Here is a 72089-nt window from a genome sequence, read left to right as displayed (position 1 = left end):
TGCAGCCTTAAAAGTTCTCAAAGGATTTTCCCTGCAGACGATTCTCCTCTGAGGCAGAGGCGAGAGTGTCGGCTTGCTTATGGGAACAGGGCTGTGGCAGATAACACGCACACACACACACACACACACACACACAGTCATAGAGTAGGTGAGATGAGGCAATACAGCAAAAAAAAAAAAAAAAAGGCCACAAAAGTGCAAGAGAAGTGAGAACACAGAAGATCAAATTTGGGAGCAGAATGAAGCCAGGAATAGACCAAAAAAAATTCAGGATCAGGATTCTGAGAAAAGTCCAGAATTCAGGAAGATTATGGCGAGTGTGTGTGAGACTGCAACGCACATGACGGAGGATGTATACTCAGCGAACAACAAACTAATGGTCCTTGTACTTTTTTGGATTGGGTTTGGCTGGCATCAATATTTTTGGCAATTTGCACTCGCGCTCTTCTCTCTTGCGCTTAAGAAATAATTATTCTTTGTTGTCTGTTGCATGATGGATATTTTCATTGCTCTTGCAATTATGTTCTCACCGAACGCACCAAGCCCCACATTATATCATCATTACTCATGTGAGTGTGCACTTACTGTCACTCATACTCTAGACATTCACACAACGAGAAGATGCATGAACAGTACCTCAGCCCTTAAGGTGTTTACGATCATTCTGGCAAGTCGTAGGGGCTGCTGGGTAATCCCGTGTGGGCAGAGACTCAGGCTTACAGATCGATGGAGAATGCAGAACCTGAACGCAGTCCAGCAGAGTTCAACTTATGAAATAACGCTTGCAGAAACTCATTCTGAAATCTCTCACAACTGTTAACTTAAAAGTTATGCTTTGAGAAAGAGCGAGAGAGGAAAAAAAAGAAAAATTCACTCACAAAGCCACAGAGAGCCATATTGAACCTGAATAAACCAGGCAGTCTTTTCATCTAGGAAGTATTTTATTTATTTATCTTTTTTATCTATCTGTTCATTTATTTCTCTTTTTGCATCAGTTGGGAGGAATTGATTTTTTTTTTCACCTCAATGGCTCCAGTAGCTGCAAGCACACATTGTTTCTTTAGTAGCTTTATTGTTTTATTTGATAAAATTGTTCCATCTGTATTAAAATCTATCTATAAAATGTTATTTGCAGCACATTTCACATCACAGGCTTTTAAAACGTGTTTAGGTGCAGCATTATGATTATGAGACAAAGATTATATGATTTTTTATTTTATTTATTTATTTATTTTTTGGACTGAAATATAAAATCTAACACTCTGCCCTCAGAAACACTGGAAAGTTCATTAATGGACTCAACTAGATATGTGTGGGATTGTGTTGTTGCTCCATGTTGTACAGTAGCTCATGGGTTATAGGAAATAAATGGACTTCACACATGTTTGTCTTTTGTTAGCAACAAGTTCGCAAGCGTTCTGTGATGATTGATGTATATATTTTTCCGCCACAAAAAGTGAACTGCGTAGTCAGTGTTATAGATTTAACAAGCGTTTTACTTCTGCAGATTTATTTCGGCTTGTTGATTGATCCAAAGCAAATACTGGTATATATACAGCATAACTTTCTGTAAAGCTACAAAGTGATTCAGATGCGGCGTACAAGCTGTGTTGATTTGACTTCAATCCATGGACCTGGACGAATTTCAGGTTAAAAAGTCTACCCTGAGTTCCTGAGTAGACATTTTGAGTTGAGAGAAGGTTTTCTTTCACATTCTTTCACCTACTTAGGTCTGTTTCTTATCTTTGTTTGTGCCTGGTTGGGGTATTTTTATTTTTATTTTTTATTTTTTTAAAAAGTTTATTTGGTTCTATATGTCCAAATTCGAACAAGCTATCAAGTGTAATTTACACCATCTCAGGGACTGAGGATGACTAAATGAACCCAGTGTTGAATTTCCTTCCTTCCTCTTACACATTTAATCTCTAGTATAGACATTTCTAATTAATAAATAAATAAATAAATAGAGTTGGAAACATCGTTCTCTCCACATAATGTATTTGTACCTTTAGTATCTATAATCATTCCTTTCACATATATATATATATATATATATTTAACTATTTAGCTCAAGCCTTGTATTTGTATCCTTAGTATGTATAATCATTCCTTTCATATATATATATATATATATATATATATATATATATATATATATATATATATTTAACTATTTAGCTCAAGCCTTTAAAAATGTGAAATATTGTCTTGATTTTTACAAACATACATCCACCTGCTTCTGTGTCATCTGAGTTAGATAGGCATGCAGAGACACACTCCTTATGGTAAAGCGAACATCCTGTCATCATCATCTCACACACTGTTCGATAAAAACGAAGCAGGACAGATTTAACACAAACCATATGTCACGTTGTGACTTTGATATCACCACAACTGTCCTGCGTCTCTCTGATAAGCACTGCAGAGTGAGTGGTCCAGATCCAGTCCGCTTTCATAAACACGGGAAGACTAAAAGGGGGGAGTTCTTTCTTTTTTTTTCTCTTTTCTATCTGAAAGACGATTCAATTAGTGGACTGCTCTCCACCTTTCTCTTTGAACGCACGCTGCTCTCCTTTTAAACTGCTCTTTGAGTATGAGCCAGAAATCCTATTTGCAGTGATTAGGGGAGAAAACGGAGCTAAAAACGTCTTGTGGCTTTGGGTAAGTACCTTCCTTTGGCACTGACGCAGCATGACAAATCTCTAAAGAGGAGATACTTGATGTTCATTTATGTGGAGCACATTTGCCAAAGCCAAAAAAAAAAGCAGTAATATTATTGGATGAAAATAATAATTGCATTTTTTAATAAAATTAATATCTTCTCTCTTTTTTCGAATTAAACATATGAATACTCTTAATGTCAGCAAATATTGTTTACCTGATTTTACTGCTTAATAAGACTAGAAGATTTACTATTAGATTTGTGTTCACTGCCCAGAAGCTGAGGTGTTTGGCCTCAAATAACTGGCAAGTGCCGCGACCCGCAGTTCATAGTAACCAAGAAAAAGCAATGAATAAAGAAAGCAAGTGTGGAAGCAGAGAAAAAAAAAAAAAGAAAATACATGACACAAAACAGCCGTGACATGAAGAAAGCCTCAGTGGAACAGAGAAGGAAACAGAATGAGAAACAGAATGAGTCGAAGGCAAAGGGGACTACATGGAGGAAAAAAAAAAAAGATGGAGAAATGCCATGAAATCTCACGGAAAGCAAACAGCAACAGGAGAGAGGAAGAGAGAGGGAGAATGTTAGAAGAAGCTCAGAATCCATGCAGACTAAAGTTCAGAATGTATATATACCTATCATTTTCTTCAAAGGCCAATCTGAGTTTGGAAGATCTTGACAGGGAAGCACTGTTTCATTAATCTTTAATAAAAACATTATTGTCTCTGTACTCGAGTCAGTGTGTACTGAAGTGCTCTCTGTCTAATTGTGTAGCATTTGACTACATTCACATTTAAAGTCTCCTTTTTTGACACTTGGCACTTCCCGCCCTCATACCTGAGCGCATAGATGCCTGGCTGATAGGATGAACCTTTTTCTATTGCGTCACTCGGCAGCCTTATTCCTTCATTATTTATATATTTTTTTCTCAACTCCAATCTTCATTTTGATGCTTCAGCTGGAGGATTGTGGCTCATTACATTATATTGGGACCTAGAAGCATCTACATTTGTCAGAAAATATTGTGGGGAGGTGCAAAGACAAAATAATCTATTAATTATGAATTTGAGTGTAGCTGAGGTTGAGGAACTGTCAGACCATGCTGTCAGCGCTGCCATTTGCACCACTTCTGTTTTAGGCCATAACGATTCCAGGTATAAATCTATATACAGATATGGTATAGATACAGCTGTCCGAGGCATTAAAGTTAGAGCTACAGGCATTGCATTACTTAATGCACAAATGGTATTTCCACATGTTTCTGATATAACACTATGGCTGGATTAGGAATATAAGCAAACAGTTAGTAAATCAAGCAGTCTACATGGTTGTATCATGGTAAATATTTGATGTTTATATAATTTACTTCTCTCCAACAATTTACAGAGTTCCACTGTTAAAGGTTACAAAGCTAAGATAATCACTCTCTTTAATTGGCTCCAAGGTAGCAGTTAAACTTTAAAGTAGTGTTCCCTGACCTACGATCAGGCTCCATTGACCTTATTAGCTTGAGCTTTATGGTAACGATCAGGCACAGAAGGGCCAAAGTCATCAAGGAATAATGCTGAGAGGTTGTTTTTTCCTCGTTCTCATGTGTGTGTGTGTGTGTGTGTGTGTGTGTGTGTAGTTCTGCTGCTGGGGATCTTTCTGTACACACGCTGGCGAAGCTACAAGGGCCTAAAGGAGGGCGTGTACCACGTTTCCGCTCATCACGATGGCTGGGAGGACATCCGCGAGAACGTGCTCAACTACGATGAGGAAGGCGGAGGCGAGGAAGATCAGGTGAATGCTCCCTGCCTGATTAAAACATTAACGTTGCACTGTCATGTCAATGATGGGGAAATTGTACTATTTCATTCGGCATAACATACCGCAGCCAGAATGTTAGAGTTAGACATAAGTGGCCCATGTCGCTATGACAACCTACGGTAGGACGTCCAAAAAGTCTGACCGAAACACAGTTGCCATGACGGCTCATGTGGAACTGTCTCCACGGCAACCTTTAACATCAGCAGCCCACCCGATCCGGTTTTCATGCCGAGTCGAAACTGTTGAAAGCTGAACGTTTCAAGATACCGTGACAGCTTGACATTTTACCCATGACATTTTTAGTGAAAGTGAATGCACTGGGGAGAAAAGCTCTAAAAGTTTATTCTACCCAATTTGGGGGGTGGGGGAAGGAGTGACGACTATAAAGCATTGCCATCGAGTGAGAAGAAATGCACCAACTGATGTCAGCAGGTGGTAGATACGTTGGTTTGTCTAGGCTGTTAAAGTGCAATGTCTCATTGGCACATTCAGACATATGCTCTTGGGTTTCACCTTGATTACCACATGCACAGCCTGATTACCTGATGTTTGAAGACTTAAGTTAAAACGGGAATCAATTACCACATACCTCAGGCACTTACAATGTTTTCACAAATGGAATATGATTGAAAAACATTATTAAAAATGAAGAGATTAAAACCACAATCAAGACCAAAAAGGACACAAGACCAAGAAGTTTTTAGTTAAAATATGCAGAAGTGACTGGTCAGACATAGAAGCTGGCAAAGAAGCAAAGAATGTCATCCTTAGTACCTTCATGGTCAGGCTTTTCATTTGTTTAGATATTGTAATATTTATGTCTTTTAGCAGGTGTTCTTGTATCCTTGTATATATCCTTATACTGGTTCATTATGTCAGGGACTAAGAGTACCATCAGCCCAAAAATCCAGTTGGGAAAATCTGTATAGTATTATTTAAAAAAAAAACCCATGAAAGGTGCGTCCCGAATCACATACATATACCTTATTCTGTGACATTTTGTAGTGTAAATAGTGCACTGTAAGTAGTACACTTAAAATTCTAACAAGAAGAAGTGCACTTCAAGTACCCGGGTGATGCTCTTATTCCTAGACGCTAGTGGCGTCATATTGCATGCATCTGATGTCATTTGTCATTGACAGGGAAATGGCTTATACTTCTGGTCAGTAAAAAAAAAAACGTTAGGGTTCCATTTGAGATAATCCTACCCTTCTGAAAGACATACACATAGTACATAGTGCATATAGTGTGTAGTCATTTTGGTCAGTCAGCTCTAGTTTGAGTACCATTCTGCAAAAACTAAATTTATTAGAATGTATTACTTGCATCTAGTAGCTGTGCAATCTGAGCCACAGAAAACAACAAATAAACAAAAACACATTTTCGTCTAGGCCACGCCCACTCAAGGTTTAAATCCAAATACATATAGATAAGCAATTAGTTCTCTGTATCCGATCTTCCTCATTATTAGCTCGAGAAAAGCGCCAATTTTATGGGTCTTGGAAGTGCCATCATTTTTCACTATGGTGAGTGCACTCAGTCTCTGTCACAGCTCTCTTTCTCCCTCTCTTTCTTTCTTTCTTTCTTTCTTTCTTTCTGTCAGGTGGAAAGAGAGGTGCACTCATAGAAGCTAATCAGGCTTTAGCATTAGTGGCATGAGTAAGGATTTATGCCATTAATGGTTAACAGAAGAATGCATTCTGTAATGAAGACGCAGAGCCTCTTATGCTGTCAAGTGTCTCTTCTTCTACTCTTATTAGCCAATGGATCAAGAGTTGTTTATGTTACATATTTCATATGCTGACACTAAAAAGAAGTGCTGTAGAAAGCGTGTCGTATTAACTTTAATTAATGAATATGCCTGTCAAATAAACCTTATTTATTTCTTTCATTTTCTTTTCTTCCTGCTTTCCTCTATTTCTCGCAGAATGCATACGACATGGCAGAGCTGCAGAAGTCCCTGCAGCCAAGTCCGGCCCAGTCCGTACAGTACAGTCGTTCCCGAGCCCTCCATCATTTTCACGCCCCCATCCAGCAGCAACAACTCCACCTCCATCAGGCGGATCTGCCATCCCGAGCTCCGACAGCAACCAGCACTTCGTCCAGCAGTACTACCCTGCGCAGAGATGTGCCCCTGAACCACGCGCCTGCCCAGGGCCAGTGTGCCGCCTCTGCAGCCACCCGCACCGCCCAGCTCGCCCGCAAGAGCTTGTCCTTCTCCAGCCAGGACCTAGCACGCTACTTGTGCGAGATCATCCGAGATGCCGAGCAACACGCAGACTCTGCGCCGGCTGACTCGCTTCAGGTGTTCTCTACCGAAGGTGGAGGTTCTCCGGCTGGCTCGCTCAGCTCCTTCAGCTCTGCTGGTCTGGATGAGAGCAGCGCTGCCGGACATGAGTGTCTCAAAGATTGGGGGCCACGCTTCGATAAACTCCGCGCACTTTATGAAAGGGCGGAGGCTAGCGACCTCTAAGCGCTCTCTTTACATGCAGCAGAATGGCTACAATCTGGAAGACTTTTCTGGAAATGTGAGCGTCAGGGATGGACCCAGAATCACAGGGAATATTTTTTTTTTTTTGTAAAACCGAACAAGGTCTGCTTTGCTTTCTGTCCTTGTTTGGGATTGTGATTCTTTACAAAACATTTCTCCTGAGTTGGGTGAGACAGAGACAGCCTGGTGTCCCTGGACTATCAATGAGCCACAAATGGGAAATGCCAGTCAAAGAAATAAGCGTCCATATATGACACTTAATCTTGCCCTGCAAAAAAAAAAAAAAAAACCCTACACTTCAGCCGCAACTCGTGGGTGACAATGGCAGAAAGTGATAGCATCCGTTAACTTTGAGTCCTATTGGAGAAAAGCCTTACAGGCTGATCTTTTCTCATGCGCTGTCCTACATGTCTACGTTCCATAAATGTTTTGAATGAAAAGGAAAAGTGCTTGGACATTTAAGATGGGATCTTTTTTTTTTTTTTTTTTTTACTTTTCTCCATGGCCTTCCTTAGTTTGCTTTTCTAAAATCATTTGCTACTCGCGCTGTCAAAGTACCTACAACGTTCATCAGTTACACCTTGGTCAAAGCTTATTTATTTATTTTTTTAATTCACACCATTCTCCTTATAAATTTTTACTCCCCTTGGATGGCAGGAAGGAAGGAGTGACTGTGGAAAAAAATGAGGAAGCACTAAAGAAAATGAGGCTGAGACCAGGCTTATTGTTCAAGCCCTTTTCTCCAGCGTTAGACGGGAATACAAATTGTGCCCTCGCTCTTGAGCAGAATCGGAATACTAATGTGTTTGGGACACGGGACGTGGAGGTCCATGTCGGAGCAAAACTAAAGGATTTAGATGAGGTTTTCACAGAGGCCTGTACTACAGAGTTTGCATAAAAGAGCTAAATATTTGAGTATATGCACATATGAGACTGGTTCACATTATTGGGTGGAGATAGGAGCTGTATTCTGCACAGGAGCTGCTCTCGGTGGTACGAAACTAGTGAGGTTCCACTCCATTTTGCTCCCTTTAGGAAGCATTATGTCTTTAACAAAAACCCGCACAGCATGTGGCATTTTTACTCCTGGCAAAAAGAACTATAAGTGGAAAGTGAGTTTTTTTTTTTTCCCCCTTGTCACACAACGCAACCCTGCTGAGAAACCTGATGAACCTCGATATAAAGGTGAATTCAACCCAGAACATTTGGAATAGAAAGTTGGAGGTAAGTGAACCTCTAGCTCCTGACACTGAGAGCATTTTAACACAACCCATCCTAATGGCTTCATGAAGCAGCACAAGGCGTGAAAGTTTGTTGTGCCGCTTTTTGCCCACCTTAAATGGAATACAGCCTCCACCTGTGAGGTCACAAATGCCAACAGTGTACCCTATGGTTATGTTTCTCCGCCCTCCACACACATCCCCCTGGCCCTCTCCATCCTTTTTCTTTTTTCACTTTCATTCCTGGCATGTTTTTTTTTTTTTTTTGTGCAGCTCTTAATGTGGAGCATGACAGTGCAGCTGTGGTGTGTAGGAGTGTGCTAAAAGACATCAGAGCACTAATCCTAATACGAACTGATCGCTCACTGTCATGCTGCAAACCAAAGCATCATGGGAGACGGAGAAGTCGGTGGAAAAGTCGTCACTCTTATTAAGGATCTCAAAAGTGCCAATTTTTTCCAGAGGCAGCAACATAAAGCTTGGAAATGGTACTTGCGTTTTCAGAGACAAGATAAAGGATCAAACAGGACTGCAGTTCAGATTCATCCTCATAACACGATTGAAAAAGGGGGAAAAACTGTGAGGTGTGAGGTGAAAATAATATTCCAGAGACACAAACGGTCTCCATGGTTTTCTATCATCTCCGACAGATCAGTGTCATCTTAATTTCGAAGACATATTTTTTGTGGTGAATATGTAGTACTGCATATTGTGAGATGTTTTTACCTCATTTGTACATATCAAAGAAAGTTACTGCTTTTCAAAGAAATATCAAGATCCCGTTTGGGGAATATCAAGATATCAAGCTTCTGCTGTTGAACGTGAGCTTGTATTTTATCATTTTCCTTTTTTAAGGCATATTTCTTTCAGTGGGTGAAAATATATTGACGTTTTGCATTTTTCTTTCACAATGAATAAAGTTATTTACTACTATTTTTGTTTCAGTGCTTTCTTTCTCCCTCTCTCACCTCTCTCTCTCTCTCTCTCTCTCTCTCTCTCTCTATATATATATATATATATATATATATATATATATATATATATAAATATTTTTAAAAAATAATACATATATTTTAAGGCCACTGTATTTTTTTCTTTTATTAATGATTACATTTTTTTTTTTGGTAAAATTATTGCAATTGGACAACAAACTTTGGAGATGGGGGGTGGGGGGGGCTGTTTTTTTGACAGCCAGCCAGCCAGCCAGACAGACAGATAGATAGATAGATAGATAGATCACAATAATAGAAAAATAATACATATAAAAATATCTAAAAAAAAACCATTATATTTATTTCACACACACATACATACATATATACATTATATATATATATATATATATATATATATATATATATATATATATATATATATATATATATATATATACATACATACATATATACATATATATACAGGGGTTGGACAATGAAACTGAAACGCCTGGTTTTAGACCACAATAATTCATTAGTATGGTGTAGGGCCTCCTTTTGCGGCCAATACAGCATCAGTTCGTCTTGGGAATGACAGATACAAGTCCTGCACAGTGGCCAGAGGGATTTTGAGCCATTCTTCTCACAGAATAGTGGCCAGGTCACTACGTGATGCTGGTGGAGGAAAACGTTTCCTGACTCGCTCCTCCAAAACACCCCAAAGTGGCTCAATAATATTTAGATCTGGTGACTGTGCAGGCCATGGGAGATGTTCAACTTCACTTTCATGTTCATCAAACCACTCTGTCACCAGTCTTGCTGTGTCTATTGGTGCATTATCATCCTGATACACGGCACCGCCTTCAGGATACAATGTTGGAACCATTGGGTGCACATGGTCCTCCAGAATGGTTCGGTAGTCCTTGGCAGTGACGTGCCCATCTAGCACAAGTATTGGGCTTAGGGAATGCCATGATATTGCATCCCAAACCATCACTGATCCACCCCCATGCTTCACTCTGGGCATGCAACAGTCTGGGTGGTACGCTTCTTTGGGGCTTCTCCACACCGTAACTCTCCCGGATGTGGGAAAAACAGTGAAGGTGGACTCATCAGAGAACAATACATGTTTCACATTGTCCACAGCCCAAGATTTTCGCTGCTGGCACCATTGAAACCGACGTTTGGCATTGGCACGAGTGACCAAATGTTTGGCTATAGCAGCCCGGCCATGTACACTGACCCTGTGGAGCTCCCGACGGACAGTTTTGGTGGAAACAGGAGAGTTGAGGTGCACATTTAATTCTGCAGTGAGTTGGGCAGCTGTGGTTTTATGTTTTTTGGATACAATCCGGGTTAGCACCCGGACATCCCTTTCAGACAGCTTCCTCTTGCGTCCACAGTTACTCCTGTTGGATGTGGTTCGTCCTTCTTGGTGATATGCTGACATTACCCTGGATACCGTGGCTCTTGATACATCACAAAGACTTGCTGTCTTAGTCACAGATGCGCCAGCGAGATGTGCGCCAACAATTTGTCCTCTTTTGAACTTTGATATGTCACCCATAATGTTGTGTGCATTGCAATATTTTAAGCAAAACTGTGCTATTACTCTGCTAATTAAACCTTTACACTCTGCTCTTACTGGTGGAATGTGCAATCAATGAAGATTGGCCACCAGGCTGGTCAAATTTAGCCATGAAACCTCCAACACTAAATTGGCCAGTGTTTCAACCCCTGTATATACACTATATTGCCAAAAGTATTCGCTCACCCATCCAAATAATCAGAATCAGGTGTTCCAATCACTTCCATGGCCACAGGTGTATAAAATCAAGCACCTAGGCATGCAGACTGTTTTTACAAACATTTGTGAAAGAATGGGTCGCTCTCAGGAGCTCAGTGAATTCCAGCATGGAACTGTGATAGGATGCCACCTGTGCAACAAATCCAGTCATGAAATTTCCTCGCTCCTAAATATTCCACAGTCAACTGTCAGCTGTATTATAAGAACGTGGAAGTGTTTGGGAACGACAGCAACTCAGCTACGAAGTGGTAGGCCACGTAAACTGACGGAGCGGGGTCAGCGGATGCTGAGGCGCATAGTGCGAAGAGGTCGCCAACTTTCTGCAGAGTCAATCGCTACAGACCTCCAAACTTCATGTGGCCTTCAGATTAGCTCAAGAACAGTGCGCAGAGAGCTTCATGGAATGGGTTTCCATGGCCGAGCAGCTGCATCCAAGCCATACATCACCAAGTGCAATGCAAAGCGTCGGATGCAGTGGTGTAAAGCACGCCGCCACTGGACTCTAGAGCAGTGGAGACGCGTTCTCTGGAGTGATGAATCGCGCTTCTCCATCTGGCAATCTGATGGATGAGTCTGGGTTTGGCGGTTGCCAGGAGAACGGTACTTGTCTGACTGCATTGTGCCAAGTGTAAAGTTTGGTGGAGGGGGGATTATGGTGTGGGGTTGTTTTTCAGGAGCTGGGCTTGGCCCCTTAGTTCCAGTGAAAGGAACTCTGAATGCTTCAGCATACCAAGACATTCTGGACAATTCCATGCTCCCAACTTTGTGGGAACAGTTTGGAGCTGGCCCCTTCCTCTTCCAACATGACTGTGCACCAGTGCACAAAGCAAGGTCCATAAAGACATGGATGACAGAGTCTGGTGTGGAGGAACTTGACTGGCCTGCACAGAGTCCTTACCTCAACCCGATAGAACACCTTTGGGATGAATTAGAGCGGAGACTGAGAGCCAGGCCTTCTCGTCCAACATCAGTGTGTGACCTCACAAATGCGCTTCTGGAAGAATGGTCAAAAATTCCCATAAACACACTCCTAAACCTTGTGGACAGCCTTCCCAGAAGAGTTGAAGCTGTTATAGCTGCAAAGGGTGGACCGACGTCATATTGAACCCTATGGATTAGGAATGGGATGTCACTTAAGTTCATATGCGAGTCAAGGCAGGTGAGCGAATACTTTTGGCAATATAGTGTGTATATATATTTAAAAAATACATATTTTAAGGCCATTGTTTGTTTTTTTCTCTTTTATTAATGATTTTTTTTTTTTGGTAAAATTTTTGCAATGGGACAAAATGCAAAAACAAACAAACAAACAAAAAGAAAACACAAAGCAGAAGCTGAAAAAGTCGCTAGAAAATCTAACCTGTGACGAGGAAGTGGTACCGCATCATAAAAACACAAGAGCCTATTAGGTTCCAATAGGCAAATATCTTCAGCGTGCTGATTTTTCAGAGGTCAAGGGTCATTTCCCATCTACATATACATATACTCTGAATTGCTTGATTAGGGAAGTTTATGTGCATCTATGCCTTATTATTTCACTTAGCATTCAATACTGAGGGGGAAAAAAGGAAGAGGAAAAAAAACTTGTACTTTTTGAGTGACAAACGATAATGAGCAGTGTTCAGTCTGTAATCGTTTGGGAAGAATAACAATGAGATGTTCTCTTTATTAGTGCCTGCTTGTGCTGCATACATTTAAGATGTCATGGTGTTTTGAATTCGAACAATGAGGGAATCAAGACGCAAACGTTCAACGAACAAATCTTTTTTTTTTTATTATTAGAAAACACAAAAGGTAAACAGAACCGTTTAAATGACGACCTTGTACAATTACCCATACACTCAAAACAAACATCACAGGATCAGGCTAGTGCAATTTAGCACCATCAAAAACAATGCCCGTCAATCTGAAACAAATATAATGTCCCTTAACCATCATCGGAAAGTGGAATGCCCAGACTTGTTATTTTTTTTTAAGCCTAATCAAATAAGCTAAAAAAGGTGGATGACTCAGTGCATTAATACAGAAGGGAAATGAACAATTATACAATCAATTACATTTGCCAAAAAATGAATAATAACAAAAATGAGCTGAGCTTTCCTCTCGTCACACGTATAAGATATTATTTAAGTCTGAACGGCATTTTTATTTTCCCAACTGATATTAGCGCAGTACAGTGTGTAAAGAAAATCTAGAGAGAGATTTGAGAATTGCCACAAACTTCATATTTTTAGGGCAAACCTAAAATCAACATGTTATTTTGCTAATCTGAAGAACACAATCGCCCGAACAGGGTGTTATAAAATCAGCAAGCACATTTTGACACATGCGCACCTTTAGTAAATCAGCACCTCAGAGCGTTAAATTGGAATGTTCCATCGTAATCAATGCCACGAGTACTGTAATAAAACACCCGGATCTCATAGCTTAACTCTATCAGAAAACAGAGCTTTATTTTCAGCCTGCTGATTTCGCTCAGCATGAATTGAGGATCTTTATGAAATGGCCAAGCAGGCCGATGTATGAATGTATTCCACTGAAAGCCTTTTGAGGATTCCTGTTGAACATCAAAGAATAGATTTAGGGCATGAGGCTGCAATCCATAACAGATATACTTTAGCAGAAGCCTGGGCCTGAAACCGGCCAAGAGATAAATTAAAACCAAATTATGCTTAATTATGCTTGGGTTTGGTTGCTGTACTGGGCTGACTGGGAAAAAAATGTTTGCAAATATCTAATTCAAGGCTTAATGAAACAAAAAGATCAAGTAACATCACTAGCCTGGATTCATTTTATCTCCTTGCAGTGGCAAGAATGACAGCATGCGAACGGTCAGTTCTCGTACTTGATGTGTTGGAAACTGGAAAAATGAGAAATTGAACTGTGACAAGGGCCAAATTGTGATAGATGACTGATTCAGTGCCTCTCCATAACAGCAGGTTTTGTGGGGTGTTCCCGGTATATATTTTCGTCTACCAAAAGTTGTCCAAGTGGTGAACCAGTGACAGGGTCCTGGGAGCCCCAGGCTCTTCGATCGTGTGATCCAATCTCACAAAAGATCTAACGTAGCATAGGGTTAATACTGTCTATAATGTAAATACTGGCTGTGGTGCTGAAACAACAGTGCATGGTAGCTTGCTGCTTATTGGTCATTCTGGTTTGCCCACAATGGTTTACAACAGCCGTGTGAGCATCAATACTAGATCATGGAGCAATGGAAGAAGGTGACCTGATCTGATGAATCAGTTTTTTTTACATCATGTGGACGGCCAGGTGCTTTACGTTGCTTACCTCTGAAGAGCTCTCTCCAGGATTCATTATAAGAAGAAGGCAGGGCTGGAAATCCTTGGTTCCTGGCATTAATGTGGACATTGCCGTAAAGCAGCTTTATGGGAATATATAAATTCCAAATACACCCCTTCATGGCAGAGTATCCCATGATGCCAGTGGCCTCTTTCAGCAGGATAAGGCTCCCTGCCACACTACACAAATTGTTTAGGAATGGTTCAAGAAACATGAAAAAAAAAGATCTCAACCCGATCGAGGAACTGTGGGACAATTAACTGCGATCTTATGTGTTGGTGCCAGATATGACAGGACACCTTCAGAGGTCTTGTGGACAATATTAGACAGACGGTTTTAATGTTATGGCTGATCGAATATATATATACATTATATATTTTTTTGCCTTATCACACAAGTGAATGTCGTATATTCATACTAAACCTACCAGCATCCAGTTAAAATCTTACACAATAGACTGTACATTTAAAAAAAAAAAAATTCATATTCATTGTTCTTTTGTCGTCGCTCATGGCAACGTGCCAAGCACTAAATTACACTCCTGCTAATTAAACGGAACAAAAAAGCAATGATATTCACAGTGCTAGAGCCGTTAGGCATTACAGTGAGAATTTATGGCACTTGTGCTGCACTCGTGACCAAGTCTCCCTCTTATTAGTCACTGTTAGAAGATCGGGAGAGCAGCAGACGTACGCTCGTGGACATGTGCATGGAAACGTGCTCTGACAGTGAGCTATGACTCTGGCTACAGTGTTAAGACAACAATTATCTCAATAGTTTTGAATGATTCTCTGAGTATCACATGGAGTTGTTTTTTTTTTCCCCCACACCTCTCCTTCAGCACGTGAGAGATGGAAGAAATGCGAAGGGGAAACAAAAGTGTAACATGCTTCTTTTCAATAACTATGTTCTAGTAACATATGTGTAAACATGTTTAATGCATAAGATCATGGCGAGAGAGTGAGAGGAAGAAGGAAAGGCAGAAAACAGACGGCAAGGGAAAGGAAAAAAATGTTTTTTCATCTCATGTTCACTCGCTGTCTCTCGTGCTGTTCTTTAAACATGAGCTCCTGTTGCTTTAGAGAGTCTCGTACACACCCCACATCATCTGCCTGCTCTGGATTAATCAGGTATCTGTCCCACACACATACACACACACACACACACACCCCTACTGTGATCACTCGCTAACTAAGCATTCCTCACAGGCAGCAGCGGGGTGGGTGGCTGATTTGGAGGAGGCGTTGTCCTTCGTCTACTCACCCCCATTCCTTTTGCCTTTCTTCTTTGATTTCTTTAGCTTGTAGACGTTAAAAGTCTTGTTGTGAAAAACACGGGTGAAGAAGGTGGAATAGGGTGGCTCACCGGTCTTTACTGCTTGGCAAAACCGGGGATGAGAGGCTGGAACCAGGTCAGGGTCATTCTCTCCAGGTCCATCCATGATCTGGAGGACAGAAAAGAAAAAGATTTTACCCAACATCTTAAAGAATCCATTCAAAGCATGGAGCTGGGCAGGTGAAGGCTAGGCAAATGAAATGCAACAGGGTGTGTGATACCAACTTGGCTATGTTTCCATTAACAACACATCCTTGTGCTGTTCCTCTTATACCAATTGACCAAATATTACAATTTGTTTACAATACCCTTTATCCGTTTATACATTAGTTAGTTCCAGGTTACAGTTCAAAACTAACAAGTCATCTTTTAGGCAGCTTACTTTTCTCACTGATGAAGTTAATGAAACAAACCCTGCAGTTTTGTCATGTTACAGAGAAACCAGAAGTTCTCGAACACTCTCAACTCCTTACATGGAACCATAACAGTGATTTATTTTTCTTGGCTAAATAAAAATACCTTTATTATTAAGTTATGGTGATGTGGATTGGTTATTCGGTGATGTCTTCCATACAAGTTCCTTGTGAATTAGCTGTTACTATAGAAACGATAACACAGAACCAGTACATTATTATAAACCTGTGGTTTAATTAAAAATAATTGATTAGTTATATGAATTAACAATTCTGACCAGTCGGATTCAAGAATCCAACAGCGCTGTGGTATAAGCACATATTATTATTGAAATATGAGCTCAAACTTGTCATATATAGAAACGTATTCAACCTAAATACTTTGTGCATATTTATAGAATGGTTTATTTGAGACACAGCAGGTTCACCTAGCTATTTTATTTCCTCTCATGTAGAAAATCTTACTTACAGTTTACATACCCCTCTATAGACAGAATTTTCCTGATTTTTATTAAATACACTACAATGATTAAATGGGACATCAAGTAAAAAACCAAGACGATGTAGCATGAAAATTAAATCTAACACATGCTGGTGTTGACAACTAGAAAAACAACATCTGGAAATAGTGGCAGTGTTAGCTAGCTATACAGTATGTGTATATATATATATATATATATATATATATATATATATATATATATATATATTTTTGTATCTACCAGTGACAAGCAGCATTAAAAAACAGTGAGAAAAAAGTGCAAAAAAAACCTTGAATTAATAACTAGCAGTACCTTCCAGAAGAAAAGTTCCTACTCCACCATCTTGTTTTCTACTGCTTCATGCTCAAAGTGCTACAGTAATTCTGTTACTGATTTTTATTCCGCTTTGCTCGCCACTTCTTTTGTCATTTAGGTTGAATGGGGCATTACGCTAGGTGCTTTTTATTTACACCAGATGCGACTGCTGCTTAGTCCTTATGCCCACTTTAATTTTCAGATGTAGCTTTAGGCAGCAATGAAAAAGGAAGAGGTTAAGTATGGATGCAAGCCAGGGTTGGTAGAGCAACTCGGACTCTTTAGGGAAGAGACCTGGCACAATTCCTAGGTAATTAGCCGGAGGCTCGTGCAAGAACAAAAGTGGATACGTTATCCGGAAAGATGTTGACCCCTACTACAGCAACTGAATTAAAAAGGAATGAGGAATGTGTGGAAATCAGAACGATTCAGAAAATGAAGGAGCTGTTGACTGTTCGTGTCAAGGACGAAGGTTTTCAGCATACGAGTGGTACAGTACAGGATGAATTATTTATGAACGAATTGGGAACACGGCATATGTAGAAAGAAGATGTACATGATAAATAAATTAAAGGATTTGAAAAGTAAATTCCAACAAATTCATTTATTCATAGGTTTGTAACACTTTTACATCAAGTGTGTGTGTGTGTGTGTGTGTGTGTGTTATTTGCAGTCTGCCAGTGTAAATAATGCCAATAACACTGTTAGAAGTAAAGGTATGCTGATGATGTCCCTGGTTTGAAAAGTGAAAAAGGCTTAAGCAAGTGAGCTTTCAATTTACTGAAGAACTGCTAATAACTCTACACAGTTACATGGAATATGCCTCGGAATAAGCCGTACTGATTTTCAGTAAAGGATCCGAATCGCCATAAAAGCCTCCAAATTTGAAACAATCAAATCATTTTCAAAGCATTAATAAGACAATTCACACAGCAAACACGAGTATCGGAAAGACCAGAGGTATCGCTTCGAATTCTAAAATCAAGTGATTAAAAACACGATGCTGGAGCTCCATCAAGCCTGTCCACAGCATTTCATTAAACTTTACTTCACGTGACTGTATAAGAAATTGCATTGCATTTAATATGACAACACAATAAAGAATGCATGCCATGTGGGGCACCAAATCAGATGAGGACAAAACCCAAATTGTCACTGATTCATCTGGTTGCATCAAACGAGGGAGGGATTTTTTTTCCCTTGACTGAGTCATGAACATCAGAGGAGGTGAGATGCTCAGCTTCCATCAAATCTGTAATAAAAAAATCCCTTTCAGAGTAGTCTCTTAGCAGTAGGAGCGACATGTGCGAGGCCTGATGAGTTTAATGACAACTAATGCAATTTTATTCTTTAGTCTAGTGACTTTTCACCATGCTTAGCGCTATTATCACTACGAAAGTGCAATTTTACCTGCAGGCAATTTTATTGCCTTATTCCTCTGCGTCTATGAAACATATAATAAGTGATATTTACCCTGAAAATCATGCGCATTTATAATAAAATGCTGTAGCCTATTTTTTTTTTGTCATAAATGTGACCGAGTAATCATGAATATTCATAAGCAGACCCTGCGTGTTCATGAATATTAATTAGCTGACGCACAGAGCTTCTGACGTAGAACATGAAGAGGAAATAGGGCAACATATTCAACCGTAAGAGCTTGGAGAAGTTTCAGAGCAGTGATTTTATTCTACAGTTTATCAGTGGTAGTTGACATGAGTTTGGAGGTAACGTTAGCTTGCTCTTGTAAATCAGATAGCTAATATTATGCTCAGTGAAGACACCTTTCATGTCAAAACAAGCAGAAACGCTTTATTTTGAAATCAGCGGTCTAACCAACTTGTGCGTCTGTAATTAAACCCTGGTCATTTAACTGCTTGCAGTCGTACCGGATGTTTATTCAGTGATGTCCTGATAGAAAGGGATTTGGGACTTCGTGGATGACAGAAAACAAACTTAACTTATTCGTAATGTATGTCTTTAATGAACAAAAGTAAGGATTATTGAAATTGTGCATTTTGGGAATGGCAGAGGGTCATACCTACCATAACGTAATGTCATTTTACGTTAAGTAGTGTCCACTACTAGTCAGTATTAAGACACTAGTCAGTATTAAGACACTAGAAACCCCAAATGCACAGTGCCTTATATAAAATAAGGCATATCAGAATAATATGTCACCATTTGTTACTTGTATTGTTAAGAGTATTGACCAAAAATCACCTAATGTTACAAAATGAGGCAAACTGACATTTTCTCCACAACCCACTGGCAGATATGTCGATGTTTACCCAACACCGAACTGCTTCATTCAAAACCTATTTACTTTTAAAAACATAATTCTCTCAACATTATTTGATCCAGTGACTATACGTTACTCCGAAAAGCTCACTGTATCACTCCTTGTTCAAAACTTTGCTTCCCTGCTGGAAACTGACACATGGAAGTGGAGAAAGCAAACAGTTTCTAACCTTCAAGATCTTGAAGTCTGTGACTGGAAAAATGTACAGAAGATATCAGACGCTTTGTATCCTGTGGGTGGCATGTCTGAGGCTGAGACTACAGTGTATATGCAAATTTATGCACCTTTCAGGGCTTCTTATTACAGCTGAACTGAGCAAAACTACACTAGGTAGATCTCATATTCTATCATTGCTGCTCTGGATCCTTATTACAGCCCAATAAATAAATAAATAAATAAATGAAAGTTCACTTTTTTAATGTGTAGGTGAGAACGTCCTAAAGATAGCCAATTGATATTTTTAGTTACACCGCAACGTGGGGAAATATTGGCAGTGAAACGTATTTTTATATTCAACATGTTATAAATCTTATAAGACTAACAAGACAAACTTTTTCTGCGCTTTGTTCCCCATTTTTAGCTTTTTTTTTATTCCTGGCTTGCCTCCTATAGATGGTCCTAGAGATAAGAAGAAGGGGACAAAAAAACTATCACTCAGCATTTTTTATTATTATTTTTTTTTTAAAGTTGAACTTTTCTGAACAACTTTGGAAAATCTCGACTGTGACCCAAAAAAAGCCTTACCCCCACCCCCACCCCATCCTATGGGTGGCTGCTTCCTGGAGGATTAACAAAAAAAAAAATACAGTAACACCTTGTGTGAAAGTAGATTTACACTTTGTCTTATAAATGTGTAGAGTTGCAACTTTTGATTTTTGCACATTAAAAAAAATATATATATATTTATATATATATATATATATATATATATATATATATATATATATATATATATATATATATATATATAAAAAAGGTAATGATGAAGGGGGATAAAAACAGCAGCATCATAATAACTGGAGAACGATCGTTAATTATAAGAACAACATGACATTTAAGCTTGGAAGTGTGAATCACACAAGAAATAACACAATAGCTAATAATAATCAAAGCGGGCCTGGGCACCTGCTGGCTTGGGAAGACATTGTTTGTTTATACGAAATAAATCATTGAAATAAAATTTTAAAAAAGAAAGAAAAGAATGAGAATGAAGCGTAGCAAGAAAAAAGTGCTGTTAGGGTGAGTGACCTACATGTCCATTAGCCAGGTCGAGCAGGTCCCTCAGCCTGCAGCCACGGCTGTGACGACGCTCGTAGCAGATGCTGTCTTCTAACACCACGTAGTCTGCTCCTGCAGCCCGCAGGAGCTTGTGTACCTCTTCAGCAGACTGACGTGCGTAGATCTGATACACCTGCAGGAGACAGATACAGAAAACGAAGAGGAAAGAAGTAATGATTTACAGAAAACAAATATCCCTAGTCAACAAAAATGTCATCATGCTCCAACATGTGCAGCCTTTAAAGATATTACAATAGTTTTCTCACAAATGAAGAGTATTATATCAAGGGCACTTCTCATGATGGATGATTGAGGAAGGTTGTATTTTTTTTTCCTCCAAAGACAGGGTTTGAAAAACAAGAGAAAGTGTGTTTATTTTATAGAAAACCCAGAATATTTTGAGGGGTACCAATTATTCTGGAGCAGAGTTTAGCTACAAATTATGGTGTACCTAATAAAAAGCCAATTACTGATGGAACAATATGTATATATTTATATATAGGTTCTTATACATCGCCTATTTTACCTAAAATATATATATTTGGCTCTGCAATTTTACTAGCACTTCCGTTATCAGGTGTTATCAGTGATGTTATTCCCGCCAGATGAAGGTCACAGCAGTCATGAAGGTGGGCGTCTGGTCTTCCTCTAACACACTGCTCATTAGTCATGCTTCCACACACAGCTCTATAAGTGTGAAAGCACCACTGCCCACTGAGGCCACAGCCTTGCTGGAAACTTCTGCCCCAACCTGCCTCCTCATCAACATCCATGTCGAGCTTAATAGGCTCAGAAGCAGATCGATTAATCTGTGCTACTGAGTGTGTCCAAATACATTGCACGACCTCTTCACAAAAGAAGTAAGAGTGGGGAAAATAAAAAAGAGAGAATGCGAGACGATGGGTGCTGACAAGGCTGATCCACTCTGATCCATCGTCAGTCATAACATCATAAAAAAAATCGTAAGAAATGTCAGACTGTTAGTCTATCCTGCCTAGCATTGCTCATGGCTAATGTTATATATAGCAGTGCAACAGTACACTAGTGTTCCAGTCGGCCTGTGGAGTAGAAATCGACTTATTAGACAGTTTCAATCTGTATAAACAAATTAATGACTTGATTGCTACAAGTCTGGCATAAAATAAGTCAGGACAGTGTTGGCTTTCAGTGTGTTTATTCTTCTGTTGGGATAAGCTTGCACAGAATTTTAGTGCTTGAAGCTAACACCTTGAAATTTTAGATGCTTATAAACAAGCACTCGGGGTGTCTCACAGAGCAGAAATGGGTTTGATATCATTTACTTTGAAGATATAAACATTTATGTGTAAAAAGCTAACTACTTTTGTTTTTCAAACTTTTTTCATGAATGTATTGCCCCTAGAAGGTTAGGTAAGGATAGAAATGCTTACTGTATGTAATGTTTAAAACCTGGAGTGTGTACTTTCATATAAAAAGCAACACTAAGGAGTGCGACAAATTTAATGCTGAACATGGGCACAAGCAAAACTTTTCATTTCCAGTTAAATCGCCAGGCTCACATGTTAAAAATATAAAGACATAAAGAAATTAATTAATAAGTAGAAAATAAACAACCTGCTGGGTCCTTTCCCGCAGTGCTTGGTCCTCGTAGTGTGGGTGGTTGGTCAGCACTCGGCCGGTGCACAACTTTATTCCAGCCAGAAGCTGCATACTTCCTGCAAACACTGCACGCTTGGGGGTCTTGGAGCTGGACAGAGAACAGAGCGCTCAAATTTACTTATTTTTCATGTTTCATTAACACCCAAGCATGTGTATGCGTGTGTATATGAGTGTGTGTGTGTTGGAAAGCCGTAGTCAGCTGCTGACATTCATTTGGAACAGAAGGAAAAACGTTAACTGGCTCGGCAGGAGGGCGCACACTCAAGCGTGCGCTCACATTACTCATGTGCAAAATGCTCCTATTGGAGACATTTGGGACGTGATCATCACTTTTAAGGCTCATTCAGCTGCTTTAGAGGGTTACACACGGCATCATTACTGTAAGTGCTGTCTAACTGGTGTATCAGTTTTGAAAGGAATGATACAGTGGGTTGTTTTTTTTTTTTTTTTTGTACTTAATCTTTATCTACCACATGGGAAACATATGGATATGACAATACTTTCATCACACACCTCTGAACAGAATGTCCATAAGTCAAAACAAATTCAAAACTGTAAAGAGACACATTTATATACAGTTTTATCCAACTTTTAAAGCTTTTGTGTTATCCATGTTAAATCTGGCAAAAACGAAGCCACTTTCTTACACCACAAAATCTTCCGTCTGAATAAGTATCATAAACACAAAAGCACTTGTACCTGTGACCAAAGAATTCAGGATTGCGTTCGACAAAAATGCAACAAATACCTGTAGGTTGTTATTACGAGTGACTCTCGAAACAGAGTGTTGTTGTGTGATGGTTTATTGTCCATAGTAATGGCTCCTTCGCTACAGATGTGGGAGATTTTTTAGCCACACAGGCTGACAGATAAATAAGCATCTTTTATTTAAAGATTTAACTTCAATGTTTTATTCAAGACATCACAAAATGTAGAGAAGCCAGTGTTACTAACAAGAAAAATACCCTAGCATATATAATTGGAAGAGATATTTTTAGCTATTTTTTTCCAGATGTGTCAAAAGGTTCCTCTAGATAAAATCACTCAAGCTTAATTACCATTTGATTCTGTATCTTTCAGGTGCCTCCCATATCACCTTAGGGTTATCACCTAGGCTCAAAAATCTTGAACGATTTGGCTAAACCGTAGATGTTGACACTTCTGCTAAATGTATCTGAATCATGCCAAACTATAGCCATTCTCACAATCTTTCACCAGGAACAGCTACTGGCCACAAAGCACAAAAGAAGCGCTGGAGTTAGTCTCAAAAATGAGTTTGATAGCATCTGTGTGGAGTTTACACTGAGCGTAGAGGACAGTGTCATCATGACAGATGTTTTGTTGGCAGGAATATTTTACTATGACAGGTACGCATTGGGTGGAATGTTCCATTACAAAGAAGGAACGTTGCGTACTGTGTAATTTGTCCTCAGAGAACCTCCGAAGTCTTTCGGCCAGTTCAATAACGAAGAATTGAGGATGTGACAGTTACATACTGTACAAATACACTCAAGCTTCTACACTTAATGCACACACAATGACACTACACGAGCTTTCAATTAGAGCGGAGTGATACACTGGCAGAGTGGAACAAGGTTGAAAAATGGCTACAATTACAACAGGCTGTCTCTCAGTGTTCAGGCTGCCCCGTTCTTCGCTGACATCCTCACCTCTAATCAAGTGAAGACAGAGCGAAAAAAGGAAAGAACGATACGGCAAGAAAGAGAGAAAGAGAGAGATGAAGAAGGCTGAAGAAGAAATAAGCTAGTGAGGGAGAGCAAGTGAGTAAAGAAGAATGAAAGTAAAGATTCTAGCAGTAATAGACTACACAGGGGTTGCCATTTGTCAGTGGGTGGGAGAGCGACTTGTCCTCTGGCGCTGGCTAATGTGAGAAGAAAACGAGGTGCTATTGGACTCCTGAGGGAAGACTTTGAAGAAGCAAACTACCAAGTACAGTATGGAATGGTATTGCTGCTGTTACAGCTACATACTCACACACACGGCTCTATAGCTGAGCACTACATGTGGGAGGCAGGATTTAGTGGTTAAATAGCAGATGTTTGTTCTTATACACCAGCAGCTCCACACTGAGTCCAGAGGGAGAATTAAGCTTTAACAAAGTGTGTGAGAATGTCTTCATGTCTTTCACATGTATGAAGGCACACTTGGTTTTCCATGATACTCGGAAGCTCTTCACATACCCACTCGACAGATTAAATCCCATAATTCCCTGCTCAGGGCTGAGTACTCCCTTCTGCCCCAGTCATTGCATTACTGATATTAAAAAGGAAAACAACCTGATTATCTGCCAGTATCACATGAGAGTGGTGGCATCCTCTTTCAGAACAGCTATTCAATCCTGTGTCTCATGTGATCTGTTCAAAGTGAATGATGAATTTTACACCCGTCATATTCCATTTCAGCACCATACCTAAAGACACTCTATTTAGCCTAAAATTGCCATACAGCATTAACCTCTGACCCTTTCGTCTGGAGTACTTCCTGCCATGGGAAAGGAAGGAGGGTCACTTCTGTTTAATTAACTCCATATTGACTAAAGATTGTTCTGGCCCTGGGCTGATTTGCATTTTATATTTTATTCCTGTATTATATTCCCTTGCATAAATGTCAGCTCATGTTGGTTTGCACCTCACTGACATTCTAAAAATTGATTAATGGCATTAATATTAAAGAGACCAGGTTAAGAACATTGACCTTGCCAGTCACTGTTGGGCAAGAAGAGGCCTGCGTCTTTTTGTATACTTCACCGGTAATACTCATTATACTAATGACCAAATACTGGGCACAACCAAATAACTGGATAGGATAGTGGTTTGCAAATGTAAATCCCAACTTCAGGGATTAAACACAACTTCTGGAGTAAAGAAGGGGTTAAAGGATAAAGGAAGTCTGAGGTGTCCCAAGATGCATAGAAATATGATTCATACATTTGATTTTGGGGTTCTTGGATCAACATATAACTAATAGCTTGATAAGTTGCCTACTGAGGTGCTAGGTTTCACCATCAAACATAAAAACCAACAAGTCTTCGGGCTAATCCTGCAACCTCCTGCAACAGTTACCATGTTCTGATGCTGGTGCTGTGGAAGCAGCCAGATAGTGACAACCTGAGTCAACCTGAGTTATCAGGCATAGGAGCTGATGGGTTCGAGATTTGACAGCCTACATAGTTTAATACAAATGGTGTATGGAGACAGAGCATAACAAAAAGCAGTGGATGTTTGCTGTTTTAGGGAGAACTACTGTAGAGTGGGTGAGAGTGATGAGGTTGATCTTGAGGCTACATGAAGCATGACTTGTAAAGAAGTTGGCAAGGATTTCTAATGTGTTGGAATCCTAAGAGATGGTTATGGCACAGTGACAAAGCCAAAGAAAGGACATGCCATGGGCAGGAGGAGAAGAGAGATGGTATCTAGCAGAGGACTTCAGCCAGAGTGAGGAGATAAGGTGGTCCTGCAGACTGGAGTGGCAACAACAAATCATCAAAGAATGTCTTAAATCACAGAGATTGGTAGTGGCAAGTTAACATTTTAGAACGGTCTTTCTGCTGACCTTCGAACACTAAACTTCTACACATAGAGACAATTTCCATGTCAATGATGCATCAACCCTATTCCCTCCAAAATCAGTGCTGCACCCATTGTTGCCAAGATGCAGGGTCTGGGAAAGAAGAAATAAAGAAAAAGAAAAAAATATGGTTGATGAATAAATTAATGAATGAATTGTTGTAATGAGGCTTAACATTACAGCAATGGGGGGGACTTAAGTAGGAATGCAAATCTTCTAGTTATAATGTAATAGTTATAATATAACAGCATCTAATCAAAATGAAACATCAGCTCTGAATTTACAGGAGAAATTTTGAAAATGACTGACCATCGATTCAAGCTGAAAGGATAAACGAGCGTGATAGTGGGTGGACATAATACAACTACATGCTTAACATCAGTCAACTGCTCTCTAGTTAGTCAGCGGAAAAAGCCAGCAGAAAATCCATTCTAATGTCAGTTAGGTGGACAAAGCAGGCAGTACAGCCCACGTTGAAAGGAAAGAGAAAGACAGAAGAAAATAATTAATAGACAGAGATTACTCTCCTTCACCCTAGATGTCTATTAATACCTCTAGAAATCGACTCCTCTGGATTAGTTTTTTAAACCCTAACATATTTAATGAAAACTTCATCAGATCTAGTAGCAGAAAAGGGGTTATAATTTACATGAAGAAATATTACATGGCAAAGATTCAACAAGTTGATAGAAACTTTGCTTTAGGAAATTGCTCCTGCTGTCTGATCAGCATTTAATACATGCTGTGAACTTGCTGTTGCATCCCAATCTAAATAATACTCAGTTTCTTGTGTTCTTGTACATCAAACCAGTTTGAGATGAGGCATGAGATAGGACTTATTATTCTGTTGTATGAATTATAATTGTATAATTCATTTAAAAAAAAAAAAAAGGACATCCGTGACAAGAAGAAAATTCTGAAAAATATAATCATGGCATAATAAAGTATGCACCATTAGTCTGTGTAGCATGTGCAATTAGACCATGAGTCTATGACTTTCAACTCAAATTGGTGAAGATCCAGCTACATGAAATTCCTTGCTTACAAAGGTCCAGATAAGTAACTTCCATTGAAAAATGTTAACAGTATTTTCCTTTCAATGCTTAACCATTAGGTATTAGTTTGTGGGTGTTTTGTTTCACAATGGCACTTGACATTTCCACTTTTATGTAGTGCCACCAACTCTGAACAGATGAGACATCCATTTGGAAACTCAAGTGGAGAATAAACACATACTTCTCTTTTTAATCATCCTTTAACATTATTTTTCCATCAGCAATTTTTTTTAATGAAGAAACCATGTCATTAATCATTTCACTAACCTGAGAGTTAATGAAAAAAAAAAAAAAAATTAATAAAAACTCTTAACAATGAGCAGCCATCAGGTAAATAATTCAGAGAAATGTATGACCTTACTGAAAAAGAAGGGGGGAAAAAAACTCAGTGTTCTTGTTTGCACCAATTGTACTAAAGGAAAACTTTACAGAGTGCATCTTAGCTGGACTGCAGTTTCAGAAAAGCGTGGACCAAAGTGACTAAGGCCACATGTTCTACCCACACACATGCTTGGTAGAGCAACAAATAATCCTCTTGAGTTATATTGAGTTGCGCATGGCTTGCTGTTTTAAAACGTAGGGCATTTGTATTAATAAGCAGGCGCTCCTAAGTGGCCACAAACAGTGCTTGTCTGTGCAAAAAAAGGTACCATTAGCCACCTCTATTTTTGATGCAGAGCACCAGTCTCTTTTGACCATGCTCATAGCTTTGCCTTGTGAACCTTTTAGCAAGTTGAGAACTGCACAGAGCTGCTGGAGATTTGGCAGCAGGGGCCATCAAATTTGAGTGGAGGGACCGGCAGTGGCAGACAGCAAGATACATAGGCAAAGAGCAACAAAGAGAAAGAAAATAGACACAAAGAGTGAAAAGAATATTTAAAAATCCCTCAAATTCTGTTTAATTATCATCTAATCGAACGAAACTGCCATGTGAGTGATCTGCCGATGATGGAAAGTGGGTGGGTTGGGTGGGGGGGTTTAGAAAAAAGTTTTTTGAGTGGCAGCCACCTTCTAAAAAGAGCAATCTGAAATTTGCTTGGAGTGCTTGGAGAAAAAAAGGTTCAATTATACCACAATTAACTCAATTGCACAATCCAAAGTTGATTTAGTAGCATTTAAGGAAATAGCTAAGAATTATGGTGTGAAAGAGGGAACGGCCAGAAGACTGTGAGAGTTGATCAAAATCAGGAAAGTGAGTCAAGCCACAGTTGAAGAAAGCACTTTGTGTTAGTAAAGTTTCTTACGAGGCAGCTACTCTAATACTTTAAAATTCAGAAAGAAAACTGTTCGACATACAACCAGAGTGGTAGACAAAAAGGAAGGCTGCCATGAAGGAGGAAATGCAAAAAAGATGGAAAAGGGAGAAAAAAAAAACAAGACACTGCAGCAAGCATAAGTGAAAAATGTCTTTTGTTCATTCAGAGAACATAAATTACCCATGCTCTGAAGGGTTACAAAAGTTTTTTTTTGCCTTCAGAGGAAATAAAAGGCTAATTTGTCTTCATTATTACAAAACAAGGCAACATTTGGAAAGAATGCAGTTTTTCCTCACACTGACAAAAGGACGTGTGGTATAAAAATCACAAAACCATAGAGAGGAAATTAATTACATGGCAGACAGACATTCGGAGTGATAATACTGACTCTGATGACAGAGCTTTAGAATGCTGACAAAGACCACGTGCTGATCTGTGGGACAGGGGGAGTCTGAGTGAAAGGCCATGGATCGCTCACAATAAGGAGAAACATTTTCTCTCACACACACACACACACTCCAAAAGCTTAATCTGTCACCATATTTGGTAAACTTGGAGAGAAAAACCGTACTCTCGTACACTGCTCATGCAAAGCTCCTACACACATGACTTAATTTCAGCTGCAGATAACAGTTAACCTAGCATGTGTGATCCTCACAGGTCATGACTGTACTGCTTTGAGCAGCTCCTCTCCTCTGCAATTCAAAAAGTGCTTCAAACTTTTATTGAACGTGAAGAGGACGGAATTGAGAGTGAAATCCAACAGTGACAGAATCTGAATCAGCTCTTGACAAAGTCCTTACTCCAGATGTGCTTCCATTATCTGCTTAATGTGCCAAAAGAGGAGCGATGCAAGGCTTTTTCAGCTCTATTGAGAGTAGCTACTGATAGTATATCTGCAGTTAATGAAGCCTGCTAGCAAGCTGGTGCCCCAAAAACGTCAGCATTTCATGAGCGGTATGGACCTCATTAAATAACTTTTTCTCCCTTGCTTTATGGCTTGACAGGAACTTAATTCAGTTTCAATTTAGCCCAATTCAGGTTAGGCATTACAGACATCCATAACTTGGTACTACAAAGGAAAAGCTAGGCGTGGCTGATTGATTGAGTGATGACTATGTGCCACAAAATGCACGAGTTAATGATGCTGTAAAAAATGCAAATCACAATCCATCCCTGATATCATTAACTTATCTTCATGAGGGAAGAAACATCATAAAATTAACCAGCTTTCTCGGTCCAGAATGAATGTAAATTAAGAAATAAATGTGCATGAATCAGGTTTACCTTCCTGTTTCCTGCCTTCTATTCATGGGTCTCTACAATTTGTGGGTTCTTGACATATCCTTAGTCGTGTGTATTTCATGTTGTGTAGGATTGTTGCAGCACTATCTATTATGTCCTATTACAATATTACAACAAACCAAAACCAAACCAAAGATTATAATAAAACATTTCAGACAAAGTTCAAGCTTAAAATAGTCTTACTCTATTGGAAGATCATTTGAATCTTAATTTTTAGCATTTATTTCTAGAAAGAAGCAAAAATTGCCAGTAGAAGAAAAGAGTAAAAGAAGCAGATAAATAGATTTAATAAGCTTAGATTTGGTTAACTGAATTCTTATAACAGGGAATGCTAGATAAATCTGACTATATTCAAGATATTTTCACTTAAAAAATATCACTTTTCTCCATTGAGTAGCATGGTTAGTCACAGCGTATAATCAGAAGGTTCCTCACATGCATCTGTTTATTGCTGTGAGCCTGTTAATTTTTCCTCACAATCAAATTCCTTACTCCAGTGCTTCTCATCTCTTCTGTGAATGGCTGTGACTACCCAAACATTTTGCAATCCTTCTCCCACTGGAAGCTTTGCGCTTCCACTAAATCATAATACAGCAACCTCTGTTTCTCTATACAAGGGATGCAGACTACACTGAAAGCCTTTTGCTTGTTTTTTTGGCTCAACTAGCCAAATATCCTTGCAGCCAAACTGCCTATTACTTTATACTGACAGCAGGATGAACACGGTATATGGTTTTGAAAAATAAAGAAAAACAATTAGGAGGTTTGAGCTTCCCATTTTTGTTTTTATTGTATACAATGGGGACCAAGTCTAAGACTACCAGTGGAAATGCTTGTTTTGCTAATTTAATAAAGATCTTTTTTAATTTTTTTATTTAAGCAAGAATGAGTGCTGTTGTACTGAATATCAGCACAGCTGTGATTCAGCCGTAGGCATGGAGCCGGAGGCTGAGCGCCGCAGGTAATCGTAGCTGTGCTGATATTCAGTACAACAGCATGTTCGCGAGTGTGATATTGGTTTTATATGACAGTTCTATATACAAAGAAATTAATATTGAGTAACTGACATTTCACACACATACAGGCCGAATATTTTTGTATATTCATGTTCCGTCAGCAATAAAAAACCCTGACAGTCTATAATGTAATGGTTTCAATGTAATGAACTAACTGGAAATATAGCAAACACAGACAATAAGTTGACCAGCCGTATTGTATATTATATAACTATTATACTACTGTATTGATATTATGAGCAATAAATTGAGTGTAACAAAGAATTTTGGAAGATTTGTGTGACTTTCTTAGTATTTGGTAGGCACCCCTTCTGCATTAATAACACAAGCAGGCATGGACTAAATCTGATTTTGTAAATCCACTGTAATGCCAACTAAGCACACGCAATGGAAGGGACTGAAAAAAAGTCTTTAGGTTAACATGGTAATATAACAAATATGATTACAATTAGAGATCTAGAAATAGAACAGAATACTTAATATTGAGGACCTCTTTGTTTTCTTGCTTTGGTTCTTTGTTTTATTATTTTAAAAGTTCATTTGTGGTCTCAGACTTTCAGATCCACATACACCCCGTATACGTATGAGTGTATGTATGGGGATGTACAAATATATAATCAATTTTTCCGTTTCTTTTTCTCCCTTCTTTTACTCCACTGGGTTGTATGTTTTAAATGGTACCGTGAATCTGTTATATCGTTAGGCTAGGTAAGTACAACCCCAATATTGGGACCTGGATGTTGACTAAAAGCTACCATCTTTAGCAAGATATTGAGTCTTTATTCATCTCTGAGGTGGATGCAGTCCTACAGTTAAAAAAATAGATCTTTTTAAATCAATGGGTACATATAAATAAAAAATTGGATTACATTTGGGTAAAACGTATTTGATTATCCGTGAAACATGTCTGTATGTCAGTAGGTGATAGATAAGAATGTTTTGATTGATGTTTATTGTGTTCGTAATCACACCTCGTCACTTATATGCAGATCTATTATGCTGAGTGACAGGAGATAGACAACAAGCCATCAATAAATGGCAGCACTTTAAAAATGAAAATGACACCTCAGTGAAGAAGGATGTCTGAAGTGACAAATACAGTATGTCATCATTTTCTCGGTCCACAGGTCTCATCCTTACACGTCTTCACGTCTCCTCGAAGGGAAGAACTTAAAATACTATGTAAAGAATGCATGTCCCCTTCTTTGTATTAATTCAGCTTTAGCTGCAATGCACTGGAACCCCGCCTGAACCTGCTGTTGATTTAACAGTCTTATCTCATTAGTCTGTTTATATATAGTGTTAAGTTTGTGAAGCGTTTTTTTGCCATGTCTCCTGTGAACATGTTATGTCTGCAAAATCGAGCTGTGTTTACATGTTTTTAGTTCAAGTCTGGAAAAAAGGTAAATACAGAGACTGTGAGTTTATGTCTAATGACTCATTCCCTGCTCTGTTTGCAAAAATAACAATAACTGTTCACACATCAAAATGAACAGGTGCTCGCTGAGATACACTAAACAAATGCTTGTGCACGGTTTTGATCCTTAAAAAGATGCTCAAATACATCATCGCATTTCTCATAAATCTATTCAAAACACCCCGTCGATTCCTCTACAGAGGGATGCAATAGGACCTATGACTAAAGTATGGGTATTTTACTCTCTCAAGGGTAGTCAGCTATGAAGCTTGCAAGACAAAAAAAGCCACATGCAGTGTGTTCATTCATCTTCAGTAATTTGTATATAATCGAAAATACTTTGTTAAGAACGCCTATACAACTAACTTACTCATGCAATCATCTAACCAGACGATCATGTATCAGCAGTGCAGTACATTAAATCATAGCTAGCAGCTACGGGTAACGTTCACATCAACCTTCAGAATGAGGGGAAAAAACTCTCAGTGATTTTAGTGATTTTGACTGTGGCATGATTGTTGGTGCCATATGGGCTGATTTAAGTATTTCTCTAACTTATTATCTCCTGGGCATAACAGTCTGTAGAGTTTACTCAAAATGATGCAATGAAGAAAAATCTAATAGCGTCCGTTCTGTTGATGGAAATGCCTTTTTAAGAGAGAGAATGGCCAGACTGCATCGCTCTCACAGAAAGACTACAGTGACTCAGATAACCAGTCTGTACAACTATGGTGAGCAGAAAAGCATCTCAGAAATGTACAACACATCGATTAGTAGTGTTCTTAATAAAGTGAGTGCAGAACAAAAGAGTTAGCAGTAGCAGGCAGGATTAGGCAGAATTTCATTAGGAGTAGGTGGGAGTGGGATTAACCAAAAAAGAAAATCCACAAAACTAAGACATCGGGTAGAGTTATCTAAATGGACATATTACTGCAGCTGTTAGATGTTTAAAACCAATAAAATCAGACACGGAAATGCTCTAAAACAAAAGTTTTAATTTCAGGGACACTTTAAGAGAGACTTCAGTTTAGATCTGTGTGCCTAATAGTCAATTTAATATCACTGTGATATAGTGAATATGAAAAGCTTTCTTGAGCCCAATAATAATACACCACAGTTCAACTACGGGAACTGTGATATGTACAGGAACAGTACGATGATTTCTAAACACATTTATGTTCAGCAATTCCTATTTTCAAACCTCTCCTTATCTTCTGCATGAGCACTAAACCAAAAAGAGCTTTTCACAACATATTTTTGTGTAATATAAGTGTTCCATTAAAAAAGGGGTGGGGGGGTGGTTGAAGGTTTTACACGTAAGGTATATTTGCACTGCACATAACCTAAGACACAACACCCACACATGCACAGTCATGTGCAAATGTTTGTGTACCCTTAGGATAAAACGAAAAAGGAATTATATTTTACTTTTTATACCAATATGACATGTGTGGTAAAGTATCAGTTTTCACAAATCCCTTCATTATCACAACATATGTTCCAAAAGCACTTTTTTTGGATGTACTAATAATGTAAAAATCAAAATGAAGTCAATTTGCAAGTTGGCACATCTCTTTCTGTGCAAGTATTTTCGTACAACCCGTATACCTGACCTTTGCCTTTATAACTGCCTCCATCTTCTCTCATATTATCTAAACAGCTTTTTGAGCCTCTGAGTTGTAATGTGAGGTCACTTACAGACCACCACCCTACACAGTCTTCCTGATGTACTGAAATATTTCTGTCAGATTTCAATCTGCCTTGTTTAGAGGATAATGATAAATCTTTCCCAAGCTAGTTTATTCTGATGTTACATTATGTTACGGCTTGTAGTTACACCCATGCTTCATTTGTAACCTAATCTGTTATTGTCCATTAAAAAAACCTTCAGGGGTGCAAACCTTTGCACTCAGCTTCACATCAGATTCTCAAATTCTCAAAAAACACCCGAGGGTTATTTAAGAATGTACAAACTAAACCAACATGTGTATTACACTGAGTGGACACTACTATGGACATAAATAGTTTGGATTTCTGACTAGAATGTGTAATGTCAACAATGTCAGTACTTTTGTATTACTTTTGCTCTTGAAGCATTATCAATTAACATTTACTGCTTTATCCTGGTCAGGGTCATGATGTAGCATATCCCAGGAATGTTGGTTGGAAATACAATAAATGACAAGGCTACATGCACACACTTATTCACACAGAGGGTGTTTAGAGCCTCTAATCCATCTGCAAGCTTTTAGAGGGTGAGATGAAACCCGGAGGAAAGCCACATGAATGTATCGAGAACATGCAAAACACCACGCAGACAGAAACCCAAGCAGCCTAAGATCAAACCAAGAATCGTGTTTACGATGAGATGGAAATGCTACCTACTGCATCACTGTGCCGCCCGCATTAGCACTATTTTCCAAGAATAACTCTGCAGGCAGATGTCAAAAATGTTCTGGTTTGACAAAATCCCAGAAACTGTGCATCATTTCATCATTCACCCATTACCAAAAATTTCCTGTCAGCACATGTGACATGCAAGAGCTTATCATAAAACTCGATCTTCCATCTCTTGGTCGCTGATGAACTATTTTTATTACATTTTGACTGTCTTCGGTTTTCACTGTCTGACAGGAAAACAAAACGCACCATTTACTTGTTTGCGCTGCTTAATCACTGCCTTCATTTCCAATACTTTCACATTGCTTGACAAGGAAGCCAAAAATACACGCAAATTTTTACTGTCTAACCGCTGCACTCCAATCGACACTGCATTCGTTATAGGGAGCATATTTTGGAATCAAGGATGAAGGAGAATAAGCCAAGAGCTGTGGCTCTATACTCTTAGGCTAGTTCCCTTACTCTCTCTTTCACAAAACACACACACACACAAGGGCAGTTTTCCGAAAAGAACAGACATCACCGATAATCTACATTTGAGACAGAAAGAGCTTTGGGAGTCGCGGCGCTGCTGAAAAGCGATCCCTCGCTTAACTCTTTCATCAGCGGGGTAATTAGCGTGGAGAAAAGGCTTAGCACCACAGCACCAGTCAAGGTAACTCCACACTCTAATCCCCGACACAAATTGGATTTTCTTAGCACCGAGAAAACCTGTGTCATGTGCCGTCAAATCTCACACTCTCACTCACACACACACTCACTCCCTCTCTCTCTCTCTCTCTCTCTCTCTCTGTCTTACTTTACCCTTACTCACACACTCACACACACACACTCTCTCTCTGTCTGTCTCTCTCTCTGTCTTACTTTACTCACATACATACACACACAGACACACAAAGACAGACCGACATGAGCAATAAGAACTCCAGGCCAAATATAATGTTTCATCTGATCTCTGTCAAAAAACACACACTCCACAAAGCTAATAATAACAAATAACTTCGGAAAGTCTAATAAAAGTCTGAAAAAAAAAAATTCTGCTCCTTTATTTGGTTTGTAGCCAGAGTTGTGAGGTGTGTATGTGATTAAGTGTCAATGTGTGTTTTTCATGAGAGAATACAAAGTGTGTTTGGACTTCTCTATTAAATTTATAGCATATTTTGTTACAATATCTTTATAATAGTCTGTGATCTGGTGTATTGTATCTTACCTAATCCATGTCATCAGCTCCACGGTGTCTGGGTCATAAAATTCTCGCAGCTCTGAAAGTTCTTCTGTCAGTTTGGGCCAGAACTAAAGCACAAAAGTACACATACACACACAATCACACCACCACCACAGAGAGAGAGAGAGAGAGAGAGAGTAAGCGTTAAGAAAAAGAGAAAGACAGAATGCTATAAAGATAATGCTACATACACACAAACATATAGACACACACAGACAACTGTGCATTTTATGCTTGATTGCATACTACAATTCTGCTGTTGACAGAGCAGAATTAACCCAGCAGGGGCAAAAATCCTCTTAAAAATAAATGCTTGGAGAGTGCTAACATTTTTTTCCAGGTTTCCATGCATGGCTGTTTGAGCTAAGCACTTCCTGCCACCCTGCTGCCCAGGCAGATTAGCGCAATATGCAAACAGAAAAATGATCGCCTGCTGCAAACGTATTACCTTGTAATAAAGGAATGCCAGCAGCACTACCGGAACGGAGTACCTGATCAACTTTAGCTGTGGAAAACACACAAACACGTTAACACGCAGCAAGAAAGAAAGGAAATATGGGTTTGCTCTAAGGTTGTTACTACATTGCCACCTAGTGAGGGAAGATTTGAAACGCAGGCGCTCAACACATGGGAAAACATTCACCGAAACTCAATTTCCGCTCACAAGAGAGTAATGCGAGTCTCAAGATACATCTTCACACTGAGATACAATCTATATCATTGTTTTGTTAGGTTTCAGATTTACATGGACTGCATCGCTTATCTTCCAGAGCGGGGATGTTATTGCGGTATCTGGTAACACAAGCATGAGATCTCTGTGAGACAGCGAAAAAAAAAAAAAAACCCAGCTGTGGATTAGTGTGTTAGTGTATTAGTGTATTCGGTACAATGATCCCTGCAAAGAAGGTAAAAAGATGATCTTCACATTATAATTGAACTGATAATCTTGCTGTAAACTCTAGGGTAATAACATTAAAGAAGCAGCTCACTCCAAATTACAGTATTTGATGCTTAGGGAAAATATTGAGGGTGAGAATGCTGTTGTCAAAACATCTGGAAAATATGGATGTTGAGGTTCTCTTTGGGAGTGACAAGGTTGGACAGGATTAGGAACGAGTACATCAGAGGGACAGCTCATGTTGGACGTTTGGGGGACAAAGTTAGGGAGGCCAGATTAAGATGGTTTGGACATGTTCAGAGGAGGGAGAGTGAGTATATTGGTAGGAGAATGTTGGACATGGAGCTGCCAGGCAGGAGGAAAAGAGGAAGGCCAAAGAGGAGGTATATGGATGTAATAAATGAGGATATGAATCTAGTGGGTGCAAGTGTTGAGGATGCAGAAGATAGGGACAGGTGGAGAGAGATGATTCACTGTGGCGACCCCTGAAGGGAAAAGCTGAAAGAAGAACAAGATCTGGAAAATATGGACCAGAATCCTTCTGATAAATGTGGCTCATGATGTGTACGTTTTGCTGCCCTACTTTTAGCAATAAAGGTACGGTTTATAAGATTTACAATTTTTCTAATGGTGTAATAATATCAGAATTTATATAATACCTTAAAATAGACTGCATTCTGCAATACTGCAAGGCACTTTTCAGGTTACTTTTTAAAAAAATTTTCTGGCCCGGAAATGAACTCTACCTGGAGACCTGATCGGCGTTGCAATTTTTAGGGAAGGAATACAGGAGGGGGGTGAGTTCCAACAAAAGAATGGGGTTGATTTAAGGGAAAAGGAAAGGCTCGTCATTAGAAATGCAATCTGCAGCAGCACGCACTAAAAATGACAAACTGCTACTTTGATATGGAGGTAGACCAGGATATGTGGGCGAGATCTCACCTTTCCTTCAGTATTGCAATGGATCACTCGGAGGCACAGCGTCCACATCTCCCTACCGCACACGCCAAAGGCAGTAAAGGCGCACATGTGACCGGTCCACAGATACTTCATCCTGTAGCCAGAGACAGTGTCACAGCTTTTTCGCTGCTTTTGTAATAAAGAAACAGCATCGGATGCTGCAAACACATTATCTATGAATGAGCATGCACTCTCAGACCTGTTAGTATTCGAAAGACACCGGAGGGAATTCCGAGTGGGATATATTGCGATCTTTTCAGCAAAATAATTCACTCTGCATTATTGTTTCTGCAGAAGTAGCCGGAACCACCCGCAGCTCGCGGCTTCGGCTAATAAGATGGAGATTAAAGATTAGAACTGGTCTGAGTCAGTGGAAGAAAAATTGATAAAAAAAAGAAAAAAAAAAAAAAGTTGAATTTCAGCAGAAAGAAATGCGGAAAAAGAATCAAAGGGGGGATTTACAAATAATAAATGAACACAGGAAGGTGTGTGAAAACACGGAGGTGTAAAACTTTATATCAGCTCCACCTGACTGGTTTGAAATTTAAAATCAAAGTTACTGAAGTTTTCTGCAAACTTTAAGCATTGAAGTGGAGAAAATATGAGAAAAATAATAGATCAAAATATTCGAAATAAGCTTCCACGAGACCGTGGGATAATTTCTGATTTTTTTTCATGATTATGTCATGATATATGATTTAATCATTTAAAATCGCTCACAAATTTTTTGCCCTTGCTCTTGTTTGTTTTGTTTTTTTTAGCCTTGGGGATGATCTGTATTGTCTAAAGTGTGAAATATTACAGGAACGTGTTTCCAAAGTGTGTCTTGAATTTGGAATTATTAAGAAATAAACATAAAGATACCATGATTTCACCAAAAAAGGGTGGGTGCAATATTGTGGAAAAATTTCATCCAGCCTCCTAAGCTCTTCAGGTTTTTTTGCTAGGAATAAAGCATTACTCAAAATTCTACTTATATTTACATCCCATTCACCACTACTAACACTTCTGCTAAAAAAAACTCCTTCTAATGAAGTTTAGTTTTTGTTCTCAGGACTATCCGGTTCTGGATCTTCCTCTCTTCTTTCTTTACCTCATGGTGGAGAAAGCCAGCAGGCCAAAGAAGATCGTGTGGAGGAGGTTGTAGGCAACGTCTGGACGCATGCTGAATGCTGTCTCCTCCGGGACTCCTGACCGTCGTCCAGCTCCAGACTCTCTAGAGCACACAAGGAGGGAAAAGAACGATAGAAAAGGAAATGTCAAAAAGAAGGAGACCGTATGAGTGAGGCCATGACTGGGGAGCCATTTATGTCGACTTTATTTTAAATTGAATTCAATTTATTGTTTTTATATATTTCTTTCAATAATAGTTTACATTCAGTCTATAATTTGGGTAACAAGGCTAAACAATATCACATTCTTTGAGCATTTACATTTCTTCCTCTCATGACCTTCATGAAATTCAGATGATTTAAATTCCGGTTGCAGATGTGACTTATGGAATATTCTAAATATTTGATAAGGGTGAATGTGTTATATGTGAGCTAAAATATACACTGCTTCATAACCTGTAATGGATGAGTCATGGAAAATGAGATTCACACATTAATGCAAAAAATGATAAGATTTTGAAAGCTTTTTAATGACTTGATTTCAAGGTAAAATTTAGATGGGTTTTTTAGTAGGTTTCATATTATTTATCTGAAGCAAGCACATCGTAGGTTTGTTATAAAGGACATTTCGGCTATTTTTAACACGTCTTATAGTTGACATACATATTTTTAAATGCAGCATTAGTGGGATGCAGATGGGACACCCATCATGGAATCTCCCACTGATTATTCATCAGTGTTAATTACAGATGAGTGAACATGGATAAAGGCAAAGGCATGGACCCGTGATGAGTGTGTGAAATCTATTCAGTAGTCAGATCACTACACACTAGCCATTTTAAAGGACTGATTGCACTCAACAACTCACATGGCTGTTTCTCTAGGGAAACCATTAAAATTTCTATGTTAAAAGGGGTTTGGATTAAAAATTGTTCTTTGGCTAATTTAAGAGTGCAAACCTTACTGTTTTGCATGTTCTCTCCATGCTTTGGGGTATACCTCCAGATACTTTTACTTCCTCTGTCAGTCCAAAGACATGCATTGTAGGGAGACTGGCATGTCTAAGTTAGTGTGTTAATGGGTGTGTGTGAGTGTGTGCGGATGTCCTGCGATGGGCTGGCACTCGATCATGGGTGTGTTAAACTCCAGGCTCCATGACAACCCTTGGTGTTTTAGATTTATTTGTAGTGAATATTTTATTGTTATGGGTATTTAACTAAATTCCACAGGTTGCCCACATCAACCATCCAATCATGCCCACATTCAATCATCATCTCAACTCAAAGTCTTTTAGATCCATCTAAAAACAAGTTAATATTATGGTAAGATGGTTTCTTTGGAACTGGTGTTGTGTGTTATGAACAGTACTTATAAAGCATTATGCTTTCATAATGAATAATAAAGATGGCTATAACTTGTGGCACTCTGTCAGATACAGACTCAGCAAAGTATTTCAGCTGCCAGAGCTAAATACTTTAATTATATATATATATATATATATATATATATATATATATATATATATATATATATATATATATATATATATATATATATATATATACATATACATATACATACATACTATAGCAGAGATGAAAAATGTATGGAAAAAAGATAGATATAGGCCTAATTAATTATTAAAAGAAAAGGAAAAAACATTAGTTCAATGACTCTAGATGGCAAAAGATGTCTAGCTCAGCTTCTGAAGCAGAATCTCCTTTGTGACTTGTTGAAGTCAATCTCATGCATTCATATAAATGATTTAGCTGAAGTCTCATCAGAGGCAAGCTATAGACATGAGCTCAGAAACACAGACTTTGACTGAATTTTAAGTTTAGGTACCTCTCTGGGCTTGACAAAAACAAAGACAAATGGGCAAAGATACCCAGGTTGTTTTTTTTTTCTTTCTACGTCAAATCCAAAACACATCCGTTCAGGATCCATGACACTAGTCAGGTTAGTGAAGTGAAGTGTGACTATGGAAATTTACTTACTGAATTTACTTAAAAATTCAGAAACGCATAGAATCACATTAGGTTAGTAGTTAACCGTTAAGAAGTAAAAGATAACTGTTGTAGCCATTTAGTCATGCTTGTTGTTAATTTAATAGGATTCAGATTATTCTGGGAAAGGTGAAACATTGTCAAACAGAGGTGGTGGAAGCTCAGAGTTTTATAAAATATTGGGCTACTGATCAGAAGTTTGTGTGTTCAAATCCCAGCATCACCAAACGGCCACTGCTGGGCCCTTGAGCAAAGCCTTTAACCCTCAACTGCTCAACTGTATAAATGAGAGAAATGTAAGTCACTCTGGATAAATGCCATAAACTTAAATGTGCAACACAACATGTAGACGGCGCTGTTTTCATTAGAAACGCAAAGCCAGTATGCCACTGTCACGTTGTGTAATGGGACAAACTTTCAGCAAGGCCTACAAACATGGCAGGCACAGACTCCAACTCCCAGCAACCATCTCCACACCCAGTCTCACAGTCACCTGCCTGCTAGTTGTATTCACCTGTTTGAATGTTTGATTTGCATTGTTTTGTTTCTGATGTTTTTGTGGATTGTTCACCTACCTTATTTGCTCTTGTTCCTAATGTTTTGACTGTACCTACTATTTTTTACTAACTTCTTGTTATTAAACGCCCTGCACTTGCATCCAAAATCCAAGCGTCTGCCTCGGGACAACCACATCGAAAAGCAAAATGTTAACTGCATTGCATGATCTCTTCAGTATAGGGGATTGTTTTATGGGGATTACAATTCTGAATGAGTGTCAGAGGTGAATATAATCCCCCAGAAATGTCTTCTGCATTGCATTTCCATTTTTGTAAAACACAAAACCCACATGGAAAACGTTCCACACTGAAAAGCAAAACCACGTGCTTCTTATCATCAGCAAATAATGAACAAATAACGTGTTGTTTGTTTGCATGGATACCTCAGGCTGGCAAGAGCGGCAAGTGCCAGCACGATGACGAGTACCGAGAGCGTACAGAGGTAAGGGTACATCAGCAGAGTAGAGGCTAAACGATCGAACGTGTCCAACGGCAACAAGCCAAACGCCTCCTCACACAGATACAGACTGGCATCAAAATCTCTGGAAAAGAGAGAGGAACACAAAGGAACAATATACACAATACAACTTTTTACCCAATCACACCATCAGCAATTTATGGCAGATTTTATTTATATACTATTATATACTGGTGTGGGTGCAAATGTGCTAATGATAAAGAAAAAAAATTCTAAGATAATATATAATCTACAGGTTTTGTTACTGCATTGATTTGCAGTTTTCTTTAATTAATTAATATTTCTTAATATTATGTGTAAAACATTTGTGCCAGTAAAAATTAAATAAACAGTGAAATCGATTTTTTTTTTTTTTAAATCATAGTGATGCAGAAACCGGGGAGATAGATAATGTTAGAGGAAATGTAATAAAAAAAATAAATAAAAAAGTAGAGACTGAGGTGTGATACAGTCATTAAGCCCTGCAGGCTGGGTGTAATGTGAAAGCGTTGTAATATCCAGTGAATGAGCAGATTATTTTGCGTTCCAGATGACATTTTTCACGGCAGCGGGACCTCTATAAATCACGGAGAATTAATGGCTCTGTCTAGCCTCAGTGAAGAGTTGAATCCTGAATAAAAACCCTGCATTAATGGCCCTGATTAATGACAAAAGGTTGAAATTTACAGAAGGGGAGAATCTCAGTGCAAAACCTACCTTGTAGCCCCCAAGCCAAACTTAGCCTTTATGAACTTGAAGATGTGCTCATCCGATCTCAGCTGTAGGACTCGCTAGCATTAGGAGCAAAGAGAAAGTGGGGGAAAAAAAAGGGAAAAAGTGTATGGTGAATTGTCTAGAGTGACTAAAGTAGAGACAGGTGTATAAATAAAAAGATAAAAAAGATCAGGAGAGCAGGACAGAAATCTAGAGGGAAAACGCAAGTCTGTCAGTGAGATTCAGACTAAACAAGGATATATATTACAATAAACTGCGACATTATGCATTACTCGGAATATTATTTGGACTTCCAGCTCTATTACTAATCACGCTGGTTGATTAACAGTAAAAGTAATCCCTCTTGTTCTTGTTTCTTCCCTTAATGGCCATCTCCAATTTTATATGCAATCCTCCAGGAAGTTTAAGCAAGGCAAGCTGAATGTAGGTGTTTTTGAAAAAACACTCCTGTCATCATTTTTCCAACAGCTTCCGAAAACTTCATATATTCAGAAAAGTGCAGCCGGAAATCAGGGGGTAAACAGGAAATACCAAGAGTCTTGTGTGTGAAATCAAAGATGTAACAAAGTAAAGATGAAATCAAATTTGTGCTGTTAATAAATCTAGACGAGCAGGTCAGCTAATCTGCTGTTATAATCAGTGTGATTATAAAGGAAAGTATTTATGCAATCCAAAAAATAAATAAATAAATAATGCTGCATCAGAGCCAATAAATACAAAACCTAAAAATAATAAAAAATATTTTATATATAAATATATATATATATATATATATATATATATATATATATATATATATATATATATATATATTATTAAATTGGTTTAACAGTTTAAAAATATTTTTTTATTATATATACACATATATATATTAAATTATATTTAAATTATATATATATATATATATATATATATATATATATATATATATATATATATATATATATATATATATATATATAAAACCTACAGTTAAATGACTAGTTTTAATGAACCAGCTTGGCACATCTAGCTGATCTTCTACTGTGCCTTATCTAATCACGTGTGTTTATGTAAATGATTTAGCTGAAGAAAGCTCATCGGATCACAGACTTGCTAATCGCACTTTCATACACTTTCTTATTAGCAAAAAGAAAACATGGCTTGATTAAAGAAAAGTCAACAACAAAAGCAGAATGTTTAATTACCCAGTAGGCTATGTGTGTGTTCTCTCCATATAAAGCTGACTATCTTTTCAGAGTTATGTCTGAACCACTATGTCAAATAAGAGTTCAAATAAACTTTGTTATAGCTAATACCTAATTTTTAATAGTAAAGCATTAAAAAGTAACTGTTGTCACCATTCATCCGTATTAGTTGTTTATCCTTTTCTTTAAAAACAAGGAATTTTACGCAAGTAGATAAAATGTTAGTTGAATGACCCTGTGATATTGAATATTTTTTCTCCTGAACAGATGTAGTCCATGTCTCAGCACTCACCTTGGTTGAATAATTGATGATGAGAGTTAACGCGAGCACCAGGACTGCATGAACAGCCAGCTTTCCTACACGCGTGACAAGGCCTCCAGTCTTCAGTCCTGTCTGAAGAAAAAAAAAACAACAAAATGAGTGCTTCAAGTATTAAAGCAGACTTGGTAATGAAAAAGTTCTTTGTAATTACAGATAATGGCTTCAGCGTGGTTTTATTTTATATAATGTACTTTTATTGACTGTGTCTATACATTCTGTTCTATAACATTAATTAATCTGCACGCAGGAAGAGATGTAAAGATCATCTGTGTGTGATGATGGAGGCTGAAGCAAAGCAAACAGCAGAGCTCAAGAACAGACACTTAGAGAACAAGTGCACAGCCTTTACTCAAACATAAAATTATAAACGGAACGAGAGAACAAACTACAGGGGAAAAAAAATCAATTATAACGGCAGTGTTTGCTCTCCAGCCAGGTCCCTTACTTTATGTAACTGGAATAAAGACACAATCTAGATCTTTATTTACCTTTATTTATCTTTATTCACCACAGGCAGTGTGAGGAAGTTTAACCAGATGACTGATAAATGGAACAGCTGTAGCAAAACCATATCCATTCCACAAAAAGTAATAAAGTGCATGCTAGCAACTGTGGAATTAAACAATTAATCAACAATTAATGTTCCTACAGTCACATTTGTTACATTTACCTAAAATGATTTTCCAGAATTTTAGGCATTTTTAGAAAGAAACCCACACACACCATCATTTTTTCTCATTTTAACTGTCACAGCAACATCCGACAGGTTTCCCAAGACCGACACATATACCCAATAAACCTCACTCTATTATCTTCAGTTCTATCATTAAAATTGGAGCATAGCTTCCTAAGACAGATATCTGCATGGAGTGGCACCAAATAATGTGCTGAGGAAGAAAGTGAGTCCAGCTTTACGTAGGCACTGATTTTATTAACAATCTTTGACACATCAGCGACTTATATCGTGACAGAATCCACAAAGCCTTGTGTGAGATATGGAATAAGTATGTAATGTGATAGTTATGCTGTCTGCACTGTGCTCATGCTGTTATCAGATTTTTTTCACAACCTTTCCAGATGTTCTACTTTGGTCTTTCTTACTTATAAAAAAAAAAGAAAAATCATAAAGTATGACAACTCGGTAAAGCAATGTTTTAAATCGAATGTCTTTTGTTCCAGTGGTTTTCTGAGTTTTGACGTTTTTCTTTGTCTAGAGATGAATGCGTTTAAATAGAATACTTTTCCAGATCTTCCCCACAGAGCACTGACCGATCAGAGACTGATCCATTCCTGAGCTGCTCTTGGCCTCAATTAAAACAAACCATAAAAAGACATTGCTAATGGTCGACATTTGGTACATCTACAGCCTCTTTGGTCCATTGGCGTTTGACAGCCTGTCTATAAACTCAATAGTAATCTTTTCTACATCTTGAAAAAGGAGTATTATTCTGGGCAAAAATGTAAATGTCCAATTAATATTGGCAAAGTATGGTTTTTTGTGTGTGTGTGTATGTGCAGAGTAGGTCCAGATGTGCAGAAAATGTGCCCCTTCTTTTAGCTATATTCACATTTCAGTGAATAAATTGTCAACATTTACAAGTTCTACCATTTTCTGGCCAACAAAACAAACCACTGATTTCCTTTGATTATGGTGAAAATGAGAAGGATGAATTTAGACTCATACCTGGAAGTGTTTGATGAAGAGCACAGCCACGATGAAGCTGAGCACCAGTGAACCCAACACCATGGAGTTACAGAACTGCAGCAGCCACACACACAGCAGACTCATGACTTGGACCAAGTACAAAGAGGTCGTCTGCACACATATACGGTGAGAGTAGGGATGTAACTGGATATTAATACGTTATTTTTATTTGAAAGATAACTTAAAAAGATACATATTGTATATAGATAGTGGCACTGTGTTGCAGAAACACAAGATGCTTCTGTAACCCTGAGTATATGCCACATACTGTGTTTAAACACACATTACCTGCTCAGCTGTGAGGAAGTCCAATGAGTCGAGAGTGAAGATGAGGAAGGCCTGCACCAGCAGGATGAACTGATTAAACTGCCATGTGAGACAGAAACAAAGCGTGCAGACAAACACCAGCCACAGCACCACCCTCTGCGCAGAGAACACACACACAGAGACAGCCACACACATAACGTTAAACCCAAACCCTCCAAACCTCAGTACAGGATGTCCCTGTGGCGAAGAAATTTTCCACCATATAACCATCTGTCTGAAGGATAGGCTGATGGAACATCTCACACGGTTCAGCAGCAGTTCAACACTAATGTCTCTTTCAGATTTCACACCAACGTTTATACACCTCCATCTGAGGTGTTGCATCACCTCAGCACTCAGACGAAAAACAGAACAGGCAATAGAATAAATCTAAACTCTGTGGCTAGCAAAAGCAATGATGCAAAAATCTTCCCCAGGATTCAGGATGCACATTGAATCCTATGAAATGTGATCATCGGTTTTAGATAATTTGATTGACTGTGGTATTGGTGAGCTTAATTTAAATCCTGGACCCCTGACCCCCCACACCCATTCTGTTTCCACAAAATTCAAAGCACACAGTTGTACAGGATGTCTTTGTATACTGTAGAATTACAATTTGCCTTGCACCTAATCATGTTCCAGCATGATGATGCCCCTGTGCATTGGGTAAACTGGATAAACTGTTAAAACTGTTCTGCACAGAGCCCTGACCTCAACCTCACTGAACAGATTTGGCATGAACTGGACCACCATCTACACCCCAATCCTTTTCAGAGCTTGATCTCACTAATGGGTGAATGCACAAAAAAAACCCCACAGCTATGCTGGAGGGCCTTCCCAGAAGTGAAGGTTATTATAACAGCAAAGAGGTAATAACTTCTAGAAAGCGAACAAGTGAGTATGTTTAAAGAAGCACATATGAGTGCCATGTTAAGGTGTCTACATTTTACCATATAAGCCTATCCAACATATCACGAGTAGTTTGTATAAGAAAGAAAGAAAGAAAGAAAGAAAGAAAGAAAGAAAGAAAGAAAGAAAGAAAGAAAGAAAGAAAGAAAGAAAGAAAGAAAGAAAGAAAGAAAGAAAGTGCAGGCAGACAGACAGACAGAATGAGAGAGATATACAAAGACTAAAAGAAACAGATATAGAAGGCAAGACAGATACAGGAAAGACAGGCAGGCAGACAGAAAGACAGATATAGGAAGACAAACAGAAAAAAGACAAAAAGGTAGGTCAGAGACAAACAGAAAGGCAGGCATGCAGATATAGAAGAGAGACAGATACAGAATTGCTACAAAACAAAGAAGACAGACAGACAGACAGACCGGTCAGTCTGTCTGTGATACATAATGGTAATTTTAGTATTGAAATAATAAAAATCAAAGTATTAGATAGAATAAAAAAGAAAGAATTAAATCATGTGAATCATGTGACACAGGGTGACACATATGAATTATGTAACAGATGTATACCTGGTGCTGCAGCCGGAGCTGAGGACGCAGGTAGCATGTGATGGCAGCCACCTGTAGCGCAAAAAACGGCAGAGACCAGTTCTCTCTCAGAGAGATGGTGAACTCCACACGTGTTGTGTCTACTCTACACACACACACACACACACACACACACACGTGAATACAGTCAGTACCCTCACTCACAAGGACAAGGTCATACTCGGTATTTGAATCGTCCCTTTTTCTTAAAAAAAAAAAAAAAAAAAAGCTTCAATAAAATTATTCGGAAAGCCTTTAACTGAAGCCAAAACCTTTCAGAATAGCAACGAGGTCCTGATTCATGGAGGAAATTTTAATTGTGTCTGTGTGTGTGCCATACCTGTTGAGGATGTACCAGACTCCAGCAAGAATCCCAGCCAGCCAGCAATCACTGAGCATCCAACTGGTGAGGAAGAGAGCGAATACATACACTGCTTGCAGAGCAAACACAGTGTAGATGTAGAAGTACACTGGCTCAAGGTAGGTCTGTATACACACACACACAAAAAAATATATTTTTGTAATCTTGGTAAAAGCCTAAGCATGTCTAGAAAGTATACACATATAAAAGTTATATATATATATATATATATATATATATATATATATATATATATATATATATATATATATATATATATGTATGCCAACCTTAGGAAAACCGTTCACCTGATGTCATTTCAAGATAATTTAGTTCTGAAAACTACAGGCTTGCATAAAGTAGAACATGTTACTCTTTCACATATATGCCATGACCATCTGTGGCCGCAAGACAAACGGCACAAACTTGGTCACGCTCTCTAAGTTGGAGGGACCACACACTTCCTCTAACCTGTCAATAACAGTGACCCTAGCCAATCAGAGGCATCCATAAGCTGATGTATGCGGAAGAGGGCAGACAGTGCTTTCCTCTAAGTTCCTCTAAAACTTATATGATTAGGCTTATGTCTTTTCAAGACAAAAACATGATCAGATCAAGAAAAAAATCTCACTCCGCTAGCAACGTTTTAGACATCATTAGGCAGACTGGCTGTTTTTACTACTGACCTCTGTAAAAAGATGCCAAGACAAAGCTTAAATTAAAATAAATGTAAATAAATAAATGTAAACAAACAAATTTACAATAAATAAATAAATAAAACCTATACTTTCTTAATTTAGGGATTTAAAAGTATTTTATTCAGTAACATTCAGTGACAATGTTTTTTTCCTTGACCGGAACAAATGTACGGATGTACACTGCTGTTCATAGATTACAAAAATAGTTCTGTACAAACATATACCTGAATAGGCAGAATCCTGTAGAGTATACTCAGCAACACCTCCTGATAGATGTTCATACGCTGTAGAATATTAATAGTCCTCATAGACTCGGTGGTGTTGTCATTTATGAGCTGAGATAGACCTGCGTACACACACAAAAATAGATTTTAGCATCTGATTATCACCAAGCCGAAAACTGCTATTAATATCCAAAACTTAATACACAAAAAAACCTTAAAGAATCACGCTTTACATTAGCATTGACTGGACTTCACATAAATTTGGCCTACTTAACATTTCTTCAATCTATAAAATGAAATCTGAACATTACTACAATAATATTGCTTAAAATGAACTAATCTTCAGGTGTTAATATCCTAAAGCATCATGCTAATGTAGCTAAAGTGCTGTAAACATATTCATGAAGTTGGATTTCTGCCACTAAAAATGCTTTTAACAATATTTTACTAACATGAGCATGTACAAATGTTTTTACACAGTCACAAAGGATGACCAATATGAGGTCTTGTGTCTCAAATAAGCAAACATAAATTCAGATCTTTTATAGCTTTTAATTAATTGTTTTATTTATTGTGAGCTTACTGTGTGCAGAAATAACAAAGGGAAATAAATAACTTTAATTAATTATTTATTTTTTTATTATACTGTAGTTGTATCATCATTTAAAGATTTTCAGACCTAAAAAGCAAAATAATTAAAATGTAAACAAAAAAATTATAGCAAATTTATAGACAATACAAAATAATAATAATAATAATAATAATAATAATAATAATAATAATCATCTGCATTTTCAGTGTTATTTAAACTGCCACATCAGAAAGTAACAAAAAGGGATCATAACATAATAATATATAAATTTAATATTATTAGATTTACATTAAAAAGAAAAAGAAAAAAAAACCCCAGCAAAATCCCTCCACAACATCAGCTTGCCTTTTATTAGTAGCTATTATAATCTGCTTACACAAACACCCATGCTCTGAGTTTGGGTTTAAAGCCATATAGATCTCACTTGCTCGCAATGCTACAGAGACCCAGTGAAAATTTCCTCATAAAAATATTGATTAAAGAAGTGAGCGTCTGAGCAGGTTCCAAGTCTATTTAGATGATGATGATGCCCAACTGCTCAGGAACAGTAAAGCAGCATCCAGAGAACAGCTATAAGCATTGCTGCTGCAGCAGTCAGGTTCTTCTTGATGGCTAATGGCTTAATTGTAATGTTTTTGTGTGGGTTTTTTCATGCTGGAGCACAAAAGTGATCTGGCTCACTTTTAGCACTTTGGGAAGAAAAGAAGCTTTTATTCCTTCTTTCTTTTAGAAGTAGCAAAGCACCCGTGATAGCTTTTGCTTTACAAGAACTGTAACGAAAAACAGACAAAGTGGACGAGGAGGCATGACTGGCCAGCTCATTTCTTCATTTATATTTCATTATGTTTCCATTGGCTGAATCATTGAACAAAGAATGGGAAGAGCAAGCTGAACGGCAATTAGCAAAAAATGAGCTTTTGAAAAGCGCAAGAGGAATCGGGTTGATTTAAAGAAAATCACATACGCACATACTTTTAAATTATTTACTGAAGCACAGCACGAGTTTCTGTTGAAATGAAAAACACATAAGGATGGAAAGTTCTACTCGACTCTGTCAGGGCCAATTGAAGTTTGATGCAGAAGCACCATCTGATTTTAACTTCATATACAGAGACGTTCAGAATTATTGGCACCCTTCATGCAATTAATAATAATATAGTAGAAAACATAATAGCATTTGCTAACATGTTTAGTTGCAGTTCAAGTTTGGAGACAGGTTTTATAAGGATCCTGATCGAGTTCTCCATGCAGAACGTTTTTACGCTCCTTTATAATCTTAGGTTTGTACTGGGACTTCCCTGTTCGGCTCAGACCACAGTTTAATTCCCACTGATATTGTGTTTCTTTAACTATTTCCATGTTGATCTGGAGGAAAGTTAAAAAGTCTGGCTTGTGAAAGCTCTATCTGGCAGAACCCCCTGGCAGATGCAACCAGGTTTTCTGGGATAAAATTACCCTTAGTAAAGTATATGATGTAATCCATCTCCAATGAGCACCAGCCATAAAACAGCCACAAAGCATCAGTGATCCAGCATCACGTTTTACAATGACTATCAGGTGCATTTCCTTGTATGCAGTCCCATTACTGTTGCCAAACATGCAGACGTTGAGCATTAACACAGTAGTTTAGTATGATAGGGTCTCATGTGACCATAGCACAGAACACACCATTAGCTTTAATGAAGCCTGGTGAAGTTCTCTCTCTATTTTTTTATTTATTTATTTTTCTATTTATTGTTTTTGCTTCCATCAGCTTATCATGAAAGTGGCATATATATATATATATATATATATATATATATATATATATATATATATATATATATATATATATATATATGTATATATATATATATATATATTAATTAATTTATTACAAATTAATATATATATTAATTACTTTATTTGTTCAAGTTGTGTGCCTTTTTTCTTTGCTTTTTTTCTAACTATGATAATGCATGCATTTGGATAAGTGCATGGATGCAACCTCATATTTATAATCCAAGGAAATTAGACATGGTTAAAGGTACAAGCAGCATTTCTGCAGTCTTAGAGTAGAGATTATATAGATCTGATACCCAGGATCAGTATCACTATCAAGCAGATACCAGCTCAAAATGGTGGATGGTTTATTGGCCAAAACATTTTAAAGCTTAATAGTGTTGGTTTTGGAAATGACATGTGGTATTGTGCCATCTCTAATCAAACCAAATGAGAAGGGATCTCCGTTTATCAAGAATTACAATTTGCTTGCCAGTGGTAGACAAATCACAACTGCAGGCAGCCCAGGACTTGCAGTTTTCTAGGTGTAGTTATTTCAAACAAGCAGCAAAAGACAACAAATCGTTTTAATCTGGTATAACATCATGTATTTCAAAGCAGCATGATAGTACAGCATGTGCTACTCATTCCAAATCCCTCCACCTGGCTACACACCTGAACTACACACATCAGCTGTAGCACCATCAGGCAGATCAGGGGTCCAAACTTATCCACAAAGAGCCGGTATGATTGCAGGTTTTTTTTTTTTTTTTTTTTTTTTTACCAGAGGAGTGATTCCACCTGATTAATCAGACCAGCTTCGTTCTAATGAAACCCTTCCTTTTCCAAATAAGTTTGCACACCCATGTGATAGAAAAAACCAGACAGAAAACTCTTCTGCTATAAGCCACATTTCTTCGTAATGTTCATTCTATACAACTCTTTTTATGATGGGTGCCAATAATTTTGGAGAGTAGTATATGTTTCCACTGTATATCTGGGACCAAACAGAGGTTACCTTAAACTGAACTGGTGTTTATTTCAGACCATGTGCTTCTTCCTCTGAATTTATTTGCAGTTTGTGTTGCGTCTCTGGAAGTAACTCTAGTCATGCTGTGTACATGTGGCTAACTCACAAATCTCGGCAGACAATCTCGACGGACTTTTCGATTTCATTGGGAACGTTTGTACTGCTGTCCGCTGTCTTTAAATGCTGTACATTTGAACCGGATTCTGTCGGACTTGTAAATCACTGCTGTGTAAAAAATCTGGCAATGTTTTCATATTAAAACACTGATGCCTTCAGGCCGTTTGGACAGCGAGCTTCAAAACTGAATAAATCTCCATACCTTCCTGTATAGACGAGGCGCTGAGCATCTGTTTGTAGTAGGAGTAGTAGAGGCCACATTCTGTCCGAAAGGAGATTTCACGCTCCACTTCCTGCCAAAAAATCCAAAATATGACAAATGAGCAGAGGGATAAAATAAAAGCTATGACATATGGTGTCTTCCGAGTATGAAACAGATGCATATTTAAGTGTATTCAGACAGATGTCGGCATAATGGAGTTACGATCAATGTTAGAGAGAAACGGGTGCTAGTTATTGTTAGGGACAATGGTTGGATAAATTAGCTCTTATAACAATCGCTCCATTTTAGCATGGATTTAAGCAGGCATGCAGAAGAAAACGTCCAGCATAGATTAGACCGAATATCCTGCAACAACAGATCAAAACTCTTGTGAAATAAAGTTTCATCCCCTGCAAGAAGGATCCATGAAGTGGTTATCGAAGACGTAAGAATAAATGGACAAACATCTCAGAAGCATATGGAATCATGATGAACGAAAATAAAACATTTTATTAAGTGCATCACTGCCTACTCTTGCAGACCTCTTCCAGAACTCTTCCAGTTTACACAGTTTCTTCCGTTTCATTAAGAGGTAATGAAATCTAAAACGTGTTAATGTGTCTTTTTTAAAATGCAGACAAAAAGCACCGCTTGAGAAATAATAAAATAACAGTCGTAACTTTCTGACAGCAGAACTCATTATAAAGTCTGCACCAAAGCTGCTTTCAACTTCCAATATTGCTTGCTGGTGTTTTTAGGAATATAATTATCTTTTTAAACCAAATTTAATGCAGCACACCCTTAGACAAACCTGACTAGGAATAAATATCTTATCTTATAAGAAATGCTAGATCTTTGGTAAAAACTGGAGATTTACACCACATTACAGGTTATAGGATTAACATTAACTGAACTTTACACTCAAAGATCTGCTTGCTCTTCTACCTTCAATGTGGTCCTTCTTACCTCCAGCTGTGAAAACCAGAGCAGGTTTTCATGGATGGAGTAAACATACCAAGCATGGAAGAGTCCAATCACTCCTGCTAATGTTAAACCAGTAACCATGCCTACAGTCTGCCAACAACTCAAGTCATTAAGTCTCATCCATGAAGAGTTCCAGCAACTTCTGTCCCTCCACTGGCTTGTTTTCAAGATGCTGGTGTGTCCTTTGGTTCCAGAGTTGTCCAAATCGACGCTGTCCAGAACACTCTCTTGCATGCTCTTGCCTCTGCGTCTTGCCTCCATTGCTGCCTTCGCAAGATCTTTTTTTTGTCTTCCACTGACGATCGGTGAACAATTCAGTGTATGAATCCAGCCTGTGCTTTTCCAGATTCCCAGAGCTGAAGGAGGAGCTGGCTCAAACAGTGCTACTAGCACATTGCTCATCTACACACAAAAAAAAAAATCTAAATTTTACAAGATATTTTATGAGATCGGCGAAAATTCGTGAGATTTTCATAGGCACACAAACCAGCAGTCGGTCAAAAGAACTGACCGTTCCACAACCAGACAAGACAGCTGAGATAGGAAGGAAGGTATTTGCATAGCACAAATGGTGACCTTTCAGTGTTTGCAGGAAAAATGGAAAAAGAAAGCTGAAGTCTCGGACCATCTCTTGGAAAATGTTAAAAGCATTTGTCCGTCCTTTTTAAACGATCTAAAACTTCGGCTCCGGTCTGAAATGGCGTCCACAAGGTGCTATAACTGTCATGGACATGACTTCACACACTGCGAATTCAAGAGAGTCCTGGCTGCAGCTGTTTCGTGCCTCACACACCGGTATCCCAGTGGAGATACCAAGCCGACATCAGACCTAGGGTTCATGGCTTACCGAGATCCGGTTCACTTTAAGGTAACCTTGGTTTCATCCAAAGTAACTTTGCCTGACTCAGTTTGACCCAGACATGTACATGTACCTTAACAGAAAGCACTGAACCAGACTATATGTGACTGTTTGTACTTTTTTTTCTACTCCAAACACAATGAAGACACCTTTGATGAGTGCACTTCTTCAGTCTGCTCTCTCAAAGACCAAGGGAAATGGATTTCCAGCACAGCAAATCTTCACTGCAAACAAAGCGCTCAAACTCCCATGAGCCCTGACGCACTCCAGAAGGCATTTAACTACAGGAGAAAAACAAGGAACATGCTGGAAATAAAAGCTCTGGTCATTTCATCCTTCTAAGCAAAGTGAACCAGCTCCCACGTTTATCGAGCGAGAGAACAGATGACAGTGGAGAATGAGTCATAACTGAGTCTTAAAATACTACACAGCACACGTTTGCATCACTCTTGTTCTTTCCATTACAGTCGCGGCCGGACTTGATTTAAACCCCAACGTGACCTTTTTATGACTGGACCAGCACATGCTGCATCTACAGCATTCAACCAGGCAGAGGAGAGAAAAAACAGAATGACTGTATGTATAGGAGAGCCAATAATACACTACCAAGAACTGTTATATCATCATTTATCAAAAACTAATACAAAACTTTTCTTGTACAGTTCTTATAATTCTAGGGGCAAAAAAAAAAAAAAAAAACAGGAATAAACTGTTTATAGACATATGAGAAATCCTGACAGGAAATCTATCTGAAAGTTCTGTTTGCACTCTCCAAAAATATTTTAAGTATATAGGAGTGGACTAGGTTAAAAAGGTGTAACTAGCATAACGTAAAAATAATAATTAGAGCTAGTTAGCTAGTTAAGTGTGTTAATACACACTAACACATACCGAATATGAATTCCTGAAGAAAAGCAGACTGAGTAGCCACTATCAGATTCTCTCATATGAGACTTTTTGATGTAACTCTTTGTGGCCTGTTGTTTTAGCTATGAGCGATGGTGTTTTGTCCTCATATCGTATGCAAAATTATTAGTTGTTAAACTGCTTGTCTGTGAGATGATGTATGCTGCATGTTGTGTTAGCCAGAGCTATATGACAGCTTTACGATGCGTTTTATTTTGCTCGGTTTTGCTCCACTTGTATACCAGATTCTGAGAAGATCGTCCGTCACCCGCGCATGCTAATTTATCCGTGTAGTTAAAACTGCTCCTGTCAGCCTCAGCTGATGTGTGTAGTTCAGCAGCTGAAAGCATACACTATAGTTCAATTCAAGTTATTCGTATAGCGTTTTTAACAATTTACTCAAAGCAGCTTTACAGAACATAAGTGTGTCAATACAGACTAGCACATAACGAATAAGAATTCCCAAAGAAATGTTTATATATGAACAAAATTGATTAAATGTCAGCTATCCATAGCTTCTGATAAGCTCCAATCATCTCTACTGATTTCAGTAAATCACTTATTGCTGAATATGAAGTTAGGGCTGTATATATTTTGACACTGGGACAATTTTCAAATTTTTAGCTCTGCATGTATAGAATTAAGTAGAAATGAAAGAGAATTAAAAGGAAACTATCAAGTGCAGACTTTCTGATTTAATTCAAAGGCTTAAACAATAATAACATGTCAAACCTTTAGGAATTACCACCATTTTTGTGGTCCCTTCATTTCCAAGGGCTCAAATGTAATTGGAAAAATGAATATAACCATAAATAAAATGTTCATTTTTAATATTTTGTTGAGAATTCTATGCAGGCAATGACTGCATGAAGTCTGGAACCCATGAACATCAAACACCGTGTTTCCTCATTTGCCTTTACTGCGGCTTCATTTGTGGGTCGTTCTGCCTTTAGTCTTGTCTTCAGCAATCGAAATGCACACTTGATGGGACTGAGATCTGGTGACAGACTGACTGGTGATTCCACTTTCCACCTTCAAAAACTCCTGGTTTGCTCTTGCAATATGTTTTGAATCATTGTCCATCTGTACTCTGAATTCATCGGGCTGCTTCCGTCTTCTGTCACATCATCAATAAACACCAGTGACCCAGTGCCAGTGGAAGCCATGCATGCCCATGCCATTACACTGCCTCCACTGTGTTTTACAGATGATGATGTATGCTTTGGATCATAAGCTCTTCCAAGCCTTCTCCATACTTTTTTCTTCCTGTCATTCTTGTATATGTTGATCTTAGTTCCACCTGTCCAAAGAATGCTTTTCCAGAATTCCAGATGTTTTTTGGCAAAGGATGATTTGGCCTTTCTATTCTTGAGGCTTATGAATGGGCTGCAGCTTGTGGTGAACCCTCTGTATTTGCTCTTGATTGCAGACTTGGACAATGGCACGCCTACCTCCAGGGAAAGTGTTCTTCACTTAGATGGATGTTGTGAAGGGGTTTTTCTTTACCATGGAGATGATTCTGCAATTATCCTCCACAGTTGACCTCCAGGCCTTTTATGTTGCTGAACTCACCAGTGCGTTCTTTTCTTTTTTTTTTTCCAGAATGTACCAAGCTGTTGATTTGGCTACTTCTAATGCTCCTGCTCTCTCTGATTGTATTTGTTTTATTTTTGAAGTCTAACGATGGCCTGTTTCACACGCATGGAAAGTCCCTTTGACAGCATGGTGTGAGATCACAGCAACAGCTTCCGAATGCAAATGTCACAATTAAACTCCAAATCTTTTACCTTCTTAAATGATAAAGAAATAATAAAGGAATAGCCAACGCCTGTCCATGAAACAAATTTTGAGTCAACTTTCCAATTACTTTTGGTCCCTTGAAAAAGGAGGGGGCTACAAATTATAATTCCTACACCCTTCCTGCAATTAAAGCCGAGTTAAAACTGAGCAATTAAAGCAAGAGAGAGCGTGTACTTTAAGCCTTTATTCATTACATAACTGTAACTTGAATATGTGATATTCACATATTCATATGTGATTCATATGTGAATATATATGTGAATATATATATTCATATGTGAAACAGCCAAAAAAATAATTGAACATGCGTCCAAATATACAGTATATACATATATGGACTTAACTGTATATGGCTAAATATGAATACAAATATTACACACAGGATCAGAAGGCTCTGAACTGTTACACATTTTACACATAATACCTAGTTAGTATACCATTATAGTTTGGAAAATGGAATTCGGACACAAAAAGACATGTCATTACATAGCATATAAGGCACTGCAATACAGTCTTGTTAAGGGATGTAAGGCTCTGTGATATAATAAATTCAATGTAATATGATTTATATTACATTCAGTGTGCAGAGCGGTAGACAAGACAATCAGTATTTTTAATGAACGCACACGACCTGTGTGATCTCGGAGCCAGGAAAGGAACGCAGAACATGTCTCATGGCCCAATTACAACTGCCCTGTCTTGCACATGTACTCAATGAATAAACTTTTATTTTTCTGAGCAAAGTGCAGAATCTGTTAGAAACCACACTGCCAACATAAGCAACTGTTTAAACCATCATCTGATCCGGGGGAAGGCCTCACGTTCAGACCTTTCTAACAGTTCAGAACGTCTCTGTCTGAACATGACAACTTTTTGGCTCTCGTCTGGTCTTCTGTAACAGATTTGGAAGCCATTTTATAATCTCTTGCCCACTGTACATACATGAAAATTATATGGGAAAGCAAAACATTCGTTCAGCACATTTGGAAAATAAATCACACATTTCCAAAAGGAAACGTGTGTGTGTGTGTGTGAGAAATATTAAGTACTCAGTGAACAGCACAAAATAAACCTGTTCCTCAAGAATTTATAACCACTGAGCTGCTTTTTCCATTCACATCAGTGGTCTAATATCTGCTTCAGGTTCTGTACCAAAGAAGAAGAATAATTTATGTCATGTTTGATTGATGTAGGTGTGGAATGGTATAAAAAATTCATAGTATGATCATGCAATATATAACACTTTTCAGTACATTGATATCTGCAGGTTAGGATCATTTTAATAAATGGCAACATATCACACATTAGGAGTATTACACCTATCAGGCATAACATTATGAGCACTGACATAATGGCATAATGTCATAACACTTATTATCTCCTCATCATGGCACCTGTTACTGGGTGGGATATATTAGGCAGCAAGTGAACATTTTGTCTTCAAAGTTGATGCATTAGAAGCAGGAAAAATGGGCAAGTGTAAGGATTTGAGCGAGTTTGATGAAGGGCCAGATTGTGATGGTTAGACGACTGGATCAGAGCATCTCCAAAACTGCAGCTCTTGTGGGGTGTTCCCGGTCTGAAGTAGTCAGTATCTATCAAAAGTGGTCCAAGGAAGGAACTTGCAACAGGGTCATGGGCGGCCAAGGCTCACTGATGCATGTTAGGTAGGTTGCCATAATATTATGCCTGATTGGTGTACATTAAAGTAGAGCATTTCCTGTATTTAGCTTATATACTCTACCAAATTCTCCATCAAAACTAATTTTGCTGTTTAAATGTATGACCGTCTGGAAAAACCTACCAGATATTGCTATGGTAGAACATTTTTTTTAAACAAAAAAATAAAAACAGGATTTGGCCAAAATTGGGTTCTCTATCTATAATATAGTCTGGCGTGTCAACTATAATAAATGTTAGTAGAGAAATATAATCAGCCTAATCAATTCAGTTTGTAATCTGATCCTAGACTGTAAAAGGTCTGTGATGCCCGGGCACCACAGCCTGAATGAAATCATTAAATGCAATTTTCACTTTTGCTGATAACCAGCTTTTTAAATGTGATCACTTTTTATGTTAACATACACGCAAAAGAGAAATATGTCAGTTCAGGAAACGTTGAGTTTTCAGAAGTGTATAGTAGAAAATGTCAATGATTCACCATACGGAGGCCACTACAGAAAACTACAGACTATTAAACACATTAGAAAATCAGGAAGTCGGAAATCAGCTTTGGAGTCGCTTTCAGCTGTGATAAAATTGTATTGAGCATATACTGCATCGAATAGGATTTACTGTGACATTAGCTTGTACCCTAAATAGTGAATATATACTGTATACTGTTTAGGAATAAGATGGGATTTAGCCTAATTATGTGCTGATGGTTTAAAAAGTTATTCATGCATAAAGTTAAAAATGTTCATTTCAAGTGGCTTCCAGTATAAATGTCATTGTTGGCTGTGAAGATTTGGAAACAATTAAATATATATTTATTTAAAAAATAAATTACAAACATTTAAGAGATGCTAATCAGCCTACAATACATGTCTTTCGACTGGGGGAGGAAACCGGAGTATCTGATGGAAACCCCACCACCATGATACTGGTCATAACAACAGTCGCAATAATAATAATAATAATAATAATAATAATAATAATAATAATAATAATAATAATAGAAATCATCCTCATCCTTAACAAATACCTCTTGACTAATTTTGTCCCTTTGATTTAGGTGGTTTCTGATTTTTCTTCCCTAGATGTAAATAAAAAATTACATTATAGTAACTGAAATTAAATGAATGAAAGGTAAAGATTATTGATTTGAAGGTTAGTTATTCTCTTATGTAGACATTTTTATTCCGTATTCAAGAGCTAAGAGCTTTCCACAAACGTAAAAATGATTGGATACCGTTATCAAACAGTGAGTTTTGTATCTGTACGTTACTAGTTGCTACAGTGATGTGAGCAAGCAATTACCCAACTGCCCTATTATCAGGCTCCAATCCAGAGATTTGAGGCCTTATCTGGACGGCTATAATAATGAATGATGTAGCATGAAACCACTGCCTTGGACTTTGCAGCATTAAAACATGTAAATGAATATTTCTTTTTACAATCGTCTGCTTTATATGGCAACTTAGATTAGTTACACTCAGGGTGCGAATATCTCATATTATGCAGTGAAACCCATATCATGTAGAAAAAGGTCAGTTAATTTCCTGGAGAATGTCAGATCTTACAATCTTTGCTCAGCTAGGACTTGAAATATCAAGTAAATGCGTCCAAGTTCTCTTCTCTACGTCTCTTTCTTTATCTTGTCTGAAAGTGCCATAAAGTTCAAGGCAAAACCAAAGGACTGAGCCCTGGGAGTGCTTCTGTATAAGAGTGAATTTCAGAACGCATACAATACAGTGATACTCGAAACAAGCCTGAGGGTTAAACTACAAATATCTAACGATCAAGCATAAAAGAATGCTGCTAAAATGTGTCCTTCTCAGATTGTTAAATGGATTAGATTCGATGTTTTCGGTTTCGGTTAACACCTAAAGGCTCAAAATCGGTATGCTGTACTCTCAAATAAGTTTATGCGTTATAACTATTTAGAGGTATCCTTTTTTTTTTTATAATTCAAGTTTTTATTGTTTTCATTCGGTACATGACAATATCATACAAAACACAGATCACAACTCCATACAAATACTGTATGTTAGGTCAGAATATACACAGTGGCTGCGGTTAAGGGAGATAGACAAATACTAACTAAGGACAGAGAAAGTGAAAAGTGTGAAAAGACAGCGTTCCACAAGTTCCAAAAGTCTACCCAGATCGGAATGTCCACAGGAACCCCTGCACTGTTCTTATTATGTAGTTTGTTAAGCAGACGTTCGTACGAAGCTGTCTTAGTCATTATGTTCAGCCATTATTTAAACTCTGGGGTTTTGGGGGTTTTCCAGTGTCTCAAGATGACTCTAGCCGTCGCAGAGACCCCCACCTTGATCACTGTGAACTCTCCCCTTGTAATATTTAGAGGTATCCATTTTTATCTATTAAAATATTTTAAGGCATCACTTAAAAATACTCAGAAATACACCCATGTTCTCCACCATAAAATCGGAGATGTGCCAATTGACATATAAATCTGGAATGATACAGGTGTTTCGAATGCTTTGATATTAACTGACATGACCTGGAATCTCAGCCCCCTTCCCCTTATCTCACATGATATCAGACTCATTGGGCACCCTGCCTTCGGTCAGGGTAAATGGACGTTTAGTGTTTTAAGTTCATTAATGTCAAATAACATCTAAAAATGAATGTTTGACCCCTAAGCAAAGTATCCTGTGATGGCCAGTGCTCAGACAAGTTCCAGGAAAGTGAATAATGACCTAAAAATAATCACCTAAAAATAAAAATCCTCCATCAAGCTGACTTCTTACAAATGCCACTGCCACCCAGCAGTTCCTGACTGCACAGCTGATATCATTTTTATTATTATTATTATTATTATTATTATTATTATTTATTATAATACCTTCTAATACTCTCCTTTTAGATTTAATTTAACCGAATTGCTCGTTTTCCAATATTTTCTATGCTACCAGTAATTATTTATCTCAACATTTTTAGTTAAAAAAATCTGTATTGTGTAAGGCTTACTATAAACACTACATCCTTAAAATAAAAGCACATGAACAAAAGACAGAAAAATAAAAATTCTTGAGAAATAACCAAAAAAAAACAATAAAAAAATAATAAAAAAATAAAATAATAAATAAATAAATAAATAAATAAATAAATAATAATATCCTCTCTCTAATAGCACCTTGCTGAAAATGTATTCATATTTAATCAATGAATATTTCATTTGTGAAAACTAACAATTCTTCAATACAAAAAAATATTATTATTATTATTATTATTAATAATAATAATAATAATAATAATAATAATAATAATAATAACAATAGTAACAGCAACTCTCTCTAAAATCATCTTGATGAAATTGCATTCATATTAAATCAATTAATATTTCACTTTACATGGTCAATAATTGCTGCTTCAGTGCTTAGTGAGCAGACTTCCTTCTTCTCATTATTTAACTAGTGCTGCTAATGTGTTAATAATGAGTCAACACAATGAATTCTAAGCATGCAATTTTCTATCAGCAGCTTGACAGAACAGCATAAAGTCTCCACTGCTCTATTACAGTGTCTCTGCAGGACAGTAAACACAGTTTAATGCACGATCATAGTTTCTCAGCAGAAGGGCACACAGTCCCAGATGTTCTCACAGTGACATTACAGAACAGTGCAGTCTCTAAACACCGTCACAGCGTCTCTACAGGGAAGTGCATGGTCTCCAGTGCTCCTGTTATGTACACTCACCAAAAGTTAGAATCTAAACAGACTCCAGAAATATCAGTATTTCTACCAAACAGCTTGGCTTCAATGTTCTATTTGTGTGTATCTCCCATTTTATAAGTATGGTGGATGGATAAATAAGGCAAAGGAAGAAAGAGGTAATAAAATATATATAACTGAATTCTGTTCATAAACAGGTACCAGTTGTCAAAATTTCTGCAATGTTCCTGCACCACCATTAAATCAATTTTCTCCATTTTCACTACTGGGGGTAAGCAGACTTTGCTAGAACTTTACATCTTTTTGAAAAACTTACAAAAGAGAAACCTATTTCACTTCATATAAGCCTGTAGGTTTCCAAGCTGAACTTAAGCTGGTGTCTTATTTATATACACTATATTGCCAAAGTTTTTGGGAAGTCTGTTTTTACATGCACATGAATGTAATATGGAGTTGGCCCACCCTTTGCAGTTATAACAGCTTCAACTCTTCTGGGTAGGCTTTCCACAAGGTTTCGGAGTGTGTTTATGGGAATTTTTGACCATTCGTCTAGCAGCGCATTTGTGAGGTCAGGCACTGATGTTGGACGAAAAGGCCTGGCTCACAGTCTCCTCTGTAATTCATCCCAAAGGTGTTCTATCAGGTTAAGGTCAGGACTCTCTGTAGGCCAGTCAAGTTCCTCCACACCAAACTCACTCATCCATATCTTTATGGACCTTGCTTTGTGCACTGGTGTGCAGTCATGTTGGAACAGGAAGGGGTCATCCCCAAAATGTTCCCACAAAGTTGGGAGCATGAAATTGTCCAAAATGTCTTGATAGGCTGAAGCATTAAAAGTTCCTTTAACTGGAACTAAGGGGCCGAGCCCAACCCCTGAAAAACAACACCTGAATTCAATGAGTTATGAGAGGGGTGTCCCAAAACTTTTGGCGATATAGTGTATATGTCTATCATTTTTAAATTAAAAAGAGAGAAAATCACATTTAAATATTTGACACCAATTCCACTTACAGATGCTCCACATAACTATACAGATATAACTTGTTCTATATATTGGGGGGACAATGGTGCCAAATTTTTTAAAATGATACCTTTACAATGTAAGGCAATTAATAAGTATAGTAAATAACAAAAAAACAAAAATATTTGAATACTTAACTGCTCTCACTCTAAAATGTCATCTTATTAGGTCAATTGTATTCTATATTTCTGTATAGACTGTCAGCTGGACAGACCCTGTAAATGCTCTTCTGGGTTTTTATGATGATATGATGGCTTATGGACCTTGCTTTGTGTACTGGTGTGTCATGTTGGAACAGGAAGGGGTCATCCCCAAACTGCTCCCACAAAGCTGGAAGCATGAAATTGTCCAAAATGTCTTGGTATACTGAAGCATTAAGAGTTCCTTTCACTGAAACTAAGGGGCCAAGCCCAACCCCTGAATTCAATGATTTGGAGGGGAGTCCCAAAGCTTTTGGCAATATAGTGTATTCATCCATTTTCTGTAATGCTTATAGTACACTGGAACCTGGAGATTGTCCCAAGGGACTCAGAAGTCAGGGCACAAAGCAGGGGACAATCCTGGTGCCAACCCATCACAGGGCACAATCTCACATGCAATCACACACCCAGTCACACACCCTGGACAATTTAGAGCCAACAATCAGCCTACAACACATGTCTTTAAACTGGAGGAAAAAAACAGAGTACCTAGAGGAAAGCACAGGGAGAACATGCAACTTCTACACTCACAGGATGGAAGAAGGAATCAAACCCTCAACCATATTGGGTTGTGAGGCAAATGTGCTCACTGTGCCGAATATATTATGGGTTATCCCTTTTGATTGCTGATAATGGGTAAACTGTAACAAAGTGTACAAAAAAGCTCCATATCTTTATACTTATACACTTCTGACTGGAAGTATTGAAAACAAAATATTTCATTTTCCTCTTTTACTGTTAATAGATTGTGTGTGACATCATGGCTGAGAGTAGATTTGTGTTAGTACCAGGATAAAAAAGAAAAATCACCTAATGTATGTAAAGAGCAGTCAGGATGTAATGATAATTATACATTAAAGGGTTAAATAGTACACACAACCTTTAAAATGACTGGCACCCTAAAAGCTTCTGGGCTGCGGAGCGTACTAAATAACATTTCCAGGTTTTACTGGATTAAAATTGAACTAAATCATCTAAAGTGATTTTCCATAAAGTGCTTTGTACAAAGACCAATCCTCCTACTGCTTTCTATTACAACAGAATGGAAACATTACACTGCAAGCTTACCTTTATATTGGAGAACCACAGATCATTTTCATGAAGTGTAGCCACATAGATGCAACACAGCAGGCCCAGACTGACTCCTACTATAGAACCGAGGATAATACACAACACCGTCCACCATGACGTGCCTCCTGAAAACATAAATATAATTACTCCATGCTACTGCAACAAGCACCATTAAATGCCTAGACACTACTGTTTACATTCCATCACAGTACTTTTACGGTCTATTGTGCTAGAATGGTAGACTTTTTGAGTGCATGGCAGGAAAATGTTACTGACCAAAAGTTGTTTTATCCAAGTTGCCAGCTGCATGCTCACATCGCTGACTCTGAGGTTCCAGACCCACTTCCTTCACTTTACTGCTTTTCCTCTGCCTTAGGGCAGTCATGTTTGATTACAGATCCTGAAACATACACAACAACAGAGACTCCTTTTAACAGATCAAAATATCAGATAAACATCCGGAAAAGTGACTACATCAAGCTCATTTCATAAATTATGCACTTCATTGGCAAGGGGTTTCTGCCATATCATATCACAGTACAAAATTACAACTGATATTCGCTTGCTTTGGTTTTTTTCAACTTTTTTTTTTTCTTTCGATGTTTCCTTATTAATCAAATCTTTCATTTAATTAAAAAACTTTAATTGAAGAAAATGAGGAGAGAGATGTCACACTGCAGCAACGTTGCTCCTTTCAATTAGACTATGCAGACTCAATTTTAAAACATGTTTAAAACCTGAAATTGCTATGAAACCTTATGTTTCCTAATTTTTCAATCATATTATTTAAAATCTAATCTGATTTCAAGGCAGATGCACGGATACAGGCCTCTAGACTTCAGTAAACCCTGTTTACTTTATAGTACCCTCTTGAGTACCCTCTTAATAATAATAATAATAATAATAATAATAATAATAATAATAATAATAATAATAACAGTTTTTCTTGTTATTGAACTTTAATTCTATTCTGTCTCCAGAAATTCTTTATTTCTCAACCTTTCTAATATGCAAATTACCATGACGACAGACTGAGTATGCAAATGAGGCTGCAGCGTCATCTGGCGTCTTAAGCATGTATTAACTACTTTCCCCTGAAAAGGGGAAATATGCATAGTGTACAATATCTAGTACACCAGCCAGATCCACAATGCACTGCTCTGGCTGCAGAATACCCATAATGCACTTTTCAGAAAAGAGTAAACATTAATGATGCAATCTATGGAACACAATGGGGGCAATGAACCCGGGGGTTAACGGGAAAATTGGAAAATAACTTCTTTCAATATATATATATTATAATGCTTAGAAATAAAAGCAGTTATCCTGCATTAACTTCGCAATCGGGATAACATGATAGTTGTCTTTCAGCATCTAGAAACGATTTATATCTAATGCCTCGCGAAAAAAAAGGCAGCCTGCGTTGAAATAAGTCTCCAAAGCAGACGCTTATTGCCACAAAACTCCATTGAAAGGGAGATGATGTATGTGTGCATCTTTGTGATGGTGCTCCCCATTCATTCCGCAGGCCTTTGTCACCGCACCGCTATTTCCTGTTCTCTCCACCGCTGGAACTGTATCGAGTCCAGGCATGGCCATCACAGTCAGTACGGTGTCTTTTTCGTGTCCGTGCATTCGCATGCATTCTGAATACATATAGATAACGCTTAAAATCGCCTATGAATGCGGGTCTCACCCTGTTCCTCTGAGCTCGGGGTAGGCTGTCGGGTATCTGGTAACGCCAACTTTTCGCAGGACACGGGAGATGGAGCCTGGATGATTTAACTTCAGTGCTACGCTTCTTCTCTTCGCCTCTCGGTTAGCAAACGGCTAACGATGATCAAGCTCCATGTTTGCACAGTTTATCGGTCCTGATGTGGCTGGCTGCTGCTGTGTTTCCCCTTTCACTGAAGCGAGCTCGTACAATAGCGCAACGCCACGTGGAAAAAACACAAGGGACGGTTCACAAAAAAACGCCAGATTTAATCAAAGAGTAAAGGAAGATGCTGAATTAAACCCAGTCTTCATGCATTCCCCTTCTGCAGAATCAAAGTCCAACAAAAAAGCCTTAAATGTCCTCGTGCTGCGTGTCGGTGCTTTTTGCTGGAAATCTCATTCATCCTACGCTGCTGCAACATATCTACCCCAATTTTACTTTTCTACTTAAACATTAGGACAAATGGCAACAGCATAACATTTGTCATATCATTTCGTATCAAAGATGTCTCCTTAAGCATAGCACTCTGTGACGGTTTAACATCATATTTAGTACGATTTTATTTTCGCATACTATTTAGTATGGTAGTATTCGCGTTTGGGTGTTACCATGGCGACCCCTCAGAACACGACCACTAGTGGCAGTCTATTAGTACATACTATGTAGTACTTTAGTATGCGTGTTTGGCTGTAGCCATGGAGACCTGTGAACGCAGCTACCGCTAGCAATATTTTCCCATACTTAATATTAGTTTAATTTGGTTTAAATAAACAATATTTTCTTATTGTACACTGAGCTGGTAGTTTATTATTTATTTATTTCAATTATTTATTGTGTTTGTAGAAGCTGTTAACTCAGTTCAGAATATTAGAACAAATGTCAGTTGTGTTCAGCTTCCCTACTGCATCTTAACAATTAGTCCTTTTTTCAGAATAAAGTAGACATTTCAGAGACACTATACTCATTTAGTCTTAAATAAAAGAGTTTCTTGGGTCAAGACCAAACCTAAAAACCTTTATTCAAGCATTTCATGTATGTGAGGCTGCACAGACCGGGATGTTTATATTGCCAGTGCAACGTTTTCTTTCACCACAATCCATTTTGTGGTATATTGTGTAAAAGAAGATATCATTTGTGACCCTTTTAACAAAATGTAACAAACCTGGCACTACTAAATGAAGACCAACATCCACAATAAACCAGGAGAAAAGTGTCTTTCAAGTAGACACTGATAATATGTCCTGCACGACATGGTCCTTTCCTCGATCCATCTTTAGTAATCGTTTAATTCTAGGCAGCATCATGGTGATTCCTGAACCTATCCAGGAAATGCTGGATACAAGACTACATTCTGAATAAAAATCAGCCTGTCTTGGAGGACAGTGCACAAAGTTAGAGTAACTATAAGCCACCTACCACTGAGGAGACCAGACAGAATGAAGGAAATACTGAGGATTTAACCAGGGTCCCTGGAGCTGTGAGGCAACAACACTTTCCACTGCACCAATATCTCACCATTTTCTTTTTCCCCACTGATGAAATAATATTGTAAGATCTCTTATCTAGAGCTTGAGACAGTGCCTGCTCATTGCTCACACTGTACACATTAATAGAGCCGAGTGAGTTTCTGATTGGGGAACCCTTTGCTGTTAACACGTTGAATGATCACCCTGTTATAGAAAGTCTAGCAACATCAGACAGGTGTAGTAGTATATAGGAACACAATCATGGTCGTAAATCCCAGATAGAAAAGAATTCTTCAGTGATATAGAAAACATGCTCCAATACAGTAGTATGAACTTTGTTTAAATCAGGCTTTGGATTTGGTCATGGCCGTGATGCTGGTAGTTACTGGTAGGTAATTAAAAAAAACAATAGTGACATGTATTTACCTTTTTATAAATATAATACCTCACCCTTGAAAGCATGAAAAATACTTCTAAAGTAAGTACTTAAGTACCTGGTTCACTAAATTGCACAAGCACACACTGTTCCTTGCCCACTGTTGCTATGGTAGTCATGACAGCAACACGCCATTGCTAAAACAGAGCTCTTTTACCTGTCGGAGTAAATGCACACCGAATATTTTAATTAAAAGATTCCATTTGGAAGCATATGAGACTCATCCTCATCTTCGAGTGAAAGAAGCACCTCGAGCAACAGCTACATGCATCCTGAAAACACTGGGGTGAGAGAGAATTTAAAAAGGGACTCGTATCTCAGTAAAAAAAGAAATCATAAAACAGTTAATTGTCCTCAAGCATATTTCTAATCTAATAGTTTTGCATCCATGACAGAAATGAGGCAATTATCAACACTTTTGTTGTTGGATTTTGATCCTATAGAAGATGCAGAATTGAATTGCTTATCTTTGGTGGAGCAGCTAATGAGAAAAGATAATGTTAATAATTCATGCACGCTGGTTGTAGCAGAGAATGGCAGCTTAAACCCTAAGGGCAATAAATGTGCTGCGAGCTGTGCAGAGCCTTTGTTGACTATGTGAGTAACTTTCAACCAAACTTGTCTGGTCTCATTCTGTTCTTGAAGAACCCGTCCAAACACAACACCGTATCTCTCCCTGCAGAATCAATTGAAGACAAACCTGAGGAAATATTCACTCTAGGTACAGGAGGCTTTTTTTTTTTTTAATTTGATTTTATTTTACACATAATTTAGGCAGGAGAATTTCTCCTTTAATTCTTTGTGGCTGCAGATATTTTTGTACAACTGTTGTGAGTGATTTTGTTGCAGCCTGTGTGAATGAATCTAGAAGAAAAGCTACTGACGCTTCCCAGGTCAAATAGATTTACAAATAGATAAATTATAAGATTAATAATAAACAATTCATTGTTTCTAGTTTTTTTTTTTCTTATCCAGAGGAAAGAGCGACAGTAGAGAAGTGAGATCCACAGCTAGAAACATGAGCAACACATGGCTTATGAAGAAAAAGCTGGAGCAGATAAAAGCAGAAATGCAGAGACTTTCAGAGCGGCACGCTCTCACTCGCCCTGAACGGTCAGACACTACATGCAAATGTAAAATACTGATATAAAACATTATCAAAGCACATCAGGGGACACCAGGTGAAAATTAGACAAGTGGTATCTCTACATTGTTAGGTAGACAAGAGTTATTTGGTTAAGAGCAATCATATTAACAAGAGTTTAAATATATTCCTATTCGTGTCCATAACCAAGTAATTTAATATTTTCTTTGTTGTTGCATTGAAATTTGACAAATTATCACATAAAAATTGTCACATTACATTTCAATATTTCACATAGCACCAGCTCAGGTGAACACACACACACACACATGCTTGTTTAAATGCATTGTTTCTATATGATTAATTCACATGCACATGTGCAGCAGACACTCTATACCTCATCGAAACCTCATAATTAGAAGATTAAAGAAAGAAAGAAAGAAAGAAAGAAAGAAAGAACATGCTATAAAGTATAATTGTCCACACTGTGAAGCTTTCTGTAAGGTGATGCTTATTTAACATTTTTGGAAGGAGTCTCCAGTGTCAGCACTTCACAGTAATGATATTTTCATCACAGAGGAGGTTGTGACTTACTTTTGTGATTTTACTCTCAGTGCATTATCTTCATCTTCATCCACACTCCTCATGTATTTTTTTTTTTTTGGCAGGAAAGCATATCATCCTTTTGTGTGGAACAGCCTGAGTCCTTACAGAGACACTACAGAGATTGACTATCTGTTCGCCATGGTGAGAGCCTGCAGCTTCAGCCACACTTGTCAGAATTAGTATGCTTTCTCAGCAGCCTTTATTTAAACATACCTTTTTGGCATGTACACCATTTTAGTATTATATATTATATTAATATTACTCTTATGGATGCCATAATGTTTTATTGGTGTAGAGATGGTAGAATAAATAAGATCTTTTCAGAATTTCCTAGGGTTGATATTTCTTTTTCTTTTTTTTTCTTTTACAAGTTTTTACTTGGTAATAGGAATATTACTCATGCATGGCTTAAAGGTAAAAGGCACATGCTGTATTATTGTGGAAAATGCATGCGGGCCTAGATGATAAAAAAGCAACTATGCACCATTTGTGCTGGCTAAATGGTTTAACAAAAAATAAATAAATAAATAAATAAATAAATCGAACAATTTTCTATTTGCCGAGGCTGTACAAACAAGACATGCACAAGTCTTTATAAAGTTGCACCAAAGACACCACAGCGTTAAAGAATTCAACAACGTGATGTTTTGTAAATGTTTGTAAAAATCGTATTTATTTCCTAAAAACCATGTCCATGTCCTACAAGTCCCATATTTTTTATATCACCAGAAATAATGTTGGGTGAAATAGAGCTTGGGGGAAATTAGGTGTCACAACAGCCACATAGGAAGAGCAACCAGGGCTTAACACAAGAGCAGCACAAGACACCATAAACTTGCACAAAAATAACAAATAAGAAAAAATGAATATATACATAAATCTACATATACATAGCTCTCTCAAAGTTATTTGCAGACCAGAAATGAGGTACAGATAAACTGTATGAAAATATGACTAAAATGTTTAAACCTGTATGATAGATATGTACAGTATTCATAAATAAAAGCCCAGTGCATGTGTAAGTATGTACAGTGACAAAGTACGTTCAATTGAGTCTACATACATGGCTTGACTAATCAACTATACTTATATTTTTTCAAACAAATCATTATACAGATACCAATTTTAAATGTCAGCTTTCCATTTATCTACTCATCCTTCACATGATCATGCTGTTGATCAAGTGTTATGTTCTTTTGTTTTTCAGTCGTCTAGCCAGCGTAGCAGGGATCGAAGAGCTTCAGCTCATCTGTCACACTGACACGTCATGTCCGGGATGTATATGTGATGAATATTGGACATTTCTGATTTTCAGATTGATGAGAGAAGTAATGTATTAGCAATTTTATGTTGTTTAGAACCATGTAACGTGCTAAAAACCTTCTCAAATCTCTACTTTATTCAATTTACAGACATTACTGTTTAGACACAAAGACTGACCTTTCAGTATTTACTTGACAATATATTCTTCTTTTGCTGAAATCTTTTAGTGTTGTTTGTTCAATGTTTTATGTTTAGTCCCAGCTCCAGTGCTGATCAGGCAGAGTACGATACCGAGACGCACCGAACACCCCACCGGCAAATAAGCTTAAAAAGAACGACTGTGATATAATTCATTGTGTCCTTCGTGTAAGTCCCAATCATATTTAAAATTCAAGCATGTTGGATCATGCTGCTTGAAGACGGCATTCATAAAACGGCTAAAGAGCATCTTTTAGATATGCATATGCGCCATTGTGTGTGAAAACCGCTTTGAAATTCTTAGATGTTCCACGCTGAAACTGATGAAAGAGAAAGATGTGTGCATCCACATGGTTGGAGGAGAAGTATTAAAAGAATGCTGCAGCCGGTATGAAAGGGTTTAAGATTATCAAAGAGATTTAGGAGAATAAATTGGCAGGCAGTTCACTGGAGTGAGGGATTATGGCGCAAGAAAAGTGTAAATGTTTAATGGCTCGCTCTCTCTCTCTCTCTCTCTCTCTCTCTCTCTCTCTCTCTCTCTCTGACTTTTTTTTTTTAATTTATTTATTCTTGGAAGGCACTCATGTGTCTGGCTTTAGTTCCTGATAAGCCCAAAGGAGAAAGTAGGTTGCAGCCTTTTTTCCTCATTCCACACACTCTATCTCTTTCTGGAGAAGTTTGGAATGGGGAAGTAAGAGATTTAAAGCGTGAGGCTATGGCTTATTAAAGTTAAGCTACTATGTTTTGCAGTGGACTCGAGTGCAATTCTTAAACCCATGATCGAAAACAGTATCTGGTTTTTTTTTTTGCCTTTTTTCTTTCCATCCACTTACCTAAGCACAAAAACAAGGTTTTTTGGAGGCTGTGTGAAAGAAAAAATAAGGGATTTGGTTGGTAAAAAGTACAAAATAGGCAAAAGAGCCACATGAGTGTGCGCTTTTCTTTCCTAAGTGATTTACTCTCTCTCCATCTCTCTCTCTCTCTCTTGTTTTGCCTTGAACACCATTTCCAAGAAGCTCGGAAAAGAGGCTTTTTTCCCACAGCGCAGTGCAATTCACTCCGGCTTATCGCTACTCCTCCAGTCCAGGGTCATGATATTTACCATTACCATTAAATCCTTTACATTTAAATACTGGTTAC

At 37.9% G+C, this 72089-nt stretch overlaps 2 protein-coding genes across 3 annotated transcripts in view; one reads left to right on the top strand and one right to left on the bottom strand.

Moving 5' to 3' along the window:
* Nucleotides 1–9052, top strand: part of si:ch211-186j3.6 (neural-cadherin) — a 225120-nt gene extending 216068 nt beyond the window's left edge. Inside the window, exons 32-33 of the mRNA XM_058382382.1 lie at nt 4290–4444; nt 6399–9052. Coding sequence (XP_058238365.1) covers nt 4290–4444; nt 6399–6944 — 701 coding nt within the window. The 3' untranslated portion in view covers nt 6945–9052. The remainder of the gene's footprint in view (nt 1–4289; nt 4445–6398) is intronic.
* A 3624-nt stretch (nt 9053–12676) lies between these two features.
* dpy19l3 (dpy-19 like C-mannosyltransferase 3) lies at nt 12677–66317 on the bottom strand. Of its 2 annotated transcripts, XM_058382241.1 has the most exons (19): nt 65876–66317; nt 64456–64579; nt 64177–64304; nt 51976–52066; nt 48274–48395; nt 47331–47476; nt 46973–47096; nt 45480–45614; nt 45171–45302; nt 43457–43558; nt 41960–42033; nt 41169–41327; nt 38204–38326; nt 37093–37204; nt 35701–35757; nt 35238–35320; nt 21946–22078; nt 20327–20485; nt 12679–15671 (listed from the first exon to the last, which is right to left on the bottom strand). In XM_058382241.1, exons 2-19 carry the CDS (start codon nt 64562–64564, stop codon nt 15483–15485), a joined length of 2178 nt encoding a protein of 725 aa, XP_058238224.1. In that variant the 5' UTR covers nt 64565–64579; nt 65876–66317; the 3' UTR covers nt 12679–15482. The 2 variants fall into 2 exon arrangements, with proteins under 2 accessions (XP_058238223.1, XP_058238224.1); XM_058382240.1 differs by lacking the exons at nt 64177–64304; nt 64456–64579; nt 65876–66317 and adding an exon at nt 52942–54082 and having other exon boundaries at nt 12677–15671.
* Between the last annotated feature and the right edge of the window lie 5772 nt (nt 66318–72089).

Source organism: Hemibagrus wyckioides, linkage group LG27 (assembly GCF_019097595.1).
Source record: "Hemibagrus wyckioides isolate EC202008001 linkage group LG27, SWU_Hwy_1.0, whole genome shotgun sequence".
In the NCBI taxonomy this organism is placed as follows: domain Eukaryota; kingdom Metazoa; phylum Chordata; class Actinopteri; order Siluriformes; family Bagridae; genus Hemibagrus; species Hemibagrus wyckioides.
The sequence above is the reverse complement of the archived record's forward strand: the minus strand, read 5'-3'. Positions and strand labels throughout refer to the sequence as shown.

What these genes read in the sequence shown, in the direction of transcription:
- dpy19l3 (XM_058382240.1), bottom strand. Translation starts at nt 53,361, where the DNA reads ATGAGCAATGTGCTAGTAGCACTGTTTGAGCCAGCTCCTCCTTCAGCT. An exon ending in AGCTCCGGCTGCAGCACCAG is followed by an intron (nt 45,615 to 46,972) that starts GTATACATCTGT and finishes TTCTCTGCGCAG; the next exon opens with AGGGTGGTGCTGTGGCTGGT. An exon ending in TCTTCATCAAACACTTCCAG is followed by an intron (nt 43,559 to 45,170) that starts GTATGAGTCTAA and finishes TTTTTTCTTCAG; the next exon opens with ACAGGACTGAAGACTGGAGG.